The sequence below is a fragment of the Myxine glutinosa genome, chromosome 8 (assembly GCF_964187855.1).
Source record: "Myxine glutinosa chromosome 8, kmMyxGlut1.1, whole genome shotgun sequence".
NCBI classification, from domain to species: domain Eukaryota; kingdom Metazoa; phylum Chordata; class Myxini; order Myxiniformes; family Myxinidae; genus Myxine; species Myxine glutinosa.
This window is the reverse complement of record NC_136268.1, coordinates 112,250,916-112,323,004: the sequence shown is the minus strand read 5'-3', so window position 1 is coordinate 112,323,004 and position 72,089 is coordinate 112,250,916. Positions and strand designations below refer to the sequence as shown.

Genomic DNA, 72,089 nt, shown 5'->3' with positions numbered 1-72,089 from the left:
CACAGAAGTCCTTTGCATGAGTATCATGGCTGGTTAGAAAGGTAAATGGAAGTCCGGGGAATTTATTGTCATATTCACGCAACCTCTGCAAAATGGACATCTCCGGATTTCCAAACTGGATACATGGTCACAGACTTCATCGGTGGGGTGGTAAAAATGTTTTTAGTTGATGGTACGGATATAAATGTGGTACTCATCCCATGTTACATGTTAAGGCAGATGCCCAGTCTGCCAGCATTATTTGGTGGGCGTTAGAGATATCCATCATGTGGAGGTGAGTTATTGCTGGCACCCGGAACAAACTAATTACTGCATCCTCAGTTGTGTGGTCACCTGTCCGATGTTGTAACGCCGCCGACAAACCGCTTCGGGCAAACGGACACTCTGTATTGACCATGATACACAATAGTGATGACATTACCTTTAATGTTGATGATGATGCAGAGTTTGCGTTGTGTCATGATGTAAGGATCCTTTGCCGCTGCCTCATTGCCTCTTCTCTTCCTGCAAACATAACATTATCATTTTAAATGCAATAATATGTCGATGTCCATTATTAACTCAATCATTATGGAGCAGACAATTATAACGTACATCATTTTCAAAATGATAAGCTAAAATGGATTGGCCCATTTGGTACTCCCATCTGAGAACTCGGCACTTACACCTGGCACATGAACCAACGTGGACATAAAACCAAAGCAAAACAATGCATGTGTACATCACATTTATTAATTTAATTAATTGCTTTCCCATTAGACTGGATACTTTGGGGGGGGGGGGGGGGTGGGGGGGTGGGGGGAAATGTTAACCAGTCAACAAATTATAGGCTATGATTTTATCACTGCAAGACAAAACAAAACTGCTGTCAAATGATGGACACAACATGTACAGGGTGTTCCAAAAAGACCCGGACAAATTTGGTTGTTAATATCTTTAGAAACATAAATGATACAATGATACCCTTGGGTTTATATGATACAGACCGACAAAGTTCTGTACACACCATCAATACACATCAATTTGAGCTCCGTTTGTCGTGCGCAGGACATCAAGGTGACACGTACAAAAGTTATTTACCTGTTCGGCTCAGCATATTTGCATCCACCAGTGAGCATGCAGCTGTGATCCAAGAACATAGATCCTGCACGTTTGCCACTTCGGTGTTGTAGACAAAATCTTTAACAAACCCCAGAGAAAAAAAAGATCAAGGGGAGTTATATCTGGTGATTATGTTGGTCCTTTTCGGCCAATCTAGCGACCTCGATTTTTTTTTAGCTGCGACGAGCAACTCTATGAGAGGACCGCGTTGTTGTTGTTGTTGTTGGGGTGCCTTTTTAAATAGCGAATGCACATACACTCGGACGTGCATTGGTATGAGGTAAGAACATCGCAGACTAAAATCGCGATTTTTTTTGAAGAAACCAGAATAAATTTAGCAACAAAGACAACATGAATGTTTTCATATCATTCTCGTTTCACAGAACTTGACACAAATTAGGTGTAATTATTGAATAGGGCATGCGCATACACTCGGACGTGCATTGGTATGAGGTAAGAACATCACGGACTAAAATCGCGATTTTTTTTGAAGAAACCAGAATAAATTTAGCAACAAAGACAACATGAATGTTTTCATATCATTCTCGTTTCACAGAACTTGACACAAATTAGGTGTAATTATTGAATAGGGCATGCGCATACACTCGGACGTGCATTGGTATGAGGTAAGAACATCACGGACTAATATCGCGATTTTTTTTGAAGAAACCAGAATAAATTTAGCAACAAAGACAACATGAATGTTTTCATATCATTCTCGTTTCACAGAACTTGACACAAATTAGGTGTAATTATTGAATAGCGCATGCGCATACACTCGGACTTCCCCTACCGACCAAGCCCGTTTCAAATTATCCCTCTGCCACCCAGAATTAACATTAATAAATAACATTCACGTCCATACATTATATGTAATCAGTTGATGAAGCATGGTGCATCGCAAAACAAAGGACAAGACCAGAACTGAAAGACAAAAAGACGCTAGTGCATGCGTATAATTTAATGACTGGTTGAATTTGGTAGCGCATATTGCAACGGATATCCTCATGATTCTACACGTCGCAGCTGGTGACCACACTGTGGTCATTTTTCTCTTGTTTCATTCAGGATGGCTTGAACGACTAAGACAATGAGGGGAAGCACCGTCCTGTTGAAAAATGATCTCGGGTTGCAGGTCTTCAATCTGTGGTAATGTGAATCCTTCCAACATGTTCATGTAAATTGTTGAGGTCACTGTGTCCTCTGCAAAGAAAGACGGATCAACCAAGCGGTCATGGAGAAGGCCACACCACACATTGACCTTTGGACTGTCGCATATGTGTTCAATGACCACGTGGGGGTTTTCAGAACCACAGATCATCACATTGTGCCGGTTTACTTTCCCCTATACTTCCCCTATACCTCCCCTATACATATAACCTTTTCAGGAAATCTTCGCCATCCGCTATGCGACTGAGCATTTCCAAGGCAAACGCCTTGTGTTTGGGCCCATCATTTGGTTTGAGCTCCTGCAGAATCTGCATGTTATAGACGCAAAGCTTCAGTATTTTATGCAAAACCCTGTGTACAGTGGTGGTTGGTAGTCCCAGTTCTCTGGATTCACCTGGGATTGATTTTCTGGGACTTTGTTGAAATGACACACACTCGTTCAATTTCTGCAGCAATTGTGCTTGGTCGACCGGAACTTTCTGTTTCTGGCAACTTCCAATCTCCTTAAACCTCTTGCACCATGATCTAATACCAGTTCACGATGGCAGATTTCTTCCATACCTTGTACAAAAATTACGCTGAACTTGCATGTCAGATCTCGTCTCGATGAACTATTCGACACACTGATATTTCTCCTGTGGAGTCACCATTCTCTTTAAAATTAAACCATCAGACCTAAAAATAAAGAAACCTTTATAAGCTTCTGTATCATATAAAACAAAGGGTATTGTTGTATATTTTGTAGAAATAAATATATTAACAACCAAAGTTGTCCAGGTCTTTCTGGAACACCCTGTATACATTTTGGAGTAACTTGTACATTTAATCTAAATATCCAACAAATAACTACGAAACAAAACGCAAAACCATAGTATTTTGTACTTAAACCACTCACCCTCCACCCCCACCAATCAAAAATAATTTTTTTCCAATTTTTTCCTTGAGAGTTTGCTCCAGTATCCATCGTGTCCATACCTCCCGCATCTTCCTCTCCCCTTCATTCGTACCCGCATCCCTTGTTTTTCAGTCTCCGTCTATTTTCTCCCTCGGCCTAGCTATTGCTGTTTCCCCCTTCTATTTCTACTGTTCCTTTTGTTCTGTTGCATCCTGATCCATTCTGTGATCTGGCTCTTCCATGAGCCTTGAATGTGCATACAAAAACAAACAAACAAAAACAAGACCGAAAGTCTAACAGCGGCGTAGCCGGGCTTGTTTTGATACTTCAGTTGAAGAGGATAGTATGACCTGGGTGGAGATACCAGTTAGCAAATAATGTAAATATTAAATTATTTTGAAGTACTCTAAGCTGTCTGTCACCACGGAAGTGACGAGATTGCATTGAGACAATGGTTTATACTATATGTTGGTGAGTTAGTCAACGCTATCAAAGTGACCTCACACCATCCCGACACACACAGGTGTGTGTTACGGAATGAGGTGTTTTACGGCAGCTGGAGTGCAAATCCTGCCACCAACCTCCTTGAGAGAGGACCCAGTGAGTTGGTACTTATTTTGCCAACCTCGGAAGGATGACAGGCTGAATCAACACCACCTGGTGTTAATTCAACAGCTGACCTGGATTACAAACTCAGGACCCAAGGATCCCAAGCCCTCCACCCTAACCGCTGTAAACACAGGAACCAAACATCCCGTAATCAAAGTTTTAATTATATATGATCTGGGGGGCGTGCACACCCCTACCAGACTCCCATCATATATCATCACCCTGTTGTCATAATTTCAGTTCCCCCAATCATCAAGTGTGATAATTTGCCCCAACCAGGTATATGACGTAATATATGAACGTTCCCCAAAGTGTGGTGAAAGAAACATAACTGGCAAAGCCAAATGGCATTACATTCGACCTTTCAGAAGCGTAATTGTCGCTATAAAACTCTCCCAATATGTTGGATAAATATGTGAGAGACAAACATACATACGGAGAGACAAACGCTGTAAACACAGGAACCAAACATCTACAACATAAAAAATCGTTTGTTTAATCATGAATAGTATAGTCCAGTTCCAAAAGCCTCTTTGCGAGTTTGAAGAAGAGGAAGAAGCGCTAATGCATGGTTTGTTCAACAACAGTTTGAACGGAAACATTTATTATTCTACGACAGTAGAAACCATTTAGAAGGACACGGAACGAGCATACAGAATTATATATACAGTAATGATATTTTCCGAAGCAATAGAAAAATATATAAAACGAAACAGAAAGAACCCACAAACAACAACAACCACAGCCACAATAACAATCAAGTGTCATACAACAACAACAACAACAACAACAACAACAACAACAACATGCATTTGAAGGCCATTTTCCCTGCTAGAGTGGGGGTTAGCCTTGCGGTCCCCATGACAATCTTCTCCATTTTGCCCTATTTTCTGCATCTCTCCTTGTTAACCCCCTTGCCCGCATTTCTTCTTCCACCATCTTTAGCCAAGTCTTTCTCGGTCTTCCCCATCCTCTACTTCCTTCTCCATTCATTTCCATCACTCTTCTCAACCAGTCACTTTCATCCTTCCTCAACACATGACCAAACCATCTCAACCTGTTCCTCTTCACAGCATCAATCACAGGCTCTATTCCCATCATATTTCGCAATTCATCATTTGTCTTCCTCTCTCTCAACGATACTCCGCACATCCACCGAACCATTCGCATTTCCACCCTTTACAGCCTTCGTTGCTGCTCTACGTTCATTACCCATGTCTCGCTCCCATAAATCATAACACTTCTCACACATGCAGCATACACCTTTCCCTTCAGCTTCAACGACACTCCCCTCCTCATCAGCACGCCACTCAATTCCCGAAACTTCTTCCATGCACATCTCACTCGAGCAACCGTTGCTGAGTCTGATCCACCTTCTCCATTCAGCATGTCTCCTAGGTAGCAAAATGTTTTCACACCTTCCAGCTTCACGCGTCTCCAAGATCCAACTCAACATTTCCTCCATCTGCAGCTGCCTCTGCACACACCTTACATTTGAATGTAGTTGCCACACTGGTTAATGACTCTCTCAGACCACGACATTTTTGATGAACCCACTCAGCGCACATTGTACATTGAATGGAGTTCACTCCGACACCCTTCCTGCACACAGTACACAGCCACTTCCCAGTTCTTTCCACCTCTCCACATGCTTTACCACTTGTCATCACCTTCGTCTTTCCGATAATCACCTTCAGACCTTTTGTCTCCATACATTCCTTCCACTTGTTCATCTTTTCCTTCAGTCCATTCATACTCTCCCCATTCAACACCAGATCATCTGCATACAACAACTCCCACGGTAAACCCTCCTTTACGTTCTGAGCCAGCACCTTCATCACAGCTACAAATAGTACTGGACTTAGTACCGACCCCTGATGCACTCCCACCTTCACCTCAAACTCACCACTGTTCCCGTCCTTCGTCCTTACAGCTGTGCGCGCTCTTTTGTACATTGCCATCACTACTCTGATCAACCATTCCTCCACTCCTAACTTCCTGAATGCCCATATCACTACTTCGCCTGGAACCCTATCGAATGCTTTCTCCAGATCAACAAACCCAAGAAACAACTTCTTCCTCTTCTCCGTGTACTTTTCCTGTAACTGCCTTACAATAAAAAGCGCGTCTGTCGCTCCTCTTCCTGGCATAAATCCAAACTGCATTTCATCAATCTTCACTTTCTTCCTTATCCTCCTCTCCAAAACCCTTTCCAATACCTTCATACCATGCTCCAATAACTTTATTGCTCGATACGAGCCACAATCCAGAGGGGCACCTTTCCCCTTGTATAGAGGGACGGGGGTACTCAGTTTCCAATCCGCTGGAATGCCGCCTTCTTTCACCACCAGATTACAGATCTCTGTCATTCTCTTCACACCCCAACTTCCTGCTGCCTTCAACATATCTCCCACAACTCCCGTCGGCCCTCCTGCTTTTCTACTCTTCATTGTTTTTATGGCTTCCTCAACTTCCTTCTCGGTTATCTTCTCTGCCAGTCCTAAAACTGGGTTACTCTCTATGTTGCCATCCCATTCATTCTCTGCATTCAACAGCATTTCCATATATCTCTTCCATCTTCCTTTAATTCCATCTGGGTCCACAACGATTTGTCCCACTTCATCCTTCAAGCAACTCACCCCCATCACATCACACCTCTCTTTCGCTATCTACTTTGCAATCCTGAATACCGCTCTCTGACCCTCTTCCGAATCCAAGCGTTCTCCGACCATTTTCCTACATGCCTCCTGCGCCTTTGCTACCTCTTTCTTTGCAGCCTTCTTGGCTGCCTTTCACTTTCATGTTCTGCTTTTTCTGCCCCCGTACCCTTCGCCTTCTGCCACTCCTTGAACTTCTTCCTCTTCTCGTCAATCCTCTTTCCAACTTCATTATCCCACTACCACGTTTCCGAGTGTCTCGGTGGTCCTTTTGTCCATCCACATACCTCACCAACGGCTCCCAACAGACTAGCTTTCATTGACATCCAACCACTTTCAAGCTCAACCACATCACCCTCTACCCTACTCAGCCTCTCTTTTAATGCCTCCCTTACTGTCACCTCTTTCAACCTCCACACCTTCATTCATCCGCCGAGCTCTCCTCACACCTTTCACCCTCATGTCACAGACAACCAAATGGTGCTGTGAAACAGCCTCCTCCCCCGGGATCACCTTTGTGTCCCGGAGGTGCCCCCTATCTCGCCTAAGCACCATCAGGTAGTCAACGGTTGTCGTCGACCCACCTGATGTGTATGTAACAAGCTTATTATCCTCTTTCTGGAATTGAGTATTACAAATCAACAAATCAGCTCCATCAGCAAACTCCAAAAATCCTTTCACCTTCTCCATTTCTCACACCATATCCGTAACCCCCATGAACTCCCTCAAAACCGTCCTTACTCCTTCCCACATGTCCATTTAGGTCTCCTTCTACCACAACACCTTCCTCATCTTTCACATTTTCCATCAGCTTCTCTATCGCACACCAGAACTTGTCCTTCTCTTCATCGCTCCGACCAACCTGCGGAGCATATCCCGAGATGACGTTCACCAAGAGCTTTCCAATCATCATTTTCACCATCATCAACCTTTCACTGACTCTAGTTACACTCACCACACTGTCTACAAACTCCTCAGAAAACAGGACACCAACTCCATTCACGCCCTCCGGGCACCCTTGCCACACAAACTTGTATTTCTGTCCCTGCCTACCTTTCACCATTCTCACACCACTTCCCTTCCATCTCGTCTCTTGCACACAACATATGTCCACTCTTCTTCTGACCAATACTTCCACCACTTCTCCTGATCTCCCTGTCATTGTCCCTACATTCCATCTCCCAAACCTCAGAAACCGATCTCCACTTCTATTCGGGCATCAGACGTTTCGTCGTCATAAATGGAGTGATTTTCCACCCTTGCTTCGATCGGGTTCCCCACGGGGTACTTCGGGCTGTACCCTGCCCATATGTAGTTGTAATTGTCATGGTTCTCTTTTTGAGGCAATGTTTTTATGGCCGGATGCCCTTCCTGACGCCAACCCTTTTAGTCGCCTCTGATGACACGCAGGGATACGGTGTACCTATTCTAAACCGGGGTACACACCGGGAGTGTTATAAAATATCCTTATTTTCACGTGTTGTACTTCATGTGTTTCACCTGTTTGTTTGTGTTTCACACTGAATGAAAAACGTTGCGGTAGAGGATGCAGATTGTGATACATGACAGGTGCAACGATATGTCTGGCCTGAACGGCATAGTAATCAAAATGGCGGCTTTGTGGAGTCAGCCGTCGTCAGTCATATCAGTATGACATGACAACACATCACCCCTGTCATGTGACCAGATCATCAGCTCTGATTGGTGTACGTTTAAGGGGGCATACATACATATATACATACATACGGACAGACAAACACTGTTCTCGTCGGCTTTGCCCTATGGGCTACACTGTCAAAAAAACATTAAGACAACATATTATAATTTCACATTTTCGATTATCCTGTGTGTGGTGCACTTTGTGATGTTTCTGCTACAATATATATGCACAGTGCTTACCAGAAAAAATCGGCATTCAATGTGGATTGAAAGCAGGGAATTTGCTTGTATCCCTTAACACCAATGTCTTCTTGTGATATTTCCCAATGGATGCGAGTGAGTTGACGCAATATGTCTGGTCTCGATTCAGACTTAAAATCTTTCATAAACGTGTCACACACTTTCTGAATGAAATATGAACCATTATTTCGATGCCGGTGGGATACAAATCCTGCATCACATGGAGACAAATAAAACAAAAACTTGTGAGAATCAGTGCAAACCAAACAATAAGAAGATAATTGGTGTGTGGAAACAAGTATATTGATAGCGAACTTAAATGCAAACTTATATGACAGAGCAAAGTTAAATGAGCAAACAGAGAAAACTTAAATGAGCAAACAGAGAAAACTTAAATGAGCAAACAGAGAAACCTTAAATGAGCAAACAGAGAAAACTTAAATGAGCAAACAGAGAAAACTTCAATGAGCAAACAGAGAAAACTTAAATGAGCAAACAGAGAAACCTTAAATGAGCAAACAGAGAAAACTTAAATGAGCAAACAGAGAAAACTTAAATGAGCAAACAGAGAAAACTTAAATGAGCAAACAGAGCAAACTTCAATGAGCAAACAACTTCAATGAGCAAACAGAGAAAACTTAAATGAGCAAACAGAGCAAACTTAAATGAGCAAACAGAGCAAACTTAAATGAGCAAACAGTGAAAACTTAAATGAGCAAACAGAGAAAACTTAAATGGCAAACAGAGAAAACTTCAATGAGCAAACAGAGAAAACTTCAATGAGCAAACAGAGAAACCTTAAATGAGCAAACAGAGCAAACTTAAATGAGCAAACAGAGAAACCTTAAATGAGCAAACAGAGCAAACTTAAATGAGCAAACAGAGAAACCTTAAATGGCAAACAGAGAAAACTTAAATGAGCAAACAGAGAAAACTTAAATGGCAAACAGAGAAAACTTCAATGAGCAAACAGAGAAAACTTCAATGAGCAAACAGAGAAAACTTAAATGGCAAACAGAGAAAACTTAAATGGCAAACAGAGAAAACTTAAATGATCAAACAGAGAAACCTTAAATGAGCAAACAGAGAAAACTTAAATGGCAAACAGAGAAAACTTAAATGAGCAAACAGAGAAACCTTAAATGAGCAAACAGAGCAAACTTAAATGAGCAAACAGAGAAAACTTAAATGAGCAAACAGAGAAAACTTAAATGAGCAAACAGAGAAACCTTAAATGAGCAAACAGAGCAAACTTAAATGAGCAAACAGAGAAACCTTAAATGAGCAAACAGAGCAAACTTAAATGAGCAAACAGAGAAACCTTAAATGAGCAAACAGAGAAAACTTAAATGAGCAAACAGAGCAAACTTAAATGAGCAAACAGAGAAAACTTAAATGAGCAAACAGAGAAAACTTAAATGAGCAAACAGAGAAAACTTAAATGAGAAAACAGAGAAACCTTAAATGAGCAAACAGAGAAAACTTAAATGATCAAACAGAGAAAACTTCAATGAGCAAACAGAGAAACCTTAAATGAGCAAACAGAGAAAACTTAAATGAGCAAACAGAGAAACCTTAAATGAGCAAACAGAGCAAACTTAAATGAGCAAACAGAGAAAACTTCAATGAGCAAACAGAGAAAACTTCAATGAGCAAACAGAGAAAACTTAAATGAGCAAACAGAGAAAACTTCAATGAGCAAACAGAGAAAACTTAAATGAGCAAACAGAGCAAACTTAAATGAGCAAACAGAGCAAACTTAAATGAGCAAACAGAGAAAACTTAAATGAGCAAACAGAGAAAACTTAAATGAGCAAACAGAGAAACCTTAAATGAGCAAACAGAGCAAACTTAAATGAGCAAACAGAGCAAACTTAAATGAGCAAACAGAGAAAACTTAAATGAGCAAACAGAGAAAACTTAAATGAGCAAACAGAGAAACCTTAAATGAGCAAACAGAGCAAACTTAAATGAGCAAACAGAGAAAACTTAAATGAGCAAACAGAGAAACCTTAAATGAGCAAACAGAGCAAACTTAAATGAGCAAACAGAGAAACCTTAAATGAGCAAACAGAGCAAACTTAAATGAGCAAACAGAGAAACCTTAAATGAGCAAAGAGAGAAAACTTAAATGAGCAAACAGAGCAAACTTAAATGAGCAAACAGAGAAAACTTAAATGAGCAGAGAAAACTTAAATGAGCAAACAGAGAAAACTTAAATGAGCAAACAGAGAAACCTTAAATGAGCAAACAGAGAAAACTTAAATGATCAAACAGAGAAAACTTCAATGAGCAAACAGAGAAACCTTAAATGAGCAAACAGAGAAAACTTAAATGAGCAAACAGAGAAACCTTAAATGAGCAAACAGAGCAAACTTAAATGAGCAAACAGAGAAAACTTCAATGAGCAAACAGAGAAAACTTCAATGAGCAAACAGAGAAAACTTAAATGAGCAAACAGAGAAAACTTCAATGAGCAAACAGAGAAAACTTAAATGAGCAAACAGAGCAAACTTAAATGAGCAAACAGAGCAAACTTAAATGAGCAAACAGAGAAAACTTAAATGAGCAAACAGAGAAACCTTAAATGAGCAAACAGAGAAACCTTAAATGAGCAAACAGAGAAAACTTCAATGAGCAAACAGAGAAAACTTAAATGAGCAAACAGAGCAAACTTAAATGAGCAAACAGAGCAAACTTAAATGAGCAAACAGAGAAAACTTAAATAAGCAAACAGAGAAAACTTAAATGAGCAAACAGAGAAAACTTAAATGAGCAAACAGAGCAAACTTAAATGAGCAAACAGAGAAAACTTAAATAAGCAAACAGAGAAAACTTAAATGAGCAAACAGAGCAAACTTAAATGAGCAAACAGAGAAAACTTCAATGAGCAAACAGAGAAAACTTCAATGAGCAAACAGAGAAAACTTCAATGAGCAAACAGAGAAAACTTCAATGAGCAAACAGAGAAAACTTCAATGAGCAAACAGAGCAAACTTAAATGAGCAAACAGAGAAAACTTCAATGAGCAAACAGAGAAAACTTCAATGAGCAAACAGAGAAAACTTCAATGAGCAAACAGAGCAAACTTAAATGAGCAAACAGAGCAAACTTAAATGAGCAAACAGAGAAAACTTCAATGAGCAAACAGAGAAAACTTAAATGAGCAAACAGAGAAAACTTCAATGAGCAAACAGAGCAAACTTAAATGAGCAAACAGAGAAAACTTCAATGAGCAAACAGAGCAAACTTAAATGAGCAAACAGAGCAAACTTAAATGAGCAAACAGAGCAAACTTAAATGAGCAAACAGAGAAAACTTAAATGAGCAAACAGAGCAAACTTTAATGAGCAAACAGAGAAAACTTAAATGAGCAAACAGAGCAAACTTAAATGAGCAAACAGAGCAAACTTAAATGAGCAAACAGAGCAAACTTAAATGAGCAAACAGAGAAAACTTAAATGAGCAAACAGAGCAAACTTAAATGAGCAAACAGAGAAAACTTCAATTAGCAAACAGAGAAAACTTAAATCAGCAAACAGAGCAAACTTAAATGAGCAAACAGAGAAAATTAAATGAGCAAACAAAGCAAACTTAAATGAGCAAACAGAGCAAACTTAAATGAGCAAACAGAGAAAACTTAAATGAGCAAACAGAGCAAACTTAAATGAGCAGAGAAAACTTAAATGAGCAAACAGAGCAAACTTAAATGAGCAAACAGAGCAAACTTAAATGAGCAAACAGAGCAAACTTAAATGAGCAAACAGAGAAAACTTAAATGAGCAAACAGAGCAAACTTAAATGAGCAGAGAAAACTTAAATGAGCAAACAGAGCAAACTTAAATGAGCAAACAGAGAAAACTTAAATGAGCAAACAGAGAAAACTTAAATGAGCAAACAGAGAAAACTTAAATGAGCAAACAGAGAAACCTTAAATGAACAAACAGAGAAAACTTAAATGAGCAAACAGAGAAAATTTAAATGAGCAAACAGAGAAAACTTAAATGAGCAAACAGAGGAAAATTAAATGAGCAAACAGAGCAAACTTAAATGAGCAAACAGAGAAAACCTAAATGAGCAAACAGAGCAAACTTAAATGAGCAAACAGAGAAAACTTAAATGAGCAAACAGAGAAAACTTAAATGAGCAAACAGAGAAAACTTAAATGAGCAAACAGAGAAAACTTAAATGAGCAAACAGAGGAAAATTAAATGAGCAAACAGAGAAAACTTAAATGAGCAAAACAGAGCAAACTTAAATGAGCAAACAGAGAAAACTTAAATGAGCAAACAGAGAAAACTTAAATGAGCAAACAGAGAAAACTTAAATGAGCAAACAGAGCAAACTTAAATGAACAAACAGAGAAAACTTAAATGAGCAAACAGAGAAAACTTAAATCAGCAAACAGAGCAAACTTAAATGAGCAAACAGAGAAAACTTAAATGAGCAAACAGAGAAAACTTAAATGAGCAAACAGAGAAAATTAAATGAGCAAACAGAGCAAACTTAAATGGAATAATATGACTGTTCAGTTTTGATCACCTTATTATAACAAGGAATTATCAATTAATCAAGAAATTAACAAGGAGCTATCATTATAAATTATTAGGAATACATCAATTATATCAACAACGAATTATTATAACAAGGAATGTACTTCATTGGTTTACTTTGCAAGCACCATGGCCAAATTTCAAATTCCTGCCCTAATATACAGTGACCACCTTTTGAGGCCATTTTCCCCCGCAGATCAGGGGATGGCGCTTTTTCGGGCACCGTGGTCCCCTTTTTTTGAAGCATTGTTTTATGGCCAGATGCTGATGTTGGCTTAGTGGTTAGGGTGCTGGCCTGGGATCCTGGGTTCGAATCCCAGTCGATCGCTGAATTAACGCCAGGGGGGTTGACTCAGCCTGTCATCCTTCCGAGGTCGGCAAATCGAGTACCAGTTCACTGGTAATTTCCTGTATGTCGCAAGAGGTGACTAACAGGGTTGGCGGCAGGAAGGGCATCCGGCCATAAAACATTGCTTCAAAAAGGGGACCACGGTGCCCTAAAAAGGCCAACCCCTGCTCTGCGGGGGAAATGGCCTATAAAGGTGGCTGTTTTTTTGTTTTTTTGTACACAGCTATAAAGGCTTCAGCATTATAGAGCAATTAGAAAATTGAGGATTTGAGAAACTTCACCTAAGTTGTTGACCTTTGGCCTATCCTAATCCCAAAAATAGTTGGTGGTTGAATTCAGTGATCTGATATGAAAATCCCCTTCAAATTTCAAGTCAATTGGATGAAAATTGAGGATTTTAGAAATTTGAAATTGTTGTTGACCTTTGGCTATGTTGGCAATTTGGCGTATGGTGATCTCAAAAATAGTTGGTGGTTGAATTCAGTTAGCTGATATGAAAATCCCTTTCAAATTCAAGTCAATCGGATGAAAATTGAGGATTTTACAAATTGCATGAGAAAAGAAAGTGGTTCATCTTTGGCCTATGTTGACCTTTTGACCTCAAAAATATATAGGATTTTGTCGGACCACGAACTCTACCATTTGGTGAAGTTTCGTGAAGATCGGTTTAAAATTATGACCTGTAGGCAAGTATAAGTGAGCGTTATACTTCAGACACAGACAGAGACAGAGACACAGACACAGACACAGACACCGTCAGGGTGCCCGGAGAGATCAACATACTTGTCATAATTTTTTTTTCCCCAATTAGCAAACAGACGAACAAACGGACTCAAATGCAATACCCTCTCCTCAGGCGAGGGCAATAAAAGTGTATTGTTGAGAAACAAGTTGACAAGGCAAATGGAAAATCTTCGCTAATTATGCAAAGGACAATAATATGGCAAAAGTAATGCACCTGGTGGTGTTGCATAGACCAAGAGAAAATCCCGATACGTTGTCTTTTTGTCGAAGAGGACCAGCGATGGCTCCATTCCATTCAACTCTACACCCTTCCCAGTATCTCGAGCCGAACCCCTGCAAGCCTGAGGGGACCATCGCATGCATCACCAATAGCAAATGCCGACTTTGAGTAAACATTGATGTAAATTATGTGGCTGTTCACGAGTGATAAAATTAACAAGTCAAAGATTTAGTGATTCACATATAAATAATGTACTGCTATTGCCCAGCAGGAACCCAATATCACCTGTATGAAGAAGAGCTTGGGTTTTTCCTTGAGAGAAATGTGACAATGTTTGTAAAAATCACAAATCAGTTCCTGGATGTGAATTGTCCCATCAGTGCCACAAATCGTCCCATCGCCTCCGTGGCTCATTAAAACGCACACAAAGCAGGCCCTGTTACTGTGGTCTTCTCTCGATTCTAAAATGAACACAATTTTGAAAATGTCACATGAATATAATTCTCATTACAAACATGATGGGAATTACTTAGGAAGATTTCGCAAACTTCGTTTAGTAAAAATGATGATATTATGTTGTGATTTATTCAAATGAGCACAAAGATAGACAGTCAGAAATGAGTGCAATGTAAGCGAAACTTTGTATAAATTGGTTGCCTTGCTAAAATGCACACAGAAAGGGAAGAACACAATTTCATTGGATGATCAACAATGTGTTGCAATTAAAATACAGTACAAGGAGACAGTACAAATACAGTACAGTACAAGCATCTTACTATAATTCACCAAATGTCCGGCCGTCCGTTCCCAGGTACCGCAAAAACGGCTGAACCGATCGCAACGATATTTTGGGTGGGTAATCCTGGGACCCCCTGGAGTAAAATAGGCTATATTGTTTTTCCAATTTTCCAATTTTTCAAATTTTCCAGTTTTTCCAAACACGATGGAATAATATTTACCGATATGAACAGTGATGTGGCTTTTGTTGAAATTCTACAAATACTGTTTAGATTTTGATGACAATTATGAACCTGCCGCGAATGCGGAAGTGGACAGATTACGGCAATGAGCTGGTTTGATAATATGCCAATACAATCTTCATTTAAAACAGTATTTTGTTAAAGTATCAATTGATGATTGGAATTGAGTGAATACAATTACGATTTTGAATTCGTAATTGTATTCACCCAACCGTACGGAACTTCTCATCAGGATTTAAATATTTGTTTATGTCATGAATGTTGTTAAAAGTTTATTTTTTATATTAATGTTATTTAATTGGTGATTGGAGTTATGCTGTTTGGAATGAAAAAAGAGATATCAAGTTCAAATGAATGACGAAATGCCATGATGGTTTCTACTTTCTAAACGTGAAATTCGCGGATCGCCATGTGCAGATTTGCCATTGTCGTCAGGTTCACTATTTTAACAAATATAATTTCGTTCAAAAATTTTGGAGATTAGCAAAACTATACATTTTTGGAATATTCAGAGCATGAGGAATCCAAAAATTAATGTTGGCATTTGCGAAGACACCTTTGCGAAAATGACACTCAGGACAGTGATGAAGATAGTCAGGTTCACTATGTTAACAAATATAATTTCGTTCAAAACTTTGGGAGATTAGTAAACCTGTACATTTTTGGAATTATCAGAGCATGGAGAATCCGAAAATCAATGTTGGCATTTGCACAGACACCTGCATGGCCGCCATTTTGGATTTTCAAAATGGCCACCATAAAATACATATTTTGCGCTATCTCGGCTTCTAGTCAACCTATAACCTTAATTAAATATGCTAATCCTATGTTTTCTGGGTCAAGGAATCCAATAAAGGCCTCAAAATAGTGGTCAGGATTATAGAAAAGCAACAAACAAAGGTAATTGAAAACCATTGTCTTTATATTTGTGATATAACTGGGGAGCTATGTTAACTAGGTAGGGTTTAAAGATAATTTCCCCAGTGTGTACTTCCCCCTGGGATCAATCCCCTACGTTTTTAGGTCCACACGGCTGGCTATCAAATATCAGCTTCATTAACCAACAACACTGACATGTTGCCCACGGAAATCCAGGACATTCACCATCGGGCTAAATCCCGCCCACCACGGCGGGATCCACGCCCATCCCGCCCACCGCCCACCACCACGCTCAATCCGAACATTCCCGAAGAGTCAAAACTCTGACTCGAAGGGATCGTAATGGACAGGCCACATTCCGAGCTTAATCATTGGTCGTAGAGACATGGGATGATTCGACAGAGCTCGGTGATTGGCCATGGGTGACGTCAGAGCATGCAGCTTGGGCTGGTGGAAAAGAAGAATCTCTCTCTTTTGTCCTGGTTATGCCGGCGGATGGCTGCTTCGTGCCCGTGGCCGTTGGTGGAGGGAATTTCGGAGCCTTTGTGCCACTTTGAATAAACGTAAAAGGAGGTGTGGTTGATCTGTGGTGCTCTTCGGGGGAGCTGCGGCCACGCTGTGCTTTCTGGCGAGGGGTGAGAGAGGACGTCTTGCTGCCGCTTCCTGACTCAGGGTGCTCGCGTGGTTGACTGGCGCCATTGTGGACGCGTCGACGCTCGGTCCCTTCGCCGACCGACCGGACCTGTTCAACGACCACAGAGCATCCAAAAGTCCTCGTTGAGGACGGAGCCGATTGTCGGCCAACTAAGAACATTTATTTATTTTATCTTTCCCCTTGTCCATATTCGTGTCAGCGTGGAGGGTCCCTCATGTTAGATTTATAGCTTTACATGAGCATTCATTTTTATTGTCTTACCTTTATTTCATTAAATTTCTTATTGTGGCATTTTTCATTGTCGCATTGTTGATTTTCCTTGTCTCGTTTCTGTGTTTGTGGGTTTGAGGAATAAACCCCGTGGCTTTCGTCCATACAGGTAAGCACCCTGGTTTCCTTCACCCGTGCACGATGGACTGACCGTCAATTTATCGGCTTGACTGCCTCGGAGTTAGAACTGTTCGGCTTTCTGCCGCCCGTGATCTTAATCACCGGCGACACGACACCAATATATGTATATAATAAATGCTTGTATATAATATGCATGTATATATGAATAATATAATATAATGAAGCATATAAGCTCCCTTTGGTGCCTGAAGTCGAGAGCATCTCCCTGCGTTACTTGAGGTCCCGAGCATACCCCAGCGCTGACCGGGCTCCTAAGTACCTCCGTGCAATACCCGATATCTTGCGCAACCACGTGCGCTCCCCAACCCCCTTCATGCATGGCCCAAGTTTCTGTTAAATAACATTGCTAACATCCTGTTAAATAAATAACATTGTTAAATAACACCTCAGTCGTTAAATAACACTGGGTGGGTCGACTCAGCGTGCTATCCTTCCAAGGTCAGCAAAATGAGTACGAGTTTACTGGAAACAGAGGGCACTGCATCAGTGGCCCAGCCTGACATCTGGCATGCCCCCTGCTCGTCCTGAGATCCAAGGTGCCTGAGTTCCCAAAGATGCTCACGCTCTGGTGCAACCCTCTGCTGGACAGTTGGTTGTAATAATAAATAATAATAATAATAAATCACTTTAATAATAAATAAATTACTCACTTTCGTTTAAAACTTTCTTCATATCTTCGCAGGTCTGATTCATCTCTATGATCACCTTAAATCCGAGTGTCTTAAAACACTTCTTCAATGCAACGTTGTCCATCTCAGCGCCATGCCTTTCTGAACAAAGTTCACAAACAGTAACAAGAGTTCGTACGTGATTGGTACATGGACAAAACCTAAGGTAAGACAGCCACATAATGCCTCATTTTTATGAAACAGATACGTATATAGTCAACAATTTTTCTGAAATAATAGAAAAGGTTAAGTACGCATGCTGTCTGCAAAATGGAGGAATTTTTACCTGCTCCCCCAAACCTGCAAGATGATTCCCATCTCTTTTCCTTACTTTCAAATTCCCATATCATCCTTCTTCCTCCCAATTATTCCCACATTTCCTTTCTTTTCAATTCATGGCACCCTTTCCATTTCCCTCTTTCTTTACTAATGTATGTTCAACTATTCCAGAACCACGCCTGTAAATAATAATCATCATTATACTTGTCATTTTACCCCGAAATTGACGATCTCTGAATTTTATGTTGTTGATGATCAAACAGAATGGGAGTCCTTCGTTTTCCATGATGGAGACAGTGTTCTGAGTTCTGCTGCAGAATGAAAAATCAAAATCCTGATTTGGTCCCAAGGAAATACAGAAATAATGTTTATGTCACTAAGGAAGTTTAAAGACAATCAAATTGAAATCTTAGATATGACTGATATTATAACTCAGCAAGAAAAGAAGCCGAAGAGATAAACCTTGCGCTTTTATTCATATTACACACACGTCACACACACACACCTCAATTCGCATTTAAAACGCAAATGCATCACAATACACGAATTACTAACCTTTCAAAATGTGCCTTAGGGCCAGCCGAGGCTTAATCCGGCACTGACTAACCTGCGCCGCAAGGTGCAATAGAATCAAGGTGTGACAGGGTAGACTTTTCTTTGTGAGTTGTAGTCTGGATAAGTGGCAGATCCACAGATATTGTTCGTCTTGCTGATGAGATCTGAAAGGAGAACGACGTATAAAAGGTTGAGAAATAAGGATGTAGAGCACGAGCATTTACCCTTAGGCGTTGCTGTCTTTGGTAACACATTGAGAGTTCATTCTAATAGTTTAATAACAGCTTCCAAAGTCTTGCTAAATCCTCCTCTTGGGATTAAGGGTGGAGAATCCCCCCAAAAAAATCAATACTGTGTGCTTTGCAGTGGCACTGCACAATTTGCTAAGGATGTGAAGGCAAATGTCACAACCTTTCATGAAATGGGGAACCCCTTCAGTGAAGACAGTCATGGTCTAATAAAAGTAGACACACAAGAAGTACTTGGGAGGGACTCATTAACTATCGAGACAATAGAGACCATTGATCAAACTCAATATGACCAATATGTCGAAGAAAGACTTTTGAAGTGCTCATCTCCAATAACAAATATCATCCCAAAGGACAAACTTCCGCTTTTCACAAATAAACAAGAACCAGAAGAAGGAGGCCAGAGCTGCCCACCAAATAAAGACTCTCAGAAGCAATTGTGGGCTTTTTCAAGAATGTCCAGGGTATTCCAAAAAATACCTTTGCACCTTTGGTTGTTAATATATTTAGTACCACAAATGGTACAATATACACTTTGTTTTATATGATACAGAAGGGTACACTGTATAAAGCAAATGGACACCACCAGGAATTTCGGGAATGAAGTCGGTGATTGAAAGAGGTTGATTTGGGGTGTATTAGCGGGGGTAGAAAAGATCAAGGTTTTGGATGGGGAAAGATAAGAGATGGTGGTGAACAGCTGTTTTAAAGACCTGGAGGGAGGAGTGGGATTGAAGGGAGTGAGGGAGTTTGTTCCAGAGGCGGGAGAAAAGAGGAGTGAAAGAGTGAAGGTGAGCGGAGAGCCGAGATTTTGGCAGTTTAACCATAAGAGGGTTGCTGGCAGATCTTGTGCGACCTGTAGGAATATTTGAGGGGGACAAAGCACAGAGAGAGCTGGGGGAGCAAGGCCGGAGAGGAGTCGGTAGAAGACAGAAAGACCACCTACCTGCCTGCGGTGAGTGAGAGAGAGAGAGAGAGAGAGAGAGAGAGAGAGAGAGAGAGAGAAAGCCCCTCAGAATCAGCTTCATAGTGGGAGATTCCAATGATTCTGAAAGCTTTGGTTTTTAAAGCGTGAAGCCGAGCTAGGTGTGAGGCAGGAGGACCAGCCTGAGTCGCCCTGAGAGATTTGCTGTTATTCTCTATGATCGATCAAGTGAAAACAAGTATTTACACCAAGCAAGGAAGCTGCTGCTTGCAAAAGGGAAGCGACTAGAACGCATATCCCTCCTCCACAGGCATCCTGGAAAGAGCAGATGAAGAGAGATGCCTACGAAGAAGGCCACTGCTGGGGCCAAGCATTGGTATCCCACCAGCAGTTGCCAAACCCAGCAAACTGAAGATGGGTAAAAGACGTAAATGACCAGCGGACACCTTTCTGGACAGCTCTTTAATAGATAGATAGATATAGATAGATAGATAGATAGATAGATAGATAGTCATTCAATACCTGTTAATATAATGCTGACCCGCTGTTGTATTGTTCTGGCAGCAGACACGGGACCTTCAGGCTGAAGCTCCACGATTAAATGGCGTCTCTCTTCGATCGCCTCGCCACACCTTTTCTAGTCACTACCGGTTCTGCCTCATCATTTCCAATTTTTTTATAATACATTCTTTAATATTCACCTAACTAACTCCCATTACCACACCCCCTTCTCCATGGGGGTCAGCATTATAGTAACAATGTATTAATTTTAACAGGTTGAAGTGAATTTTGTGCATCTACTGTGCAAACTTTTGCTAGATTTTTCCATGAGTGCTTGTTATTTCATATCTCTTGTTAGTTATAATTCACCTTGCCCTTGCACTTCGTCTAGTAATCCTATGTTTTTGTTTCTTGCAGGTCCTTTCTTGCAAGCCGGGTCGCTTCACCCACCCTTTCCTCTCCCTCCTCCCACCTCACCCTTTCCCCTTCCTCTCCTTCCTCACCCCTTCCTCTCCCCACCTCACCCCTTCCTCTCCCTCCTCACCCCTTCCTCTCCCTCCTCACCCCTCCTCTCTCTCCTCACCCCTTACTCTCCCTCCTCACCCCTTCCTCTCCCTCCTCACCCCTTCCTCTCCCTCCTCACCCCTTCCTCTCCCTCCTCACCCCTTCCTCTCCCTCCTCACCCCTTCCTCTCCCCACCTCACCCCTTCCTCTCCCTCCTCACCCCTTCCTCTCCCCACCTCAACCCTTTCCCCTTCCTCTTCCCACCTCCACCCTTTCCCCTTCCTCTTCCCACCTCCACCCTTTCCCCTTCCTCTCCCTCCTCACCCCTTCCTCTCCCTCCTCACCCCTTACTCTCCCTCCTCACCCCTTCCTCTCCCTCCTCACCCCTTCCTCTCCCTCCTCACCCCTTCCTCTCCCTCCTCACCCCTTCCTCTCCCTCCTCACCCCTTCCTCTCCCCACCTCACCCCTTCCTCTCCCTCCTCACCCCTTCCTCTCCCCACCTCAACCCTTTCCCCTTCCTCTTCCCACCTCCACCCTTTCCCCTTCCTCTTCCCACCTCCACCCTTTCCCCTTCCTCTCCCTCCTCACCCCTTCCTCTCCCTCCTCACCCCTTCCTCTCCCTCCTCACCCCTTCCTCTCCCCACCTCCACCCTTTCCCCTTCCTCTCCCCACCTCCACCCTTTCCCCTTCCTCTTCCCACCTCCACCCTTTCCCCTACCTCTCCCTCCTCACCCCTTCCTCTCCCTCCTCACCCCTTCCTCTCCCTCCTCACCCCTTCCTCTCCCTCCTCTCCTTCCTCACCCCTTCCTCTCCCCACCTCACCCCTTCCTCTCCCTCCTCACCCCTTCCTCTCCCCACCTCAACCCTTTCCCCTTCCTCTTCCCACCTCCACCCTTTCCCCTTCCTCTTCCCACATCCACCCTTTCCCCTTCCTCTCCCTCCTCACCCCTTCCTCTCCCTCCTCACCCCTTCCTCTCCCTCCTCACCCCTTCCTCTCCCCACCTCCACCCTTTCCCCTTCCTCTCCCCACCTCCACCCTTTCCCCTTCCTCTTCCCACCTCCACCCTTTCCCCTTCCTCTCCCTCCTCACCCCTTCCTCTCCCTCCTCACCCCTTCCTCTCCCTCCTCACCCCTTCCTCTCCCCACCTCCACCCTTTCCCCTTCCTCTCCCCACCTCCACCCTTTCCCCTTCCTCTTCCCACCTCCACCCTTTCCCCTTCCTCTCCCTCCTCACCCCTTCCTCTCCCTCCTCACCCCTTCCTCTCCCTCCTCACCCCTTCCTCTCCCCACCTCCACCCTTTCCCCTTCCTCTCCCCACCTCCACCCTTTCCCCTTCCTCTTCCCACCTCCACCCTGCCAGTGATTATGGTTGCTTCAATCACACGTGGAACCAACCGTTTCACACATAGTCTAGTTCCATTACATCGTTTTGGAGCATAAATTGCCCCAAGAACAGCTTTTGTTGATATTTTTACATTTCCTGACATGGATTAGTGCATAATTATATTAAATACGAACAGAGTATCCTTCAAACGGGCGACCTTGTTCCAAGAATGCAACAATTATTACAACAAAATACTTTTCCGGCGTACATGAACAGGACTCAACATGAACGTTCCAGGAATCTCCTGTCGATTCAGCTGACTTCACGCCCTTTCTAGTGACAGATGAGACATGATCGGGTTGTCTACAAAGTGACAGGAACTAGGGAGGGAGAGATCGGAGGACGAGATTTCTTGAAAATACTGAGTCAGACCAGTTCAGCAACAATGAACACAATTGAATCACAGAGAGGAGTGGCAGAAGATGTTTGTTTTGTAAGACAACACAAAGGCAACTCCTTCATCTCTCTGGTGGCAAAAAAGTATGCAAGTTATACTTTCAAATCCCTGAATATACATATATATGTATATATCTCTCTAAAAATGTAATTAACTCGTTTTCTACACGATTCTTATAAAGCGTAATGCAGTATGGTTAAGATCCATCAAATAATTATTGCTGAAACATTTCTATAATCACATCTGATATTAGTTTTCTTCTCAGGAGCAAACATTGGAGATTGGGGCCTTCGTGAGGATTTTGATAAGAAGAGACCAGAAAGGAGATTTGTCATTATAATGCTTGTTATTTAACTATCTTGACAATTGAAAGGATGAGGGACAAATTTCAATTGAGATGCCTACTCTACATGCTTGCCTACTCTTGAAGATCGACATATCACAAACACCTGGAAGTCCAAGATGGACTTGCAGAGTATACTCGTGATATAAGAGCTCAAAAACGCACACAACAAGCTCCATGGCAGATACTGCTTCCCCGTTTATATGGCTATCTGGAAAGTGTTGACCCTGATTTGAAAATTGACACTTCCCCACAATCAGGTACAATTGCGAAAACTGAAGACAGCGAATCCAAATACCCAGTTCTGGTGGCATTACATGCAAATGGTTGGAGTCCTATTTCTCTTCATGAGAGCACAACAGGATGGAGACTGGGATCTTCACTTGTGCGCATTCGGACGTTTGTTGCCACACTTTTACCGATATGATCATTTCAGTTACGCTCGGTGAGGCACGGTCTACCTTGCAGAAATGAATCGGCTCCCATTTCATGCGGAGGAGGAATTCAAAGATGGCAACCTTGTGGGCAAGGCTGCAGATCGAAGTTTCAACCTGGTAGATGCAGACCAGGGCACAAAGTTGTTAAATGCAACTAGAAAGAGGAGCGGGGGCTTAGTTGGTATTACAAGGACTGGCACGGCACTAAGTAGATGGACCTTATCGGATAATTTAAGGACGATATTATCGTCTGAGAGCAAGGTGAAGCTGTCAGTCAGTGAGGACAAGGATGTGTATTCTAACAATAAACATAATACAGGGAGTATCACCAGCGATAATGATGCTGAAGGAAAGATGGTAAAGGCTTTGTTGAAGAAGAAGATATTCAACACTGAAGCTACAACTATCGGGGACGAGTCTTCGAGTGGTACCCCCCAACACAACTCAGGGGCAAATCTTGCCCATTCTTCCCTGCTGCCTGGATTCCTCGGGGCAGTGTGGTCATGGTCAGAGTTCCGATCGGTCCCCATGGACCGGCCCTTTCCTTCTTGTCTCTCTCTCGTTCTCTAATCCTGTAGTGGTCCTGACTTTGAGAAGGCGGCGCTACACCATCCTCGATGTGGGGAATCTTTGGGTCGCTCCTGGGAGAGCAACCGGTTGTCTCTGTACCGCGGCCTTGTTCAAAATAACAGTCCGGGGCTAGACAACAACGACAACAACAAGACTGAATTTGTTTCTCTTACACTGGAAAACTTTATGAACAAGGATGTGGCTACGTCTGCCATTCAGGAGTCACTTAATGGTGTTTCCGAACTAGGCCAAAAACCGCTTGATGTCTTTGTGGAAAGACGATTGTGTAATGTGCAAGACAATGCGACCAAATCGACTTCAAAGCACCCATACATATAGAAGAACCACACACTGACATTTTCAATGTTGCATACTGTAGAAGAAGAAAGTAGAACGAAACAGAACTCAATAAAAGTGGATAGAAACATCTTACAAATATGAATTACAGCTTACAGGGCAGGGGCACACAGTGTGAACTTGCACAGAATTATACAGCACGAACTAATGCCAGTTCTAATGTCACTAGTGAAAACTGATGGGACATTCCATGCGGCCAACAAATGTGAATTAGCAAAAGTGCTAAAAACTGACCAAGCGACACCAGAAGCTGTGTCAGTTAGTGGAACAAGCTGCCTTGTTATTGATGGCCAAGCATTAGTTATGGCACTGGGAAAATCAAGAGACACAATTACTTTAGGCAAATATGCAGATTCAGACAGTTCACAAAATGGGGAAGCGTACGAGCTGATCGATGTAGAATTCGGCAGGTATTGGAAAAAAATCCATCAAGCGGGACACGAGTGAAAGGAAAGCATGGAGTATAACCAATACGATGTGGTCGAAGGCCACCAGCAAACTAGTCCAACTTTGTAGCATTGTAAGAAAACGAAACAGATCTGGCTTTGTGTCTATCTGAACATCTCATGAAGTAGAGTCCCATAGCCAAATCCATTGTCGTATGTGGAGGATTTGCAGAACCCACAACTGTGAGGTCATCGAATCCAGCGTTAGATCTCACATGACTACAAGCTGACAATGAGGAAGCTGACACTCGAATCATTCTCCATTGTCTGCATGCTAATGTAGAGTCCACTGTTGTGTCAGTGCATGGCACTGATGTGTCTGGTACTGTAGTTGGCATATTAGGATGAAATGCCATGCTTGTATCTGTGGATGAAGGCAATGCCAAATCTTCAAAATTAATTCCAATACATGACATCCGCAGCAAGCCTACTATTCCACAAGTAAAACAATCATCGGATTTCACTCCATTACTGGATGCCACAGTTTGTCACAGCTATTTGGTCACTCCAAGTTCGCCCATGTTTTGCATGGGGCAAGCTCAAGAGAAACTCCGTCCCACTTCCGATGTAGCAGGTCCCACATTAAGTGTGCACACTACCAAGCGAGTATTTGGAACCAATCTCACTCCATTCACCCGTCTCTCCCATGTGTAACATCTGTAGGATGGACTCGTAAGGATGAGAAGTTGGTCCCAGAGTCTCTCTCACACTCTCCCATTCCCAAAGCATGCACAGATATTGTGTCCTGCAGATGCACAAAGAGGTGCCTGAGGATGCACCGCAGCTGCAGAAAGTTAAAATTACCTTGTACGGAAGGCCGCAAGTGTTGCACCACCGACAGCCAATGTCAGAACATTTTGGAAGACTAAACATGTCGAACTGTTCCACACGAAGACAAAACAAGCTTCTGATATGCGTAAGATCAAGTATTTAAGACGAGCAGAAGTACCCGGCATTGCCGGGCAGGGGAGGGGAGAGGAACAGGGAGGAGGGGAGGAGAGGAGGGAGGGGAGGAGGGAGGAGGGAAGGGGAGGGGGTAGGGTGGAGGGGGGAGGGAGGGGCAAGGGGAGGCGGGAAGGGTAGGGGGGAGGGGGGAGGGGAAGGGGGGGAAAGGGAGGACGGAGGGGGGAGGAGTAAGGGGGGAGGGAAGGGGAGGGAGAGGGGGAGGGGGAAGGGGAGGGAGAGGGGGGAGGGGGAAGGGGAGGGGAGGAAGGGGAGGGCCAGTCAACAATGACATTGCAGTTCTCATGGTAGGAGAGCAACACATCAATCGCAACATCGTCCTGCATCTTCGCAACAACAGCACGAAGCGGGTTTTGGAGACTCACTGATCCGGACGCCCTCCAGTTCCGGCGTTGCCGGGCGGGGGAAGGGAGACCCGTACATTCCCAACCCGTACATTCGCCCTCTCGACTCAAGCTCACTCGGACAAAAGCCTCGCACAAATTACACCGTGAAGGCCCAATGGCCATGTCTATGTGTTACGGATTCGGCACTAATTTTTGTTGTTATTATTATTATTATTGGTTCTAAGTATTATGGTTATTGTGGTTTAAGGGAAAGGGTTATTGTGGTTAAAAGGTTTAAAAGCGCTCATGATAAAAATGATACCGAAAATCGGATAGTGCACCGGAAGAGGTCGAGCGAAGAAGAGGAGGGCATGAGGCAGAGGTGAAACGAGGCGTTTTGTAAAAGCTCCGTACCTAGCATGCTCGAGCGTACATGGCGAGTGAACTTTGAGTCCTTGAAAGGAATCTCGTGCGATTGGTGTTATCGCTGGAGTTGTGGAAAAGCCTGCGAAGCCAGGTACAGGTGTGAGATTCCGGAGAATCTTCGCCGAGAGGCTGCGGCTCGAGGACGACCGTCCGCCATTTCGGGGACTTCGCGCGTCGTTCGCGGAACCTTGTTTAGCCGCGTCCGCTGGTCCCACCCTCCAGTGGTTTGCCGAGGATGTGTGTGCGCGACAGCGGCCTTTGAAGAATACGGTGCGGTTCACGACTGCATGGTGTATGTACACGTTTGGATCGCGTCTTTGGGATCCCTCTTTCCACCGCCAACTGGGTTTGGCTGGGACCACGTGACGGTCCCCGCCTTGCCTACATCTCCTTACCCGCCTCCTCGCCTCTTCGCCGGGAGCACCATTGTGTTCTAGAGACATTGAGAAGGGCTCTGTTTTAGTCCCTGGGGGTGCCGTGAGTTTGAGCTAGGTTACCATCTTAAGATCTTGATTGAATGGTTGATTGCCACCATTGTTGTATGGTTCTTCTTGTGTGCTTGTAATATATTATTTGTTCGTTGACAACCATTGGTGTGGTTTCCTTATTGATTTGATTGTTTCATTTGATGGTTTCATGGATGGTTTCATTAGTGATTGATTTTGAACCTGCATAACTATTCTTTCTGCCGTGACTCCTCTCGGGGTACGGTGGGATACCGAAATCAGGAGGTCGGGGAGGAACACGTAACACTATGCCACAAATCAAGTACGTGAGCGAGTCTGGTGCACTGAATTAAAAATATATATAGAACGCTCGTACTCCGTGAAAAGTGTAGCCACCGTATCGCCATCTTGGTTCGCACGACTCGACCGACTCGCTTCGCGGATCTCGTTTGTTTTGAACGTGTCCCAGATTTTAAAAGCGAGACAACTGTTAAAATGCCATTTTGTGCGGCAATAAACTGCTCCAATTGGTTAAGGAAGGGTTGTGGAAAGACGTTTCACAGCTGTTTCAAAGACGTTTAATTCATATCGCACAAAATCGACAAAAATCGACACAAAACACGATCGCACAAAAGGTGAAAAAACGCAATCGCTTTTCGCTCTGAATTACGTGCAAACGCGTGACGGAAATCACCATCGCCCAGCATCGAGTGCCAACCAAGATGGCGCCCGGCAGCTGCATCTCCACCGATGTGGTGTGAATGGCAATGGTCATTCTATACATTTTCAGTTCAATGGTCTGGCGGCGAGGATGGAACATCACGTGATCGCTCTGAGCGAATCAGCGAGCTGCTCTGGCACCGGCTGAGATTCCGTGTATAATGTTCCTCGCTGAAATGCGCTGAGGTAAATATGAATAAAAAATATGGAACTTGTCAAATATTTCGAGGTAGGCCACGTCCTTCCCAGGCTCAATGGCCATGTCTATGCCAAATATCAAGCACATGAGCCTCTCCGTTTAGGAGTCTATCGGTAACATATATACACACACACACACACACACACACACACACACAAACACACACACACAAACTGTGTTTTATTTATATAGATGAGTCTGATTTTACACATACATATGGGTGAGTATGATTTGGGGGGTTGGGTGGAAGATATTTTAGGGGGAAGGGGTGGAATTGGGTATAAAATAGCTTGAATTCATATTTAACTGAGATTAATGTAGTAAATCCTTGGTCGCATCGCAAAAAATACTCAAAAGTTATTGGGTTTTGTCATCAAAATGTTTGTCATCGAAATTTGCCATCAAAATGTGATTGCGACATTTTGAGCCTGGTGTTGGCTTAGCGGTTAGGGGGCCGGCTTGGGATCCTAGGATCCTGGGTTCAAATCCCCGTTGATTGCTGAATTAATGCCGGGGCGGTTGACTCAGCCTGTCATCCTTCCGAGGTCGGCAAATTGAGTACTAGTTCACTGGTAATTCCCTATGTGTCCTGCCACCGACCCCAAACAGGGTCGGTGGCAGGAAGGGCATCCAGCCATAAAATATTGCTTCAAAAAGGGGACCATGGTGCCCGAATAAAAGGCCATTCCCTGCTCTGCGGGGGGAAATGGCCTCGAAAGGTGGTTCCTTCCTTTGCCATCACAACAAAGTTTCCAATGAGAAATGGGAGGGATTTTTTTTTTTTTTGGGGGAGGGATTTGGGAGGAATGGGAGGGATTCTTCTCCAAACCGCAACATGCCAGCCAGAAATAATTATTTACAAATTACGTCATTTCTACAAATTGTGAATCCAGAAGTAAAGACTGTTGAGTGCCAGCCATTTGGAATATAAACTTGGGTTAAAAACCGGTTAAACCTTCCAATAGTTCTTGGTCTGGTTTTATATAATTGTATTCTGGTAAATGTCATTTTTAACACTGGGGCATGCCCGTACTATATATATGCCCGTACTATATATCTATCTAAAATTATATCCCCCCCCTCTATTTACATGAAATGGTTTGGTCCATTCGCAACGCCAAAGCGAACGGCGAACGGCTTGCGAGTACAGTGACAATCCCCCCCCCTCTATTTACATGAAATGGTTTCGTCCATTCGCAACGACCACAGAACCCCCCCCCCCCCCCTCTATTTACATGGAATGGTTTGGTCCATTCGCAACGCCGGCACACGCGATCGTTCGCTGCTCTCTGATTGGTTGAATCGTTTTTTGGACATAGCTCGGTAAGTAATTGTCCGATTAATATGAAACCTTGAAAAGGCACATCCTCGGGTCCCCAGCAATATACCTGGCAAGTTAAAAGTATATCGGACCCGTGGTTGTCGAGAAACAGCGGTCACAGACAGACAAACGTACAAACGTACAAACGTACAGACAGAGATTACTGGAATTATAGATAGATGAATATATCGGCAATGGAATCATTTTATTTGACTGGTATCCGTTACACGTCAAAAAAGTAAACATGAGGTTGTAGCGGTTCCCGCTGAATGTACACAATCGCCTTGCACCTGCTAGGACGCAGCCAGGGCGCGATCGCCATGCCGGGCTCGTCCGGACGGGCCCAGACGCGCCTCCTGGGCATGCCCGGACTCGCTGTTCCCGGGCACGCCCGAACCTCCCGGGCACGCCCGGTCTCGTCTTTCCCGGGCATGCCCGCTCTCGCCTTTCCAGGGCTCGCCCAGAGCGCCCGGGCACGCCCAGCCTCGACTTGCCAGGCCGTGTCCAGGACGCCCGGGCATGTCCAGACTCGCCTTTCCAGGGCTCGCCCAGAGCGTCCGGGCATGCCCGCTCTCGCCTTTCCAGGGCTCGCCCAGAGCGCTCGGGCACGCCCAGCCTCGACTTGCCAGGCCGCGTCCAGGATGCCCGGGCATGTCCAGACTCGCCTTTCCAGGGCTCGCCCAGAGCGTCCGGGCATGCCCGGTCTCGGTTTTCCCGGGCAAACGCCCGGGCATAAATGTGTATATATATTGCTGCCCGATAAACGGGCTTTTGAGAGAATACCTGAGCTGTTTTGTTTCAATAAAGCAACTCGGGCGAATTCCGTCTTTGGTCGCGTCAATTCTTTCGACTCGCGTTGGAGCGCAGCTCCTTCACTGGTGACCTACCGACATGGACACGGCAGTGACTCTTAAACTGCCTACCTTCTGGGAGGCTCACGCGGCCGTTTGTTTCGCCCAGGCGGACTCCCAGTTCGCCCTGCGAGGCATCACCGCGGACGACACCCGCTTCCACCACGTCGTGGCAGCGCTCGGTTCCGCCACCGCGGCCCGTGCCCTGAGCCTCCTCGAGCACCCGCCGGCTGCCGACAAGTATGGCGCGCTGAAGAAGCTCCTCCTCGACGCTTTCGCCCTCTCACCGGCGGCACGCGCACGGCGCCTGCTCGACCTGCCCGAGCTTGGTGACACGCGCCCGTCCGAGCGCATGGACTATATGCTCTCGTTGCTCGGTGAGCACTCTCCGGATTTTCTGTTCCGCGAGCTGTTCCTTCGCCAGCTGCCTCACCCGGTACGCCTTGCCCTGGCTGGCACGTCGATCACCGATCCCCGCGCCCTCGCCAGGGAAGCCGATAAGATCTCCTCGGCGGGCCAACACATCGGCGCGGCTACCTGGAGCCTGCCGCCGTCCGAGGCGACGCCCACGATGCCCGAGCGCCCTGCGCGGTTGGAGGCCGAACTGCCGGTGCAACTGGCAGCCGCCACGCCGCGCCGACCGCTTCCGACACGACGGCCGGGGCCTCCACCTGACCAGGCGTGGTGTTATTACCACGCCAGGTTCGGACACAAGGCTCGGACGTGCCGACCCCCGTGCGCTTTCGGCAAGTCGGGAAACGGCCGGGCCGGCGTTCATTCCCAGCCATGAGCGCCGGCCACTCGGGCAACTTGCTTTTTATTCGGGACAAAGCGTCCGGGCGGCGTTTCCTTTGTGACACCGGCGCCCAACTGAGTCATACCCGCCTCCGAGCAGGACAGGCGGGACGCCGTTTGCGGCCCCTCTTTGGTCGCTGCTAATGGCTCGGCCATACGCACTTTCGGCCCGCGCGACGTCACCCTCTGCTTCGGCAACCAGCGCTTTCAGTGGACCTTTGTGACCGCCTGCGTCCCCATGGCTTTGCTGGGCGCCGACTTCCTCTGCGCGCACGGGCTGCTGGTCGACGTCAAATGTCGTCGCCTTGTCAACGCCGAGACCTTCAGCTCCCTGGCGTGCACGATGAGCAGCTCCGCGCCGACCGAACTGGCGTGCGCTCTCCCGACGGCGAACGAGTTCGCTCGCCTGCTCGTGGAATTCCCGGCCCTCACGCGGCCGACGTTTTCGGCCGTCGCAGTGCGGCATGGGATCGAGCACCACATACCCACTATGGGCCTGCCGGTCTACGCCAGGGCCCGCCGCCTCGACCCGGCCATGCTCGCCGTGGCAAAGGCCGAGTTCGACGTGTTGGAGCACCTCGGCATCGTGCAGCGCTCCAATAGCGCGTGGGCCTCACCACTGCACATCGTGCCAAAGCCGGGGGGCGGATGGCGCCCGTGTGGCGACTACCGCCGCCTCAACGACGCTACCACCCCCGACAGGTACCCGATCCCGCACATCCAGGACTTTTCCGCCCGTTTGGTGGGACGGGTCATATTTTCCAAAATTGACCTGATACGGGGATACCACCAGGTACCTGTCCGGGCGGCCGACGTCCCGAACACGGTCGTCATCACGCCGTTCGGCCTGTTCGAATTTTTGAGGATGCCGTTTGGCCTCAAGAACGCGGCCCAGCCGTTCCAGCACTTAATGGACGGCGTGCTGCGCGACCTGCCATTTCTTTTCGTCTATCTGGACGACATCCTCGTCGCCAGCACGTCCCGCGCCGAGCACCTCCTCCACCTCCGAACACTGTTCGCTCGCCTCAGCGAGCACGGCTTAATTGTCAACCCGGCCAAATGCCACTTCGGCACGACGACCGTTGACTTTTTGGGCCACCGCATCACCAAGACCGGGGCCGTGCCGCTGCCGACCAAGGTCGAGGCCATCACCACGTTCCCGCGTCCCCGTTCCATCAAGGCCCTACAAGAGTTCCTCGGCATGGTGAATGTTTATCACCGATTCATGCCCCGCGCTGCTCAGCTCATGCGGCCCCTTTACGAGGCCCTCCGGGGCAAGCCGGCCAAGCATGACATCGTTTGGTCCGCGGCCATGGACGCGGCCTTCGCGAGCGCAAAACGGGCCCTCGCCGACGCAACGCTGCTGGCTCACCCGGTGCTCAACGCGCCCATCGCCCTCACTACGGACGCCTCCAACTATGCGGTGGGCGCCGTCCATGAACAATGGGTGGATGGGGTTTGGCAGCCACTCGCTTTTTTCAGCCGGCAGCTCCGGCCGAACGAGTTAAAAAACAGCACGTTCGACCGCGAGCTGCTCGGTCTATTCCTGGCCGTTCGCCATTTCCGACACCTCCTGGAGGGCCGCCCGTTCACGGCTTTCGTCGACCACAAGCCGTTGTTCTACGCAATGGCCAAAGTCACGGAGCCGTGGTCGGCCCGCCAGCAGCGCAACCTCTCCGCCGTGTCGGAATTCACCACGGACATCCGGCACGTCGCCGGCAAAGACAACGCCGTGGCCGACAGTCTTTCTCGGGCCAGCGCGAACGCGGTCCACCTCGGCGTGGACTTCGCGCTCATGGCGGCTGACCAGACCACCGACACCTCGGTGCAGGCCCTCCGGGCGGCGGACACGGGCCTCCGCCTGGCCGACATCCCCTTCGCGGGCACCGTCCTGCTCTGCGACGTCTCCCAGGGCCAGCCTCGCCCCATCGTGCCCGTTTCCTGGCAGCGCCGCATCTTCGCCTCCATCCATGGCCTTTCTCACCCGGGCCGGAAAGCTTCTCAGAAGCTGGTGTCGGCGCGTTTCGTCTGGCACGGCCTTCGACGGAACGTCCGCGACTGGGCCAACGCCTGCACGGCCTGCCAGCGGGCCAAGGTCCACCGCCACACCCAGGCCCCGCTAGCACCTTTCACCGTGCCTGCACGGCATTTCGACCACGTCCACGTGGACCTGGTGGGTCCCCTGCCCCCATCGCGGGGGTTCACCCACCTGCTCACCATGGTGGACAGGACCACCAGGTGGCCAGATGCCGTGCCCCTCACCTCCACCACCACCGCCGACGTGGCGCAGGCGTTCATCGCCACCTGGGTCGCGCGCTTCGGCGCACCGGCGGACATCTTGTCCGACCGCAGCCCACAGTTCACGTCCGAACTTTGGGGCGCGGTCGCCCGCTAGTTGGGGGTCACGCTGCACCACACCACGGCCTACCACCCCCAAGCCAACGGGTTGTGCGAGCGGTTTCACCGCTCCATGAAGGCCGCACTCATGGCCGGCCTTCAGGACGACGGTTGGACCGACCGGCTGCCGTGGGTCCTTTTGGGCCTCCGCACGGCCCCCAAGGACCTCCGGGCGTCCGCCGCCGAGCTCATCTATGGCCAGCCGCTCCGCGTCCCGGGCGAGTTCGTGTCCGACGCTACCAGTCCCTGGTCCGCCGCACGCCAGCGCTCGGACCTCCAGGAGGCCGCCCGCCGATTTGCCCCTGTGCCAACGTCCCGCCACGGTGGCCCCCAGTCCTACGTCCCCCCGGCGCTTCGCACAGCGGAGTACGTCTTTGTGCGTCATGACGCGCACCGGGGGCCACTCCGGCCGCCGTACAACGGGCCCTTCCGGGTCCTGCGACGGGGCGACAAGTCCTTCGTCGTCGACGTCGGCGGCCGGTCGGACCGGATCTCTGTGGACCGCCTCAAACCGGCGCACGTGGACGTCGACCGACAACCACGGTTGGCCCTTCCTCCGCGGCGAGGCCGCCACCCGTCTACAGTTCCCCCCGCTCGACCACCCACCACCGGATCGGGCCCTCCCCCCCCCCACGACCCTCCAGGGGTCGCTTCGGCCGGGTCATCCGGACCCCCCTTAAATTGACCCTGCCGGTGCAGGTCGATTCTGGAGGGGCGTGTGTAGCGGTTCCCGCTGAATGTACACAATCGCCTTGCACCTGCCAGGACGCGGCCAGGGCGCGATCGCCATGCCGGGCTCGTCCGGACGGGCCCAGACGCGCCTCTCCTGGGCATGCCAGGACTCGCTGTTCCCGGGCACGCCCGAACCTCCCGGGCACGCCCAGTCTCGTCTTTCCCGGGCATGCCCGCTCTCGCCTTTCCAGGGCTCGCCCAGAGCGCCCGGGCACGCCCAGCCTCGACTTGCCAGGCCGCCCGGGCATGTCCAGACTCGCCTTTTCAGGGCTCGCCCAGAGCGTCCGGGCATGCCCGCTCTCGCCTTTCCAGGGCTCGCCCAGAGCGCTCGGGCACGCCAGCCTCGACTTGCCAGGCCGCGTCCAGGACGCCCGGGCATGCCCAGACTCGCCTTTCCAGGACTCGCCCTTGACACCCGGGCATTCCCGGTCTCGGTTTTCCCGGGCATAAATGTGTATATATATTGCTGCCCGATAAACGGGCTTTTGAGAGAATACCTGAGCTGTTTTGTTTCAATAAAGCAACTCGGACGAATTCCGTCTTTGGTCGCGTCAATTCTTTCGATTCGAGTTGGAGCACAGCTCCTTCAAGGTAATCATTTTGAATTGAGGATGAAAGGGTTAAAAAAAAAATCGACACCGACATACACTTGATTTTAAATCAACATACTTTAAAAACATAAAGTCCGCATGAATGCCAGCTGTTAACATGAAATGCTTCCATCACCCTTCTCTAACACATTCTTTCCAAATCTGACCTGGTCTGTACAACCGATGGGAACTATAACGGCCATAGTTTAAAACATACCAAATGTCCCGATCATCCCAGAATCCTCGGTCATCACAACTTAAATAAATAACGTGTTTGAAATCTGTTTTGTTGTTAAACAATCAGAACACACTCTCCAAACCACTGTATAGGTTAGGTATATGGATCAAAATTGCTTGTTTGAAACAATTTTCAGGGTGTATATTTGGAGAGATTAGCTAAGGTGGTAACCTTTTTTTCTTCAAACTCTTAATCTACTCTTCAGAGTTATGTCGTTCGATGAGCAATAAAAATTACTTTCAAATCAAATTTGGTTGTGTTTTTACTATTTTAAGTTTTTTGACTAGTTAGTGATTAGCGCATTATCTGCCATGATCTTCCTGATTTCTGCCATTATCTTTCCTGGGAAAGCCACATTTCCCAGCTCGCCTCCAAAGCCAGTTGCTGACTGGGCATTCTCCATCGTGTGAAGTCCTTCGTTGGCACTACCAAGTTGCTCACCACCGAAAAGCTTTCATCCACAGCTCAATGGAATACTGCCCTCCCCTCTGGGCTGGTGCTCCTGCCTCACACCTAGCTCGGCTTCACGCTGTTGAAACCAAAGCTTTCAAAATCATTGGAATCTCCCACAATGAAGCTGATTCTGAGGGCCTTTCACTCACTCACCGCAGGCAGGTAGGTGGTCTTTCTGTCTTCTACAGACTCCTCTCCGACCGAGCTTTCCCAGCTCTGCCTGTGCTCTGTCCCCCAAATTTTCCTGCAGGACGTGCATACAAGCCACTAAACAATGTTGAATCTGCCAACTCCAGGATGACAGTTGCCACTTCCCATGCAAACCCACACACTACAGTAATTTCCTATTATAGTCCATCTAACTCCGGAGACACTAAGGTCCTTCTATTTATATAAGGAATGAACAGGAATAAATAAGTGACGAGTAGTGATATGACGTTTCAGGTGGTAACCCCCCCCCCCCCCATGAAAATTTGCTTTACCAACTGCCCCCCTCAAATTTCTCTATTTTTTTCTCCCCTCCCCCTCTTTATTTCTCCCTCACCCCTCTTTGTCTCTCCCCCCTCCCTCTCTCTCACCCCTCTCTGTCTCTCCCTCCACAACCCCTCTCTGATTCTCCCCCACCCTCTCTCTCCCCAACCCCTCTCTGTCTCTCCCCCAACTCTATCTGTCTCTCCCACACACTCCCTCTTCCTTCTCCCACTTTCCCCACCCCTCTGACTCTCCTCCACAACTCTCTGACTGTCCTCCACCACTCTGTCTATCCCCCATCCTTCTCTGTCTCTACCTCACTCCTCTCTCTCTCTCTCCCACTCCTCTCTCTCCCCACCCCTCTCTCTCTCTCTCCCCACCCCTCTCACTCTGCCCACCCCCCTCTCTCTCCCCACCCCTCTCTCTCTCTCCCCACCCCTCTCTCTTCCCCACTCCTCTCTCTCTCTTCCCCACCCCTCTCTCTTCCCCAGTCCTCTCTCTGCCCACGCCTCTCTCTCACTTCCCACCCCTCACTCTCTCTTCCCACTCCTCGCTCTCTCTCTCCCCACCACTCTCTCTCTCTCTCTTCGCCACTCCTCTCTCTCTTCCCCACTCCTCTCTCTCTTCCCCACTCCTCTATCTCTCTCTTCCCCACTCATCTCTCTCTCTCTCCATAACTGCAAAACCATGAAACCTACCTTTGCATACTTGCTAAGGAAACTCCAAGGGAGTGCAAGAATGAAAACTGGGTGTTTGGATGTGTTTAAACGTTATTTTTGAAGTTAATTTCGGGAATGCTCATCACAAAAAAAATAACAGAATAAGCCTTACCAAAATGCCGGTCGTCCTCTGTCACAAGCCTCCATTTTGTTTTGGCCTATTCAAATGTGACCTGCTTTGGAAACACGATCTACGCTCATGGACTAATTAAAGTATATAATCGAAAGCTGGGTTCAGCTTTGAGGATCGGATTTCAAGGACTAAATAAGTGAGAAAATCTGGAGTAAAAGCTGTAAATTTAAATAAATTACCGATTCTTATAGTTAAGCATATAATCTTATACAGTCATGCCCAAAAATATTGGCACCCTTGCACTTTTTAAAAATAACTCACAATTTTCTCTAAAAATAAGTTGAAATTGACAAAAGTATTTGGTCTTCACAATTCTTTATTTCACTATTACTATTACAGAACCTTTGTCTTTGATTCAGAACTTAATATATCCTTTTGACAAAGAAAATAAAAAGAAATGGCATTGACAAAATTATTGACACCCTCGACTTAATATTTGGTAGCACAGCCTTTGGAGAAAATAACTGCAGTCAAGTGCTTCCTGTAGCCATGAAAGAGCTTTCTACACCTCTCTACTAGCAGATTGGCCCACTCTTCTTGTGCAAACTGCTCCAGTTCTCCCAGATTTGAAGGGTGCCTTCTCCCACTGCTGTTTTCAGATCGCCCACAGGTGTTCAATGGGATTTCGATCTGGACTCATTGCTGGCCACTTCAGAACAGTCCAGTGTTTTGTCTTGAACCATCCCTGGGTGCTTTTTGAAGTGTATTTTGGGTCATTGTCCTGCTGCAAGACCGATGACCTTTGACGGAGACCCAGCTTTCTGACACTGGGTTGAACATTGTGCTCCAAAATGCCTTGGTAATCTTCTGATTTCATGATACCATGCACACATTCAAGGCACCCAGTGCCAGAGGCAGCACAGCAACCCCAAAACATCACTAAACCTCCTCCATGTTTGACTGTATGGAAGGTGTTCTTTTCTTTGAAGGCTTCATTTTATTTTCTGTAAACACAGAGATGATGTGCTTTACCAAAAAGCTCTAATTTGGTAAAATAAAATCTAATAAAAAAGTGAGGACGGAAAAAAGTGAGGGCCACAGTCGATGTTCCACAACATGGTCAAGGATGGTTGTGGGCACCGACAACTAGTAGTTTATACTTTAAGCCTAAAACACACACGACACATCATTTTTTACATGCAGTAAAAAAAAGCACGCACATTTAAAATGAATAACCATGCTAATAAAAGAAAATCACTGTAATGTAAAAATGCAAACTACTAGTAAGTTGAAGATTACTACTTATACTACTTAATACTACTTATACATTACATACATAAAAAGCTTTAATTAAAAGGCTTCTCTACCCCTATGAATATCAGAGGTTTCTGATATGTTAATTCTTCAAAATACCTGAAGTTGACAGGACAACACAATATGTTGCTACATAATGCAGATGATCTGGTGTTGATTGCGGAAATGCAAGAAGGGTGTCGGAGTGAACTCCATTCAATGTACAATGTGTGCTGAGTGGGTTCATCAAAAATGTAGTGGTCTGAGAGGGTCATTGACCAGTGTGGCAGCTACATTCAAGTGTAAGGTGTGTGGCAGCTACATTCAAGTGTAAGGTGTGCACAGAGGGAGCTGCAGATGGAGGAAATGTCGAGTTGGATCTTGGAGACGGCATGAACCTGGAAGGTGTGAAAACATTTTGCTACCTCGGAGACGTGCTGAATGGAGAATGTGGATCAGACTCGGCAACGGTTGCTGGAGTGAGATGTGCATGGAAGGATTTTCGGGAACTGAGTGGCGTGCTGACAAGGAGGGAGTGTCATTGAAGCTGAAGGGAAAGGTGTATGCTGCATGTGTGAGAAGTGTTATGATTTATGGGAGCCAGACATGGGTAATGAACGTAGATCAGCAACGAAGGCTGGAAAGGGTGTAAATGTAAATGGTTCGGTGGATGTGTGGAGTATCGTTGAGAGAGAGAGGAAGACAAATGATGAATTGCGAAAGATGATGGGAATAGAGCCTGTGATTGATGCTGTGAAGAGGAACAGGTTGAGATGGTTTGGTCATGTGTTGAGGAAGGATGAAAGTGACTGGATGAGAAGAGTGATGGAAGTTAATGTAGAAGGAAGTAGAGGACGGGGAAGACCGAGAAAGACTTGGCTATAGATGGTGGAAGAAGAAATGCGGGCAAGGGGTTTAACAAGGAGAGATGCAGAAAATAGGGCAAAATGGAGAAGATTGTCATGGGGACCGCAAGGCTAACCCCCGCTCTAGCAGGGAAAATGGCCTTAAAATGCCTGTTGTTGTTGTTATAATGTCAAACATGACACGAGCGAGCTGTACCTTAAAATATTCTTATTATATTCTTACATCAGAAAAACATTCACACAGACATTTCTGAAATTGGTACAATTCATTTCTTTGTGTTGTTGGTGAAGAATGCTTTCAGTGAAACATGCATGCGTACGTACACTTCAGTGCCTAACCATCCATGTTCATTGCTAAATGTGGCTTTTCTATGATATGACATTTTAATTAGGATGAATGAATTATGGAGAAAAGAACAGGGTGCAGAGGAACTCAGATCACTTCTTTCTGAGAGTTTGCTAAAAAGCAAGAGAGATTGAAAATGGAGATCAGTGTCAAAGAGGGCGACTGACAAGTTCAAGAGTTTGTGGGCATTTGGAAGAATCAGCCACAATAGTCACATGTGGAAATTAATTAGAGATGAGGTAATATAGATTTGAGCACAAAGGAATACAGAGAATAAGACAGGAGTGAGGGAAGGATGAACTCTGTCCTTCACTCATCAATGTAAAAAAATAAAAAAACATTGGGGGTAAATTACAATCTCAAGCACATGTTGCCAGTCATGTTAAATTAAAAGGATTCGAGCTGAAATTGTGTAAACCAATAAATATGTCAAATGAAGTACCTTCAACATCTTTCAAACAGTTCAAAGTAATAATGATGTAAACATAACAAAGAAGTACAAAAAAAATTATTTGGTTTGAGACTCCAGGGAAGCCCATAATTCCCACAAATAGCCAATTATTCAACAACAAATCGACTGTAATGGGAGTGCCGATTACCAAAAGAACATCATTCCAGTTCCTTCAAATGCTTGAAGAAGAACTGCTTGGTAAGCTTGGACATGATGCAGGAAACCTGCTTCTTCTTGTTAGTTCCTTCGGAGCGAGTTGCAGATTCGAAGTTCGCTACCTTGAAGTTGACCCGAGTAAGTAGCTTTATTAGTTCCATATTGATGGCTGAGGATGACAGCACTTGAGTCAGCGATTGAACAAACCAAGAGCCACACTCCATGTTCCTCCAAGAATAATACCCTGTGAAGTGGAGAGATGTTCGTCACACGTCAAGTTTGTGTCCAATGGATGCCGTGAAACAAGAAGTACAGTACTTCAATTACCTATTGCCTCCTTACGAATTTGCGCGAGTAGAAACTTCCTCCACTCTCACCTGGCACTGTGGAATGGCAGTAGAGGAAATCTGCTTCTACAGGGATGACACACTGGGTGAGCGAATCGGTCTCCAAGATCGAATCCACCTCCACACCATCATCAAACATCGTTCCTTGACAAGCCTGGGAAAGAAATGTTTCACAAAGTTGAGTTTTGCAAAACATTCCCAAAAGCTCCATGGATCTTTGAACATGTCTATAGTGGCATCTCCAAGCATTCGCTCTCACTTACATTAAGTAGCATTCAGGTCAGTAAAATTGTAATTTTTGCTCGGTTGTTTTAAATGGTGAAATCCTTGCAAAAGAGCTGTGTGTGTACGTACGTACGTACGTACACACACACACACACACACACACACACACACACACACACACACACACACACACACACACACACACACACACACACACACACACACACACACACACACACTTTGAGACCCGGTAGGTCTCCGTTCCATCTCCTGAAACCCACACACCTGTGGAGATACACGTAGTCAACGTGCTGCTAAACCCATTTGTGCTTGCAAATAAAAAGTGTTAAAAAACAAATATCAATCAGGCTTCGGTGATGAGATGAAAAAAAAAGATAAAGAAGGAATATATCTAATATTGGGTTTTCATGTTTATAAGAAGTTGATGGTGATACAATTTTAAAGTAGTCAGACCCCGCTATTCACGGTTCCGTTATTCGGAAGTGATAAAATGCGACCCGTTTCTCTATTCGCAGAAAAGTAGCCCGCAAATTTGCGGTTTCTTTTTCTATTCGCGGCCGTGTTCCGCGAAATCGCGGGGTTTTTCTTTCCTATTCGCGGCTGTATTCCGCGAATTCGCGGTTTCTTTTTCTATTCGCGGCCGTGTTCCGTGAAATCGCGAGTTTATCTTTGCTATTCGTGGCTGTATTCCATGAAATCGTGGTTTCTTTTTCTATTCGCGGCCATGGTCCGCGAAATCGCGGGGTTTTTCTTTCCTATTCGCGGCTGTATTCTGCGAATTTGCGGTTTTTCAGGGGCGGAAATTTTTTTTTTCACGAACCTTTAGCTTGAGATACGTAATTTATAAACCTCCTCTTTCACCAGCCATGCAGAAAGTAGCTGGACATATGCAAAAAATAACATCTACGAGCCACGAGCATGACCTGCTCCTGCGTTTGTTGCCGTGTGTTTTGCGTTTTCTCGGCTTGTGCGGGATATCCAGTCATTACCTCCGCCACCGAAGGTGGATGAGGTTATGTTTTCATCACTCTCTCCCACCCCTCTTGGGGCCAAAATAAGGGCCAAAAACGGCCAAAAACCAAAAATATAAGATTGGGCCAAAAACGATACATAGCAGGATATCTCAAAACGTTGCGGACGGATTTGGATGAAGCTTTGTGAACCGGTTGGGTGTGTGTCAAGGACTAATCGATTCGATTTTGGTGAAGATCTGAATATGGATTCGGATATGAGAGTTATTTAATTTTGAAGTGATTCTTCACATTGGGAGATAGGGCCAAAAACGATACATAGCAGCATATCTCAAAATGTTGTGGACCGATTTGGACAAAACTTGTTGGACAGGTTGTGTGTGTGACAAGGAAGAATCGATTCAATTTTGGTGAAGATTTGGATCCGGATCCAGCTGGTATAATTTTTAAGTGATTCTTCACCATTGAGAGCCTGGTGTTGGCTTAGCGGTTAGGGTGCCGGCTTGGGATCCTAGGATCCTGGGTTCGAATCACGGTCGATCGCTGAATTAACGCCAGGGGGGTTGACTCAGCCTGTGATCCTTCTGAGGTCGGCAAATTTGAGTACCAGCTTGCTGGGATGAATGATCACGGTGTGTATCCCGGTTTAGAATAGGTACACCGTGTCCCTGCGCATCGTAAGAGGCGACCAAGGGTTGGTGTCAGGAAGGGCATCCGGCCATAAAAACATTGCCTCAAACAGGGAACCATGATTGTCATGGGGCCCGCAAGGCTAACCCCCACTCTAGCGGGGAAAATGGCCTTAGAGTGATCATTCATTCATTCATTCTTCACCATTGAGTGATATGGCCAACCAGGCGGAGGTATGCTCTCTACTGAGTGCCGTTCTAGTTCACACTGTGAATAGCTTCATGTGATATTCCACCGTTCACAGGTAAACAATGTTTCGCAGGATATCCCGTCATTCACACTGTGAATAGCTTCACGTGATATTCCACCGTTCACAGGACCACAATGTTTCGTGGGATATTCCACCAGCTGGATAACAAGTCATCCCTGCGAGTTACTGTACAGAATGAAAACACTCCACAGTATCTATTAGTGCAATTAGCTGTCTCCCTTTTCCCCCCATTGAAACAATGGCACGGCATTCATTCGCAGATTTTCATCGACATTAATGGATTATTGCCGACATTCACAGGTTTTATCTCGCCATTTCAGGGACGTTCATCGACCTTTGCGGATTATCGTCGACATTCTCGAAGGGTGCGTCACCATTCGAGGATTTTGCCTCGCCGTTCGTGGTTTGGTCCTCTCTATTCGCGGATTTTCACGACTCGGGAACCTATCCCCACTTTTTCCATTGAAAAATGCCCTGCTATTCGTGGGTTTCACTATTCGTGGATTTTCCAGGAACGTATCCCCCGCGAACAGTGGGGTCCGACTGTATGCAGAATTTGGGACAGATTTTAGATCTGTGCTCAGTCGTCATTTGTTGTTGGCGTCGTTTTCCGACGATCACTGAAACTGAAAATCGTTTTTCAGTAATCTGGTGCTACAGGCTTGCCAATTGGACGCTTAACATTGTGTGGAGCTGCTTAATTGGGATTGGCATGTCGTTGCTGTGCGAGACCACATTTTTTGTGTGTGCGCGACAGCATTTGGCAGCCATGGTGTCGGGCAAACTGAGGGAGAGTGTTTGTTTCCTTGAAAGCGTCCAAGACAAGGCCATTTAGCGAACATTTTTCGATCAATTACAACAACGATTAAACTTGGTTTCAACACCTGAGGTTTAAAGTGGACTGAACTAAGGAGGCCAAAAGACGAGGTCTCAGGGACACCACGATTACTGGTGGAAATACTTTAAGGAACATAAAGGCAGGTTTACAAAGGGCAGAACAGAAAATGAAGGCTCGCAGGAATGGTGATTTTTAGACATACATTAGGAGGGGTCGACGTAGTCTATCTATTACATATAACTACACATATCTAATGTCACAATTAATTACTTTACGCTTCCTAAAAAACATTTACGAAGGAGATAACCAAACTAAGCAATGAAACTAAACAATGCAATGAAATGAAATGCAATGCAATGCATTGAAACAATGCAATGCAATGAAACTAAGTAATGTTAACCACTTGGAGTTATTTCCACACGAATAACATTGACAATTCCTTTCCTGAATTTTGTTCATGACCAGCTCTATTCTAGTGAAGTTAAGTTGACTATTTTCACCAAATAAAGAAAGTAATAAATTTATTTTTATTTCCCTGTCTTATTTATAAAATTATATAATCAGGTTCATTATTTCTATGTTTATTATAAAATAATATGTTCATTTTCATTATCATTAACCTACTTGACTTCAGTTTGGGATTTTCATTGTGTCACGTACCGTGAAGTGTTTGCATGACCTTTATTGTACCTTCTCTCTCCTGCCACTCAGCAATGTACATCGTGATACCCAGTAGATGATAAATATCTGGGGCGTATTCTGTCAGCAAGCAGCTCCCTTACTACTCGCCAAGAAAGTCACTTGATTCAAAGTGCTCAAGCTAGCACTGCAAACAGAGTGCTCAACACTGCTTAACAACATGGCGGGCTCTAGTGGGGATATATTTATTTTCATTATGCACAACAGAGAAAAGGGAGAATATTTATCTATAAGTGTGAGCCTGTACAATTAGTCCAAATGTTTTATCCCTCCTATAAAACACAAACACCCCATGGATTAGTCGATGAAGCCCTTATGACATCATCCATTTTCTCCATTGTATACGATATATGTGAGGATCAAGTGGTGGGAAATAGAGTGATGATATTCAAAAGAAAAGATGAAAGAGGAGGTTCACGAAATTTCCACTTTCTAACCTTGTATCAGCAGTTCTGCAGAAGTACGTTTCAAGGTACCTGAGAAATTGTCACTTTAAAGTTCAAATTTCAAGGTCAAATTTTTTCAAGATACCTGAGAAATTGTTCTCGTCACCAAGAAGTTCTGTCACTAAAGCTTTTGGGTCTCAATATCTGCCATGATATTTCCTGGGAAATATTCCTGGGAAATTTTCCATGATATTTCGATGTCCCTGCTCTCAAATGTTGTGTTTGTGTCCTTCCCCCTCTCTCCCCAACTTGTCTACTGCCACCCTTATTTTGTGTTTTATGTGTCGGTTTGACTTTTTGTGTGATTAAAGTTAGCTCTTTCACGAGCCTCGATCTTGTATACAAAAAAAATAAAAAAATAAAAATAAATAAACCACATTTCAAAGCTGGCCTCCAAAGCAAGTCGCCGACTGGGCATCCTCCGTCGTGCAAAGTCCTTCCTTAGCACACCTGAGCTCCTCACCACATACAAGGCTTTCATCCACAGTTCAATGGAATACTGTTCTCCCCTCTGGGCTCCTGCCTCTCACCTAGCTCGGCTTCACGCTGTTGAAACCAAAGCGTTCAGAATCATTGGAATCTCCCGCGATGAAGCTAACTCTGAGGGCCTTTCACTTACTCACCGCAGACAGGTTGGTGGATTTTCTGTCTTCTACAGATTCCTCTCTGGCCTAGCTCGCCTAGCTCCCCCAGCTCTGTCTGTGCTCTGTCCCCCAAATTTTCCTACAGGTCGCACAAGATCTGCCAGAAACCCTCTTCTGGTGAAACTGCCAAAATCAAGACTCACTGCTCACCTTCACTCTATCATTCCTCTTTTCTCCCGCCTCTGGAACAAACTCTCTCACTCTCTACAATCCCACTCCTCCCTCCAGGTCTTTAAAAACAGCTGTTCACCACCATCTCTTATCTTCCCCCATCCAAAACCTTGATATTTTCTACCCGCGTAAATTTCACCCCAGATCCACGTTTTTGCAATACCGATTTTTTTCCTTGAAGTCTGAGCATTGTCCATGTGTTTTATACCTCTCCCACCCCCCCTCCCCCCTTCCCATGCCTCCGCCCCCCAAGCCCTCTCCCTCCCACATATCTGCCGATATCTCTGTTCTCTACTGTTGTACTTGCGTGCTTCCCTCTCTCTCCCCATCTTGTCTCCTGCTCCCTTTAATATACGGTTTTCACGTGACGGTTTTTTTTTTGTCATTAATATATATTAGTTAGCTCTTACACGAGCCTCGATCTTGTATACGAAAAAAAATAAATACAAATGAAACATCATTGTGATAATCCTAATTAAACATGCAGAGATGCATCCATTTGATGGCACCTGACTTGCACAATGAAGGCCTCATTTGCAAGGATTGGGCCAATTTTGTTTGTATCAACAATAAGGAGCAAAAAAATTTGCAAATATGGCAGAACATGTACTGTTCATCATGGTAATATGAAACGCAATTGATATGTGATAGCACTCAAGACCCGGACCAGGGAATTTAATCCCGGACAACCGACTGGCTTTGGAGGCCAGCTGTATAATTGATATAAATCATATGAATCTGATATACAGTGCATTCAGAAAGTATTCAGACCCCTTCACTTTTTTCACATTTTGTTATGTTGCAGCCTTATATGCTGAAATCGTTTAAATTCATTTTCTCCCTCATGAATCTACACTCAATACCCCATAATGACAAAGAGAAAACAGGATTTTAGAAAGTTTTGCAAATTTATGAAAAAGAAAAAACTGAAATATCACATTGACATAAGTATTCAGACCCTTAACTCAGTACTTAGTTGAAGCACCTTCGGCAACGATTACAGCCTCGAGTCTTCTTGGGTATGATGTGACAAGCTTTGCACACCTGGATTTGGGGATTTTCTGCCATTCTTCTCTGCAGATCCTCTCAAGCTCTGTCAGGTTGGATGGGGACCATCGGTGGACAGCCATTTTCAGGGTCTCTCCAGAGATGTTCGATTGGGTTCAAGTCAGGGCTCTGGCTGGGCCACTCAAGGACCTTCACAGAGTTGTCCCTAAGCCACTCCTGCATTGTCTTGGCTGTGTGCTTAGCGTCATTGTCCTATTGGAAGGTGAACCTTCGGCCCAGTCTGAGGTCCTGAGCGCTCTGTTTCAGGTTTTCATTAATGATATTTCTGTACTTTGCTCCGTTCATTGTTCCCTCAACCCTGACCAGACCACAGTCCCTGCTGCTGAAAAACACCCCCACAGCATGATGCTGCCACCACCATGCTTCACCGTTGGGATGGTATTGGGCAGGTGATGAGCGGTGCCTGGTTTCCTCCAGACATGACGCTTAGAATTGAGGCCAAACAGTTCAATCTTGGTTTCATCAGACCACATAATCTTGTTTCTCATAGTCTGAGAGTCCTTTAGGTGCTTTTTTGCAAACTCCAAGCGGGCTTTCATGTGTCTTTCACTGAGGAGAGGCTTCCGTCTGGCCACTCTGCCACAAAGCCCAGATCGGTGGAGTGTTGCAATGATTGTTGTCCTTCTGGAAGTTTCTCCCATCTCCACACAGGATCTCTGGAGCTCAGCCAGTGACCATCGGGGTCTTGGTCACCTCTCTTACCAAGGCCCTTCTCCCCCGATTGCTCAGTTTGGCCGGGCGGCCAACTCTAGGAAGAGTCATGGTTGTTCCAAACTTCTTCCATTTAAGAATCATGGAGGCCATTGTGCTCTTGGGAACCTTCAATGCAGCAGAAATGTTTTTGTAGGCTTCCCCAGATCTGTGCCTCGACACAATCCTGTCTCTGAGCTCTGCAGGCAGTTCCTTCGACCTCATGGCTTGGTTGTTGCTCTGATATGCATTGTCAGCTGTGAGACCTTATATAGACAGGTGTGTGCCTTTCCAAATCGTGTCCAATCAATTGAATTTACCATAGGTGGACTCCAATCAAGGTGTAGAAACATCTCAAAGGTGATCAAGACAAATGGGAGGCACCTGAGCTAAATTTCAAGTGTCATAGCAAAGGGTATGAATACTTATGTAAATGTGATATTTCAGTTTTTTCTTTTTAATAAATTTGCAAAACTTTCTAAAATCGTGTTTTCTCTTTGTCATTATGGGGTATTGAGTGTAGATTGATGAGGGAAAAAATGAATATAAACGATTTCAGCATAAGGCTGCAACATAACAACATGTGAAAAAAGTGAAGGGGTCTGAATACTTTCTGAATGCACTGTCCTTTACCATATACACGGAAGCCACAAGGTAACCCAACCAAACCTACCTGGATAAAGAACAGCTTTGGTTTCCCAGAAAGGGAAGGGCACTGCATTCCACAGAACATTCCACTTAGATACTGGATCTCAATTTCCCCGTCGGTGCCATTAATCTTGCCATTATCTCCATGGCTCAGCAAAATGCACACAAAGCAGGCCCTCTTGCTGTGGTCTTGCTTGGATACTACAGAGGAAAACAAAATGAAAAGCTTATGTGATTATCAGGCTTGAGATTTAAATGTAAATGCTTAGGTAGAAACAAGGTGTGTGTGCATCTGTTTGTGAATGTGGGTGGCTGGGTGCGCATGTGTGCCATCATAAATGTGTGTGTGTGTGTGTGTTTATGTGTGTTTACGTGTGTTTATGTGTGTGTTTATGTGTGTGTGTGTTTATGTGTGTGTTTGTGTGTGTGTGTGTGTGTGTGTGTGTGTTTTTGTGTGTGTGTGTTTTTGTGTGTGTGTGTGTGTGTGTGTGTTTATGTGTGTGTGTGTGTGTGTGTGTGTGTGTGTGTGTGTGTGTGTGTTTGTGTGTGTGTGTGTGCGGGGGCCCCAAGGGGGGGGGGGGGGGGAGGTATAAAACACGGACACTGCTAGAACTTCCAGGAAAGAAAGAAGTCGGGATTTCAAAAAAAAGTGGATCTGGGGTGAATTAACGGGGGTAGAAGAGATCAAGGTTTTGGATGGGGGAAGACAAGAGATGGTGGTGAACAGCTGTTTTAAAGACCTGGAGGGAGGAGTGGGATTGAAGAGAGTCAGAGTTTGTTCCAGAGGTGGGAGAAAAGCGGAATAAAGGAGTGAAGGTGAGCAGAGAGTCTTGATTTTGGCAATTTCACCAGAAGAGGGTTGCTGGCAGATCTTATACGACCTGCAGAAATATTTGGGGGACAGCACAGATAGAGCTGGGGGAGCTAGGCCAGATAGGAGTCGGTAGTGGAGAGCGTAGTGGAGGAGAGACAAGGAGTGAGGGAAACAGGGGAGTGGGAAGAGATGGAGTGGGGAGAGAGGGAGTGGGAGAGACAAGGGAATGGAAGAGACAATGGAGTGGCGGACGTGGAGGAGGTTGGGTAGGTGGAGGGGTGGAGGATGGAGGGGGGAGTGGTGGAGAGACAGTGGAGGAGAACTCACCTCCCCCAGAATAGTAGAGAGCATAGTGGAGGAGAGACAAGGAGTGAGGGAAACCGGGGAGTGGGAAGAGATGGAGTGGGAAGAGATGGAGTGGGAAGAGATGGAGTGGGAAGAGATGGAGTGGGAAGAGATGGAGTGGGGAGAGAGGGAGTGGGACAGACAAGGGAATGGAAGAGCAAGGGAGTGGCGGACGTGGAGGAGGGTGGGGAGGTGGAGGGGTGGAGGAGGGAGAGGGGAGTGGCGGAGAGACAGTGGAGAGCTCACCTCCCCCAGAGTCGAGGAGGGAGCGGAGTGGGGGAAGGACAGGGAAGTAGGGGCAAAGGGGTTGGGGGGGGTGGGTGGGATGTGAGAGAGAGTGGAGGAGGAAAAGCAGAGGGAAAAAGAGGTCAAGGTTTAATTTTGCTAGCTTTTCCCATCACTTAGGATGGTACTCTTCCTAGTCAAAGATCAAGATGGCATCAAAACCACACAAAAGCACAAGATATCTGCAATCACAAAGCGATTGCCAAAGGTAAGCCTCCCCCCACTGAGAGGTCACTTACCCTTGGCCCTTGATCCAATAAAAATAACCACCTTTAAAACCACCTTGGCCCTTGATCCAATGATGGTCATATTTTTTCAGATCACCATATCACCTCAAACTTCAACATTTAGGGATAGAATGTCAATTAAGAAAATGTGTCACCATTAACAAACTATCCATGAAACTCAAAATCATGAATATCAGAGGAAAATTCTTCAAGTTAAGATAAAAAAGGTATTTTTTTAAAATTAGGTCACAATGCGAAAAAAGTAGGCCAAGGACATGAAACGAATATCAAGTGCACAACTTCATTGCAGGTACACTATTATGATGCAAAAACATCTTGGAAGGCCAGGTGAGCAGAACAGGTGTGGAGACGCAAGCTGCCAGGCATAGTTGCCACCTCCCCACAGACAGTACCTCCTATACAACAACAACAACAACAACAACAACAACAACAACAACAACATGCATTCTAAGGCCATTTTCCCTGCTAGAGCGGGGGTTAGCCTTGCGGTCCCCACGACAATCTTCTCCATTTTGCCCTATTTTCTGCATCTCTCCTTGTTAAACCCCTTGCCCGCATTTCTTCTTCCACCATCTTTAGCCAAGTCTTTCTCAGTCTTCCCCGTCCTCTACTTCCTTCTACATTAACTTCCATCACTCTTCTCAACCAGTCACTTTCATCCTTCCTCAACACATGACCAAACCATCTCAACCTGTTAGTCTTCACAGCATCAATCACAGGCAATATTCCCATCATCTTTCGCAATTCATCATTTGTCTTCCTCTCTCTCAACGATACTCCGCACATCCATCGAACCATTCGCATTTCCACCCTTTCCAGCCTTCGTTGCTGCTCTACGTTCATTACCCATGTCTCGCTCCCATAAATCATAACACTTCTCACACATGCAGCATACACCTTTCCCTTCAGCTTCAGCGACACTCTCCTCCTCATCAGCACGCCACTCAGTTCCCGAAACTTCTTCCATGCACATCTCACTCGAGCAACCGTTGCCGAGTCTGATCCACCTTCTCCATTCAGCATGTCTCCGGGGTAGCAAAATGTTTTCACACCTTCCAGCTTCACGCCGTCTCCAAGATCCAACTCAACATTTCCTCCATCTGCAGCTCCCTCTGTGCACACCTTACATTTGAATGTAGCTGCCACACTGGTAAATGACCCTCTCAGACCACTACATTTTTGATGAACCCACTCAGCGCACATTGTACATTGAATGGAGTTCACTCCGACACCCTTCCTGCACACAGCACACGGCCACTTCCCAGTTCTTTCCACCTCACCACATGCTTTACCACTTGCCATCACCTTCGTCTTTCCGATATTCACCTTCAGACCTTTTGTCTCCATACATTCCTTCCACTTGTTCATCTTTTCCTTCAGTCCATCCATACTTTCCGCAATCAACACCAGATCATCTGCATACAACAACTCCCATGGTAAACCCTCCTTTACGTTCTGAGCCAGCACCTCCATCACAGCTACAAATAGTAGTGGACTTAGTACCGACCCCTGATGCACTCCCACCTTCACCTCAAACTCACCACTGTTCCCGTCCTTCGTCCTTACAGCTGTGCGCGCTCTTTTGTACATTGCCATCACGACTCTGATCAACCATTCCTCCACTCCTAACTTCCTCAATGCCCATGTCAATACTTTGCGTGGAACCCTATCGAATGCTTTCTCCAGATCAACAAACCCAAAAAACTTCTTCCTCTTATCCATGTACTTCTCCTGCAACTGCCTCACAATGAAAAGCGCATCTGTCGTTCCTCTTCCTGGCATAAATCCAAACTGCATTTCGTCAATCTTCACTTTCTTCCTTATCCTCCTCTCCAACACCCTTTCCAATACCTTCATTCCATGCTCCAATAACTTTATCGCTCGGTACGAGCCACACTCCAGAGGGTCACCTTTCCCCTTGTATAGAGGGACGAGGGTACTCAGTTCCCAATCCACTGGAATGCGGCCTTCTTTCACCACCAGATTACAGATCTCTGTCATTCTCTTCACACCCCAACTTCCTGCTGCCTTCAACATATCTCCCACAACTCCCGTCGGCCCTCCCGCTTTTCCACTCTTCATTGCTTTTATCGCTTCCTCAACTTCCTTCTCAGTTATCTTCTCTGCCGGTCCTAAAACTGGGTTACTCTCTATGTTGCCATCCCATTCATTCTCTGTATTCAACAGCATTTCCATATATCTTTTCCATCTTCCTTTAATTCCATCTGGGTCGACAACGATTTGTCCCACTTCATCCTTCAAGCAACTCACCCCCATCACATCACACCTCTCTTTCGCTATCTGCTTTGCAATCCTGAATACTGCTTTCTTACCCTCTTCCGAATCCAAGCGTTCTCCGAACATTTTCCTACATGCCTCCTGCGCCTTTGCTACCTCTTTCTTTGCAGCCTTCCTGGCTGCCTTATAACTTTCATGCTCTGCTGTTTCTGCTCCCGTACCCTTCGCCTTCTGCCACTCCTTGAACTTCTTCCTCTTCTCGTCAATCCTCTTTCCAACTTCAACATCCCACCACCATGTTTCCGAGTGCCTCGGTGGTCCTTTTGTCCATCCACATACCTCACCAACGGCTCCCAACAGACTAGCTTTCATTTACATCCAACCACTTTCAAGCTCAACCACATCATCCTCTACCCTACTCAGCCTCTCTTTTAATGCCTCCCTTACTGTCACCTCTTTCAACCTCCACACCTTCATTCTCGGTTGGTACTTCACCCGCCGAGCTCTCCTCGCACCTTTTACCCTTATGTCGCAGACAACCAAGTGGTGCTGTGAAACAGCCTCCTCCCCCGGGATCACCTTTGTGTACCGGAGGTGCCCCCTATCTCGCCTACGCACCATCAGGTAGTCAACGGTTGCTCGCATTCTATGCACCCAAATACATCGCACCTCTCACCTGCACTTCTCACTCACCCGCACAACAAACTCTGTTAATTACCATTTGGCTCACATACGGGTGAGGCCGGGGTCGACACCATACCCCACCTACTTTGCTTATCTTTCTATCAACCTTTCTTCTCTCCTCTCGGAATGATTGAGGCACCCGTTTGTGTTCATTCATGATAACATGACTGACTTGGGGCTTGTGTGGCTTATGTGTTAAGGGTAAGATCTTTCTTTGTGACAGTTTTCTTTTGTAAACACCTGCTTTTGCCTTGCACATGTGTGCCTTTCCCAAATCTTTGATAAACTGTTTCCAATCTGCCCAGTCATCTGTTTCGTCATTGGTTAGACAGAGTATGTAAATAGTGGATGGGAGTTCTGCCCCGCTGTTTCGCTATGGTTAATCATGAGCAAACATCTCTCTAACGATATCACTCGGTTGTTCTTGATTGACAGTAGTGCGGTGTTTTGGGCATGGTTCCCTATCTGGGTGCATTGATTTTCCGGGAAGGTAATGTGGGAATTGGACGTGAGGACCTTACCTAAGTGAATCGTCTCAGACAGCGTCTGCGGTTGCTTAGCAAACCGTTTTGCCGAGGAGTTATCTGTGGCTCGTTGGTTCAGGGTCATAGGTCGGGAAGCCGGTCCAGGAAGCTCCCATGCGACCCGGATGGACAAAAACCATAACAATACAGCAATACCCCGGCCTACGTCATTAATTGGTTCCATAAGCCGTGACGTAACTCGGTTTTTGACGTAAACCGGGCGTAATGTCTTAAAAATGCCTTAAAATGAAGACAAACACCGTAAAACTAGAGCAAACAAGTACAAATACATTCAAAGTACACCGCCCCATGCCAAATAATTAAATATGCTGCAGCGCGGCATTGCCGGGGCGCCTCTGGCGCCCGGCAATACCGCAGTGCAGCTCATTGAGGCTGCATTGGGAGGGAGAGGTGTACACTAATTGATTGATTAATTGTATAATTAAAATCAATAAAAGATTATCACAAAATATTTTCATAATCAATTGGCTAATCACATAACTAAACCACTAGTGCTTCATCCGAAGATGTATCTTTTAGAAATTTAATTAAATAAGTCATTTATAAAAAATTAAATAATTAATTGATAACTCAATAAATAATTAATCGATTAATCAATAAATAATTAATAGATGAAATGATTAATCAATAAATCAAAAATGTCCTTGATAGCCACATCACTTGGTCACTCATGTCCAAATATTAGCTTCCCAGCTCAAAAGGTGCCTGAGATATTGGCCAAATGAGAAAGAAAATAAATAAATGATTAATAATGAAAATAAATAAATAATAATCATAAAAAAATTAAATTATTAATCAATTTGGTCAGAGAACACATAAACTACCACTATTTCATCAGAATCTGTAACTTAAAAAAAAAAAATTTTTTTGTCATTAATCGAATAATTAAATAATTAATCGATTAATTGATTAATTAATAAATCAAAAATATCCTTTGCAGCCAAATCACCTGGTCATTGGCATGTCCAAATATCAGCTTCCTAACTCAAAAGGTGCCTGAGTTAATAATGGTCAGAAGATAAATGAAATTTAATTAATTAAATAAGTACTTAATTAAACGCTAATAATTAAATAACTCCTCAATTAATTGATTATTCAAAAAACAAAAAATACCGTATTTGACAAAGGACTTGCTCACTACTGTGCCGAAATTTCAGCTTCCTAGCTCAAAGGATGGCTGAGATATCGTCCGGACAACCAAGAAAGAAAACAAACAAACAAACAAGTACACATACATTCAAAGTACACCGCCCCATGCCAAATAATTAAATATGCTGCAGCGCGGCATTGCCGGGGCGCCTCCGGCGCCCGGCAATACCGCAGTGCAGCTCATTGAGGCTGCATTGGGAGGGAGAGGTGTACACTAATTGATTGATTAATTGTATAATTAAAATCAATAAAAGATTATCACAAAATATTTTCATAATCAATTGGCTAATCGCATAACTAAACCAGTAGTGCTTCATCCGAAGATGTATCTTTTAGAAATTTAATTAAATAAGTCATTTATAAAAAATTAAATAATTAATTGATTACTCAATAAATAATTAATCGATTAATCAATAAATACTTAATAGATGAAATGATTAATCAATAAATCAAAAATATCCTTGATAGCCACATCACTTGGTCACTCATGTCCAAATATTAGCTTCCCAGCTCAAAAGGTGCCTGAGATATTGGCCAAATGAGAAAGAAAATAAATAAATGATTAATAATGAAAATAAATAAATAATAATCATAAAAAAATTAAATTATTAATCAATTTGGTCAGAGAACACATAAACTACCACTATTTCATCAGAATCTGTAACTTAAAAAAAAAAAATTTTTTTGTCATTAATCGAATAATTAAATAATTAATCGATTAATTGATTAATTAATAAATCAAAAATATCCTTTGCAGCCAAATCACCTGGTCATTGGCATGTCCAAATATCAGCTTCCTAACTCAAAAGGTGCCTGAGTTAATAATGGTCAGAAGATAAATGAAATTTAATTAATTAAATAAGTACTTAATTAAACGCTAATAATTAAATAACTCCTCAATTAATTGATTATTCAAAAAACAAAAAATACCGTATTTGACAAAGGACTTGCTCACTACTGTGCCGAAATTTCAGCTTCCTAGCTCAAAGGATGGCTGAGATATCGTCCGGACAACCAAGAAAACAAGAAAACAAGTACAAATACATTCAAAGTACACCGCCCCATGCCAAATAATTAAATATGCTGCAGCGCGGCATTGCCGGGGCGCCTCAGGCGCCCGGCAATACCGCAGTGCAGCTCATTGAGGCTGCATTGGGAGGGAGACGTGTACACTAATTGATTGATTAATTGTATAATTAAAATCAATAAAAGATTATCACAAAATATTTTCATAATCAATTGGCTAATCGCATAACTAAACCACTAGTGCTTCATCCGAAGATGTATCTTTTAGAAATTTAATTAAATAAGTCATTTATAAAAAATTAAATAATTAATTGATTACTCAATAAATAATTAATCGATTAATCAATAAATAATTAATAGATGAAATGATTAATCAATAAATCAAAAATATCCTTGATAGCCACATCACTTGGTCACTCATGTCCAAATATTAGCTTCCCAGCTCAAAAGGTGCCTGAGATATTGGCCAAATGAGAAAGAAAATAAATAAATGATTAATAATGAAAATAAATAAATAATAATCATAAAAAAATTAAATTATTAATCAATTTGGTCAGAGAACACATAAACTACCACTATTTCATCAGAATCTGTAACTTTAAAAAAAAAATTTTTTTTGTCATTAATCGAATAATTAAATAATTAATCGATTAATTGATTAATTAATAAATCAAAAATATCCTTTGCAGCCAAATCACCTGGTCATTGGCATGTCCAAATATCAGCTTCCTAACTCAAAAGGTGCCTGAGTTAATAATGGTCAGAAGAGAAATGAAATTTAATTAATTAAATAAGTACTTAATTAAACGCTAATAATTAAATAACTCCTCAATTAATTGATTATTCAAAAAACAAAAAATACCGTATTTGACAAAGGACTTGCTCACTACTGTGCCGAAATTTCAGCTTCCTAGCTCAAAGGATGGCTGAGATATCGTCCGGACAACCAAGAAAACAAACAAACAAGAAAACAAACAAGAAACCAGAGTGAAAACTGAGTACTCTCTTTCAGCGTGCGTCACTGCCGAGCCCCCTTCGGTGCCCGGCAATGACGATTTGCAATGCCTGGAGATGGCATAGGAAAGGAGCGGTGTACAACAAACAAGAAACCAGAGTGAAAACTGAGTACTCTCTTTCAGCGTGCGTCACTGCCGAGCCCCCTTCGGTGCCCGGCAATGACGATTTGCAATGCCTGGAGGTGGCATAGGAAAGGAGCGGTGTACAACAAACAAGAAAGCAAGAAAACAAACAAACAAGAAACCAGAGTGAAAACTGAGTACTCTCTTTCAGCGTGCGTCACTGCCGAGCCCCCTTTGGTGCCCGGCAATGACGATTTGCAATGCCTGGAGATGGCATAGGAAAGGAGCGGTGTACAATAACTGGAGGAGGCTGCGGCTTTGCAGCAAATTGCAAATTTGCAAATCCATGCACATGTGCACATGCACACGTCGATCAGTTCGTCGACGCCGGATGCCGGCGAGGTGCCCGACGAGGCACCCCGGCCCGAGGCATGACACGGTCGTTCGTTTCACATGGGCCATGGGGCCTGACCTCGTCGCGGACATTGCACACTCTGCACGGTGACGTGACGTGACGTCTGCCACGGACGGTCGTCCGAGCCGGGATCGTCGTCATGTTTCGCCGTTGCCACGTTGTTTTACACAGTAAAGGAATAATCACAAAAATACCAGCGAAAGGCAAAGCAAGCACGCGACCGCAGCACAGGACAAAATGCATATGGCGTTGCCTTTGTTTTGAATGAGAACCAGCACCTCCGCGTACGTATACTTTACGTACATTTTTTTTTTTATGTGCTTTTTATTGTATTTTTAATTGTTTCGATCCTTAAAACATCAACGTCAAAACAACGATCAACGATCGTTAAAACGTTAAAACATCCAATTGTTTAAATTGTATAATTTTTTTGACGTCCGTAGGAGTGACGTAAAGTCGCACATAATGACGTTCGCTGAACTGAAATTTACTCTTGAAGAGTGGCGTAAAGTCGGATTTGACGTAGGTCGAAATGGCGTAAAAGTATGACTGTATACATTAATTAGAAATAGTTTTCTCAGAGGTGGTTTATTACTCCTAAGGGTCGAAGAAACTCTGCGGTTCAATTAAACATTGCGAGTGTCAAGTGTAGAAAAACAATGCAGCAGCAATAAGCCTTCTCCTATCTTTTAGGGGAGGGCCTAATAAACTCTCATTATTCACACCAAAGAATGAGTGCGCCCGCGCCCTGCCCTGGGACTTATGATGTTTTGATTTTATCTTTGTAACTTTTCACAGTTTGGACAAAACTATACTCGGGCCTCTAGCTTTCTGGCAGAAAGTCAGTGGGAACACCGGCTCAAACAGCACTCTCTAGCAGGCCCTGTAGACCCAGGAATGCAACCCGATTGCCGATAGTACATACAAAGGTGAAAGTATAGAGAGGGAGGATTGGGTTGGGGAGAGACGAAGATTGACCTAAGAGAGAGCCTCTGGCTTTCCCTATCATGGAGTCATGTAACACTTGTACACATATTACATACCAACCTCAGCCTGAACTATAACTAAATCACACACACACACAAACACCGACACACAGACACAGACACACCTACACACACAAAAATAAAAACACACACATACACCAACACACACATAAACAGACACACACACACACACATAAACATAGACACACACACACACACACACACACACACACACACACACACACACACACACACACACACACACACACCTTTCAGAGAGACATCAAGTATTTAACCGATCAAAGAAAGTTCAGATGTGACGGATGGGATTGGGAAGATTCCCTCGATGAAATCTTTAGGTGAGAACCCTTAAATCAAGTTAACCCACGATCCATTTATTGCACCATATATTTATTAAGTAACAAAATGGTTGACTATTTAATATTTATCCTCCACCACTCCCGACATGCCCTTCACAATCCTCCTCTTTCTCTTCTTATCCCAATCACCCTTTTCCTTCTCTTCCCAAAATCTCGTAACTTGTTTTCTCTGTCATCCTTCATCCTCTTATTTAAATTTGTCTTCAATTTTGCAGCCCACCTCACCACCATCAGGCATACATCAATACAGAGTGCTTCAGAAAGTATTCACACCCCTTGACTTTTTTCACATTTCATTCAGTTACAGCCTGAATTTAAAATGGATTAAAGTCAGATATTTTGTCACTGATCTACACATAATACCCCATAATCTCAAAGTGCAGTTTTATTAATATTTTTTAGAAATTTTTACAAAGTAATTAAAAATGAAATACAGAAATGTCTTGAGTCAATAAGTATTCAACCCATTTGCGATTACACTCCAAATTGAGCTCGGGTGCATCCAATTTCCTTTGATCATCCTTGAGATGTCTCTATAACTTGATTGGAGTCCACCTGTGGTTAATTAAATTGATTGTACATGATTGAGAAAGAAACACACCTTTCTAGATCGAGGTCCCGCAGTTGACAGTGCAGGTCAGAGCAGAAACTCGACCATGAAGTCCAAGGAACTTTCTGCAGAACTACGAGATAGAATTGTGAGGAAGCATAGATTTGGGGAAGGGTAGAAACAATTTAGGGTGTTGAAAGTTCCCAATAGCAAAGTGAGCTCCATTATTAGGAAATAGAAAGAATATGGAACTACCCAGTCTTCCTCCAGCTGGCTGATTGACCAAACTGAGAAACTGGGCAAGAAGACCATTCGGCAGAGAGGTGACCAAGAACCCAATGACCACTCTGACCAAACTACAGAGTACCTTGGCTGAGATGGCAGAACCTGCCAGAAGGTCAACAGTCTCTGCAGCACTTCACAAATCAAGGCTTTATTGTAGAGTGGCCATGATGGAAGCCACTCCTGAGAAAAAGGCACACGACAGCACACCTGGAGTTTGTAAAAAGGCACGTGAAAGACTGAGAGGATGAGACAAAGATTATGTGGTCTGATGAGATGAAAATTGGACTCTTTGGCCTGAATTCAAAGAGCTGCGCGTGCCAGAAACCGAGCACAGCTCATCACTCATGTAGCACCATCCCTATTGTGAAGCATGGTCGCATCAGCATCATGCTATGGGGATGCTTTTCAGCGGCAGGGACTGGGAGACTTGTAAGGATAGAGGGAACAATGAATGGAGCCAAATACAGGCAAATCATTAAAGAGAACCTGCTTCAGAGTGCAAAAGACCTGACACTACGGTGGAGATTTATGTTCTAACAGGACAATGACCCCAAGCATCAAGCCAAAGTAACACTGGAATGGCTTCAGAACAGGAATGCGAAAGTCTACTAAGTATTGACTCAGGGGGGTTGAATACTCATGTAAATTAGATATTTCTGTATTTCCTTTTGAATTACTTTGTAAAAATGTCGAAATAAAAAATTCCACTTTGACATTATGGGGTATTTATTATGTGTGGATCAGTGACAAATCTCAATTTAATCCATTATAAATTCAGACTGGAAAACCAAAAAATGTCAAAAAGATCAAGGGGTGTGAATACTTTCTGAAGACACTGTATACATATCCCTTTATAAACGTAATCGAAACTAATGTACTACCGATGACAGCGGCAAACAATGGCTGTTTTAAAAATGGAAAACAATGGCATGTGAGTAAAGTACTGGATATAACAAAAAAAAAAAACTTGGCACAAGGTAGTGCAGATGAGATGTCCCGATAAACCCAGACATGCTTGAACCAGCACAATGCCCAGGGCTAGCACCCAAAGGCTAGCACCCAAAACCACAATAACAAGAACTTGTTTCACTGCGACGCAATGTGCTGCGGATCAAACCAAGGAGACGCAACACTGAGACGTATAGACTCTCCCAGGTAAACCAGGGATAAACAAAAAAGCCTCATTGACTCACCATCACGCAAAAGGTCAATCATTTGCTTGTGGGTCTGATCACATTTCACTTCCACTTGAAATCCCAGCACCGTGAAGCACCTGCACAGCGTGTCGGCATCGACGTCTGTACCTCTCCTTTCTGAGCGGAGGATCCAAACAGTAAACAAGAGCCGACAGAGTCAGAAAATGAGATGAGCATCACTCGAGAACCTCCAGCACGGTATTGAAAGGTTTGAGAGAGTGCAGGTGGGAAGTGGGGGTAAGGGGGGTGGGGGTGGGGGGCAAAAACATAAATTTCATCCAGAGAACATCAAATGCAAATATTAATGAAAAATAATTACCATTGTGATAGACAAAGTTCTTGTTGTTGATGATCACGCAGAGCGAAGGCTCAGGGAAGTGTTCTTTATCCAGATTGTAGGCAGAGCTGCTCATATCGACTTGCATGTGCTCATCATCGTAAATGTCCATTCTGTGAAAAGTTACAAAGATAAGATCAAAACATCATCAATCTCAGGTAAAGGTGCCCGTCCTCACTATTTGGTGTGAATAACGAGAGTTTATTCTTTTGTGTGGTTTTGATTCCATCTTTATCTTTGATGGCACAAAAATGCTGTGATTTCCTATAGGTTAGACCAGTGGTTCTCAAACTTTTTTGGACTACCGCCCCCTTCTGCCCTCTTGGATCGGCCCAATGCCCCCCTTGTCCTATCGTTCGTGGTCGGACACCCAGAATTTATGTAGATAGGAAGCAAAAATAACAGAAGCCAAATATTTTCTGAATAATATTTTACTTTATTTTACTTTCCTTTTTATTTTATTTTTCACGACCTTCAATGTTTCAGCAGAACAGGTCCAGGTGAGGCAAACTGGGAATCTGTTATCACAGGCCCAAATACCGTGAGTGTGAAGGGTAGGCCTGTTGACTCGCTGCGAGATTACGAACGTCTGGCTCCATCTCAGTGAGGTAGAGACGCAGATCGCCCCTCTTGGTAATGTCAAGGCGGTTTCGATACTTAGTCAGCAGCACCATCACGGCGCTGAACCCTCTTTCAACGAGGTATGATGTGGGGAACGCCATCGGCAGCAGTTCTGCCTCTGTCCACATTGCGGGGTATTCACCCCGCTCCAGAATCCAGAATATGCCGTATTCATGCTGCGAGAATCTTGCCTTCGCCTCATCATCATTGTGGAGGTTGATAATTTCGTCCTGTAATTCGCACTTCACATCTTGAATGTCACATTTGAATGGGTTGATCACCCATGCTGGCACCGACAGTCTAGCATGTCTCTGAAACGCTTCTTTTTTTTCTTTTTTTTCGTGAAAGAGCTCTAACATTTATCAAACAAACAAATCGTTATCAAACAAACAAGCAAACAAACTATATAAAAAGGGGAGCGGTCGACAAGATGGGGAGAGAAGGGGAGGGAGCCCACAAACACAACATTTGAGAGCAGGGACATCGGGAGATGTGTGGGAGGGAGAGGGCCTGGTATGGGGAGAGGCAGGATAGGTATAAAACGTAAGGACACCAAGGACTTTCAGGAAAGAAGTCAAAAGTCACCTCAAAAAAGTGGCTTTGGGGTGAAATTAGCGGGGGTAGAAAAGATCAAGGTTTTGGATGGGGGAAGATAAGAGATGGTGGTGAACAGCCGTTTTAAAGACCTGGAGGGAGGAGTGGGATTGAAGAGAGTGAGGGAGTTTGTTCCAGAGGTGGGAGAAAAGAGGAATGAAGGAGTGAAGGTGAGCAGAGAGTCTTGATTTTGGCAGTTTAACCATAAGAGGGTTGCAGGCAGATCTTGTGCGACCTGTAGGAATATTTGGGGGACAGAGCCCAGAGAGAGCTGGGGGAGCAAGGCAGGAGAGGAGTCGGTAGAAGACGGAAAGACCACCAACCTGCCTGCGGTGAGTAAGTGAAAGGCCCTCGGAGATAGCGTCATCGCGGGAGATTCCAATGATTCTGAAATTCTGAACGCTGCTCCATATCTCCACGAATCTTCTCAAGGTGATTGCAATAAACGAGCAGCTCTTCATCAGAAACAGCAGTTTCCTTTGCCAACCGCGGAAAGTGGTACATATCTCTGCGGCCGAGGGTTTCCCTGTGCAGAGTCGCCTTGGTAAGGAACGCGCCGATCACTTTATTTGCTTTAATCAGCGTCATATGGTCACCCTGGAATTGTTTGTTGACATCATTCAGTATGCTGAATATGTCCGTGAGGTAAGCCACATCATGCTCAACCACATCATGCTCCGTATCAATTTCCGACAGAAACTCGACCACTGTTGAGAAGAGGGCATGGAAACGGGTCAAACAAGCGCCTTTGGACAACCATCGAACTTCGGTATGCAACAGGAGCCGCTCGAATGCCTCATCATTCTCCTGGCAAAGCTGACGAAACAGCCGATCATGCAGAGATGACACCTTGATTTTATTCACTGCTTTGATTACTGTTTGGAGTGATGTATGAAGTCTGGTGCTGAGAGATTTTGCTACAAGATGCTGGCGGTACACGACACAGTGAATGGCGAACACGGACGGTGCCTGGTTCTTCAGAAGCGCAATAAAACCACGCTGGCGGCCAACCATCGCTGGTGCCCCATCCGTCGCGCAAGCGAGAATGTTCTCCATCGGTATGTTCTTATCAGTAAAGTACTTCTCCAACGTTTGGAAGATGGAAGAACCCTTCGTATCGGTCTGGAGAGAGCGGGCAAACATTTCTTCCACCATTTCCTGATCACGGATGAAGCGAACGTAGCAGAGTAACAGAGCTTCACTGTCACGCAAAGTGGACTCATCCAGCTGGATGGCGAAATGTGTGCTTCTCAGCTCACTACACAGCTTATCTTCTACATCTGATGACATTTCATCAATCCACCTGGCCATGGAATCATTGCTGAGCGCAATCGACGAGAGAACTGGATTCGGATACTGGCCCATAACGGTTTTTATCACTTCCCCAACAGCTGGTTTGATGAACTGTTCGCCGATTGAATACGGTTTTCCAGATCTGGTGATGAGCAATGACAGCTTATACGACGCTTCCAGTCCTTTATCCACGAGCTTTTGGCTGGCTTTGAACATCGTCGTTACCGTGGATCGCTTCTCAAATTTCTCTTTCAGCGATTGGAAATAGCTGACCTCTGCGCGAGCCTTATCACTGTGCTTTTTACTCAGGTGCTCGCTCAGTCGAGATGGTTTCATTGCTTCATTGAACAGCGTGATACCACACAACAAACACATCGGTAACTGTTTGTTCATCGGAGATGGAATGAATCCATACTTGATGTATTCAACGGAATACTGACGACACTTTTTCTTTGAGGCCGACATCTTGAAGCCGACCGGACGTGAAGCTTTTTTGAATAACGAAATCAACACGCCAAAATGTCGAAATACTAACACCAGCGCTAACACTGACTGTTCATACCTTGCCCAATGTCTGTGCTGGCAAGGCCAGGCTGTAAAGTTGAACAGGCACGTTGAATAGTCCAGCACGAATAGAGTGTATTATATCCTGCATAAAAAGATTCTTGCAAGCCGATTGGTTGAAATGGCGCCACGTGACAACAATTAGTGTTGTACTATTGGCCGCACTGGCGGCCAATAGTATTTCGCTGGTGTCATACACTATCATGTTTGTTGCGTGAGCATGTATGGACAAGAAAATACCTACACGACATCAGCGAATATGTGATCAGAAAAACCATGCGAAGGGGGAAAGAATGTGGTCGTTGATTGGATGGCCAATTTGCCGAATGGCGACGGGTAACCTGTTCAGACTGCAGGAATCCCAAAGAGCGCTCCAAATCGCCGCTGCTCCTCTAAATCGCCAGTGCCCCCCAAATCATTGCCAGCACCCTCCTACCGCCCGTGGACTCTCGAGCGCCCCCCTGAAAGTTCCCAGCGCCCACTGGGGGCGGTAGGGACCACTTTGAGAACCTATAGGTTAGACAATGAGACTTTGGTGACTACAGGTGGTTAGACAATGAGCCTTTGGTGACTACAGGTGGTTAGACAATAAGCGTTTGGTGACTACAAGTGGTTAGACAATGAGCCTTTGGTGACTACAGGTGGTTAGACAATCAGCCTTTGGTGACTACAGGTGGTTAGACAATCAGCCTTTGGTGACTACAGGTGGTTAGACAATCAGCCTTTGGTGACTACAAGTGGTCAGACACATTTTGGAGCCTCATATGGGTGGTTAGGCACCAAATATTTGGGTTCCTTTAGGTGTCTTTGGACGGTTAGATGTTGAGTCTTTAGGTTCCTTATTCGAAGTTCCTTCTTTCTGGTGTCACAATGAATCAAACTCTTTATTTTATCGCACACGTCACTAAAATATGCAAATCCGTTTTCTTGCATTTGCACAATGTTGCCAAGACCCGATTAGGCCCGAACCAGATCTACTGAAGTGACGTCGCCAGTGAAATGTCTCGGCCGGTTTCAGGATCCAGACGGGATCAAAATCAAAGAAACTGTCGTTTTCTGCTGTGCTGACCGGTAGTGCTGCATCACGGAGCACACCGTCTTCCATCTTGGGATGCGAAGCGCAAGGATTGTGGAGAAAAGTTCTCAAAAAGACGAGGCCGTTGTGACTGTGCCCTTACCCTGACCAATTCCTCTTAGTCTTACTGAAGAAGTTATTGAGATTAAGATTGACTCGGAATCTCGAATCTGTGAGTAAAGTCCTGGCTATAATTATAAAATAAACTTAAACACGTCAGACGTCGGAGCTCGACGTACCTTGGAAGCTGAACGAAGAATGAAAGTGCATGATTTGTAAGTAATTAGTAATATCTGTACTAGAGCTTGATAACTGAGATTAAAAGAGCGAGTTCTTCAAAACAAGTCCGTTTGTCCCTCGAACCAATCCCGCCATATACCTGCCGTTACAGCCGCGGGCAACTCTTCTTCTTCACGTTTTCACTTCCTCACACGCCCACAGCGCACTTTAAAACCGCGCTCTTTATCCCACCGTTTCTCACATTGCCCTGAGGGCGATATTTCTTTTTAAAACTCGGTACTCGTGTCATTCGTCGAGAGCAATCACGTCGTTTGTTCCCTCCGGCACCGAAGGTCGAAGAGGTTAAGTTTTCATCCCGTTCGTCCTTCTGGCTGTTTTATTACTTCGCAAAAAAAAAACATTTGCAAGTATTTTTATCACTCCGGTTTGTGTGTTTGTCCGCTCACTTATACTTGCCTACAGGTCACAATTTTAAACCGATCTTCACGAAACTTCACCAAATGGTGCAGTTCGTGGTCCCACAAAATCCTATATATTTTTGAGGTCGAAAGGTCAACATAGGCCAAAAGGTCAACAACAATTTCAAATTTCTAAAATCCTCAATTTTCATCCGATTTATTTGAAATTTCAACAGTATTTACATATCGGCGAACTGAATTCGACAACCAACTATTTTTTAGATTAACATAGGCTAAAAGGTCAACATAAGCCAAAGGTCAACCACTTTCTTGAATTTTCTAAAATCCTCAATTTTCATCCGATTGACTTGACATCTGAATAAGATTTGCATAACTGCTTACTGAAACCAACCACCAACTATTTTTGAGGCCAGCATAGGCCAAAAGGTCAACATAGGCCAAAGGTCAACCAGTTTTTTCGAATTTCTAAAATCCTCAATTTTCATCCGATTGAATTGAAATTTGAAAAGGATTTTCACATCAGCGAACTGAATTCAACCACCAACTATTTTTGAGATCAGCATCGGCCAAAGGTCAACCACTTTCTTTAATTTTCTAAAATCCTCAATTTTCATCCGATTGACTTGAAATCTGAATAGGATTTGCATAACAGCTTACTGAAACCAACCATCAACTATTTTTGAGGTCAACATAGGCCAAAAGGTCAACATAGGCCAAAGGTCAACCAGTTTTTTTGAATTTCTAAAATCCTCAATTTTCATCCGATTGACTTGGAATTTGAATCGGATTTTCATATCGGCGAATTTAATTCTACCACCAATTATTCTTGAGTTCAACATCGGCCAAAAGGTCAACATAGGCCAAAGGTCAACCACTTTTTTCAAATTTCTAAAATCCCCAATTTTTATCCGATTGACTTGAAATTTGAATAGGATTTTTATATCAACTAACTGAATTCAAACACCAACTATTTTTGAGATCAGCATAGGCCAAAAGGTAAACATAGGCCAAAGGTCAACAACAATTTCGAATTTCTAAAATCCTCAATTTTCAACCGATTCACTTGAAATTTGAATAGGATTTTCATATCAGTTACCTGAATTCAACCACCAACTATTTTTTGGATCAACATAAGTCATAAGGTCAACATAGGCCAAAGGTCAACCAATTTTTTCGAATTTATAAAATCCTTAATTTTCATCCGATTGACTTGAAATTTGAAAAGGATTTTCCTATCAAGTTAGGGAAACCAACCACCAACTATTTTTGAGGTCAACATAGGCCAAAAGGTCAACATAGACCCAATTTCTAAAATTGTCAATTTTCATCCGGTTAACTTAAACTTTGAAGACGATTTGCACATCAGGTCACTGAATTCAATCACTAATTATTTTTTAGGTCAAAAGGATGCTCTACTGACTGCCATTCTACTTTGTTCTGTTTTGCCAAGTGTCACTCTATGAGTGTTTTTTCATGCGTCTGTCAGATTGTGAGCATGATATCTCAAAAGTTTATGGACTAATTCGGCCGAAACTTGGTGGATAGGTTGGATGTTTGATAAGGACAAATTGATTCCACTTGAGTGAAGATCCCAATCAGGATGCTATAATTTTTGAAGTAATTCTTCACCATGAAGAGATAGGGCCAAAAACAATATATAGTACGCATGGAAGAATACATATATGTATAAAAAAATATAAATACAAAAAATATATGCCTATCGCAGAAACAATATATAGTACACATGGAAGAATACATATACATGTAAAAACAAAAAAGATATATCTTTCGCAGAAACAATATATAGTATGCATGGAAGAATACATATATGTGTAAAAAAATATATATATACAAAAAAGATATACCTATCGCAGAAACAATATATAGTACGCATGGAAGAATACATATACGTGTAAAAAATATACCTTTCGCGGAAACAATATATCGTACGCATGGAAGAATACATATACGTGTAAAAAAATATATACATACAAAAAAGACATACCTATCGCAGAAACAATATATAGTACGCATGGAAGAATACATATACGTGTAAAAAATATACCTATCGCGGAAACAATATATAGTACCCATGGAAGAATACATATACGTGTAAAAAAATATATACATACAAAAAAGACATACCTATCGCAGAAACAATATATAGTACGCATGTAAGAATATATATACGTGTAGAAAATATATATATACTAGCAGAAGTACCCGGCGTTTCCGGGCGGGGGTGGGGGGAAGGAGAGGGGTGGGGGGAGGGGAGGGGAGGGGAGGGGGGAAGGGGACGGGGTGGAGGGGGAGAGGGAGGGAGGGAAGGGGGAGGGGTAGGGGAGGGGGAGGGGGAGTGGGAGGAGAGGGGAGGGGGGGAGGGGTGGAGGGGGTGGAGGGGGAAGGAAAGGGGAGTGGAGGGGAGGGGGAAGGGGATGGTAAGGGGGGAAGGGGAGGTGGAGGGGTGGGGGAGAGGAGGAGGGAAGGAGGGGGGAAGGGGAGGGGAGGGGGGAGGCAGGAGAGAAATGGGAGTGGCTCACGTTTCTGAGTGAATGTGGCTCACGTTTGAGTTGTGTGATGCCGATCAGGAAGAAGAAGAAGAAGCCGTACTACCAAATTTGTACACTTCCGGAATTGTTTGATTTATTTGTATTCAAATGTCTGGTAATTGTTTTGTATTTATTTATGCGAATGTGTACTTGTATATAACTGTCATTAATTTTAAAAGGCTTCGGCACTATCGAGCGATTTTTATTTTTTTAACTCCAAAAAAACGATCTTTTTTTTTTTGTTTGCCTAGAACACTCCCAGGCACTCACTGATGAACCTCTGAAGATGAACCTCTGAAAGTTTGATGAAGATCCGTTCAGCCATCTCCGAATAAAATGCGGACGCACACACAGACAACTCGCGTTTATATAATTATATATATATATATATATATATATATATATATATAAAAATCCGGATTTAAATAAAATTCAAAAATTGATCCAGACGTCTATTCTCTTTCAAACATTCAAACCGACAGAGGTAGTTATTTATCACAGCATCTGTATAATTTTCACCCTTTTACTCAACTCCGTTTTGCTGTTATTTGGTGGAGCAAAAAGTCAACTGAGCTTTATAGACATTTAGATACCAAAAAGATATAGCTATCGCAGATGAATTTAAACGATTTCAGCATAAGGCTGCAACATAACAAAATGTGAAAAAAGTGAAGGGGTCTGAATACATTTTTTATTTCCCTATCGCATTTTTATGCATTTTTATGAAATTGCATTTTCAATTGCATAATCTGAAATTGCATTTTTATAAGTAATTTAGGTTGAAGATTTAGGTTGAAAAAAAAAACAATTCAGAAAAGAACCCCTCAGCAAATACATTGGAGAGGAGTAGGTGCAGACTGGAAGTTTGGGACGATCACACCTCACCACCACATAATTTAAAACCCCTCACCACTACATAATTTAAAACCCCTCACCACTACATCATTAAAAACACCTCACCATCACGTAATTCAAAACACCTCACCACCACGTAATTCAAAACCACCACCACGTTATTAAAAACACTTCACAACCACGGAAACAAAACTTTCAGAGAGTAGTTCAGTGACAACAGACACTGCCCAGATATATGTATGTATATATAGATATACAAAAAAGATATGCCTTTATCAAAAACGATATATGGCATGCATTTAAAAAGAAAATTATATATATTGAGCCAAAGAAGCGCACTGACCCGATGACATGTCGTTGACGTCAAGCGCAAAATTATACCAACACATCACCTACAAATTCGGAGACATCCGTGTGGTACTCAAATATTTGCAGACTGAGTACTGTGTGGTACTGCTCTATGGTCACAAACAAACAAAGGCAGAAGTCCTGGTTGTGCAGCAATTGCTGGGGTGAGACTCGATCTGTGCTTTGCTTTCTCATCAAGTTTGGGGGTGAGATTTGTGTATGTATATACTGCATACATATATAAATATATATACATATACACATATATACTAGTATAAAGTCCGTCAAAAATGGCAGGTTGAAACAGTTTATCTGACGGTGCAGCTGCGTGAGCGTGCCAAAGTCTGAAGACTGGGCCTCGTGTCATGTGTGTGTCATATTTTCTTTATTTATTCGACATCCTTCAGACGTAAATGAACACCCGGTTTACTCTGCACACCTTGCACATCACGTTCAGTGAATTTCACCTCCCCCTGGAGTAGCCGGATTAGGATCCGGATTAGGATTAGGATCCGGCTACAATAACTTTTAAAGTGATTCTTCACCATTGGGAGATAAGGCCAAAAACGATACCAAAGCAGGATATCACAAAACGTTGCAGACGGATTTGGATGAAACTTGGTGGACCGGTTGGACGTGAGACAAGGAAGAATCGATTCGATTTTGGTGAAGATCTGAATACGGATTCGGTTATGAGAATTATTTAATTTTAAAGTGATTTTTCACCATTGGGAGATTGGGCTAAAACGATACAAAGCAGGATATCTCAAAAAGTTGTAGACGGATGATTTTGATTAAATGTGATTCTGTATTGTGATTTTCTGGTCTACTCTGGGATACAAAACGTAAGCTGTTCACCTGGTTGAGGTATGCTCTCTAACCAGTGCCGTTCTAGTTCTCCATGGGATCAAAGGGATAGTCAAAGCGCCCCTCCCTTTATATAAGGGATCGTTTTTCCGTATGCAGCTTTAACATGGGGACTGAAAATACGTTCCTCGGGTTCGACTGGACGAAATCAGCTGTAAATTTCAGAAGTAAATACTTTTTATGTCGAGGTAATATGTTCCAAATTTCAGCAACGTTCATTTATGCATTCTTCATTTTTCTTTAGAAAATCCTCGAAATCACGTTTGTGTCTGTCTGTCCGTCCGCCCAAAATGTCTTGGTGCTTATATCTCAAGGGCTATACATTGAAACTAGCTGAAACTTGGAATATACATCGGTCAATGGGTCTAGTTAATGGCTTTCGAAACAAATTCCACCAAAGTGCTATCGTTTTTGCTTTAAAATTAAATATATATATAAATATATATACATAAATAAATATATATAAATATATACACACTTTATAACTCTTCAAAATATTATTGCACAAATCTAACGTGCTGGCCTAATGGATAAAGCATCACACTCCCAAGCTGGGGATTGTGGGTTTGAATCCTGTCTGGGTTAAATATTTTTCCCCTTACTTTTTCAAGTCTTTTATATCGTCTTAAATAAAGTCTTGTATGATGAACAAATGCATTTTGTTGGAAGTTAAAATGTATCTTGGGGAAAATGCCGAGTACTCCTGCTCGTCTACTATATACGAGAGCCGTTGTTCTGTGTGTCTGTGTGTCGTCATTTTTCTCAGAGGTGGCTGAACGGATCTTCGTCAAACTTTCAGTGGTTCATCAGTGACTTGGGAGTGTTTTCGGCAAAAAGTTCGTTTAAAAAAAAATAAAAAAATCATTCTATAGGCCTACATATAATTGCAGCAATATTATATATTCTCAGGCTTTTTGATTAATGACAGTTATTTATTTCTTGATTAATGATTAATGACAAGTACACATTTCCATAAATAAATACAAAACAATTACCAGACATTTGAATGCAAATTTAATCAAACAATTCCGGAAGCGGTCGAAGTTGGTGGTAAGGCTTCTTCTTCCTGAACGTCATCAAACTTAACTCAGAAACGTGATCAACGGCACATTCAGAAGCATTTTTTCAACGAAAAAGGAAAATTATGATTTGACATTTGTGATGGATTTTGATTTGGATGTAATTGCTTTTCCATTATATTTTCCCTCATTTCAAATATGTTAATGTTTCATTTTCGATTGAACAACGCTGGGTACTCCAGCTATAAACACGTATATACTTTACTCAGGGTACAAATACAAATACATCTTTGTCTGGTGTTAACATAGGCTATGTGGCCACAGCCTCATTCAGGGGAGTGGGGGACCGGGAGAGGAGCGTAAATTCTCTATGTAAATGTGTACCGTGTAGCGCCATCTGTTGATGGTGGCAGAGGGTATTACAATTTACTGTTTTTACCTGGGCAACACTGAAGTTATGAAGCACTCTTTGCACTCCTCCTTCCCTTCCCCTCTCCCCCAAAATGTAGGAGCCTGTCAAAGCCCCCCTCCTCAACCAACATCTTTCCCTTCCCTCTCGCTCACATCCCCCTCCCCTCCTCCTTCCTCCCCCCCCCCCCCCCCACTCCCTCCCTCACCACTCCCTCTCCTCGGGTACTCCCACTAGTAACTTATAAGTATATTTTTGTTTGGTTCCAGAACCCTCAAGATAAACTATAACGGCACTCGGTGGAGAGCATACCTCCACCAGGCTGGATCTGGGCCCGGACATGAACCAAAATCTAACCTCCCTTGTTCTTGACACCTCACCAACTCATCCACCTCGTTTTGTCATAATCGGTCCACAACTATTTGAAACATCGTGCTACACATATATCGTGTTTGGCCCTACCTCTGAATGGTGGAGAAATAATTTCACTTAGAAATTAAAAATATTATTGTATCTGGATCTGTATTCGGATCTTCTCCAAAATCGAACAATTTCATCCCTGTCACACACCCAACATCTACACCAAATTTCATCCGAATCCGCCCACAACGTGTTGAGATATAATGTTCACAAACAAACAAACAGACAGGCTGAAAACATAACCTCCATCAGGGGAGTGGGGGACCGGGAGAGGAGCGTAAATTCTCTATGTAATTCTCTTTACCAGATCGAGATCTGTGTCGAACCCGAGATCTGTGTCGAACCAGCCGGCGTTGCACCCGTGGGACGGCCGTGCCGGGAGGCGCGACCCGTCACCTACAACACTGGTGTCAGGAGTGGGATTTGGACCTGGGGTGCATTTCGCACCCCGAACATCGATTGTGAGAGGCGCGTAAAAAAAATACCGTGCGGTATCGCACACCTATTTCTCCTTCACCCCACATTCTGCGTTATTAACCCTTTGTCCTTCTGCACTTCCATGAGCCTCAGTGGCAGAGGTAACTATACTAGATTTTTGTATCTGTCTCTAAAAGGTGAAGTACGTGTTCTCCTTCACACTCATCCTTTTAGCCACTTGCGCGTATGAACAGGAACGTATAGGAAAGGGACACCTCACATCCACTGATATTTCTTTTATTTCCTATATTTCCGTGAGTCCAATTTGCATTCAGAAACACAATAATTATGTTTCAGCATTTTGAAATTTCCACTCTTTCGTTTGCAGCCTATGTTTAAAAGACGATTTGAATTACAGATTTGAGCGCTGGCAACAGCAGCTTGAAAGTTCCGTGTTACCAGAAGCAAATGTTGTGAAATGCGCGAAAGGCCTCGTTAGCATCCAAACGTCATTTGGGAAGAGTCTCGTGGTGTAGACTGTAGAGGTTCTGCACTTCCTGTTGAGGTGTCAGTGTGGGTTCCATTCCTGGTCCACCTAC

General features: G+C 44.4%; 2 protein-coding genes across 8 annotated transcripts in view; both read right to left on the bottom strand.

Annotated features, from left to right (window-relative positions):
- The window catches only part of LOC137433175 (uncharacterized), a 130,454-nt gene extending 110,000 nt beyond the window's left edge, over positions 1-20,454 (bottom strand). The window contains exons 1-8 of one of the 2 annotated variants that reach the window (XM_078783686.1): positions 20,320-20,454; positions 18,625-18,788; positions 18,286-18,380; positions 17,773-17,892; positions 14,483-14,658; positions 14,192-14,318; positions 8,332-8,542; positions 422-504 (exon numbers count right to left, since the gene is read on the bottom strand). In XM_078783686.1, coding sequence (XP_078639812.1) covers positions 422-504; positions 8,332-8,542; positions 14,192-14,318; positions 14,483-14,658; positions 17,773-17,892; positions 18,286-18,355 — 787 coding nt within the window. In that variant the 5' untranslated portion in view covers positions 18,356-18,380; positions 18,625-18,788; positions 20,320-20,454. The remainder of the gene's footprint in view (positions 1-421; positions 505-8,331; positions 8,543-14,191; positions 14,319-14,482; positions 14,659-17,772; positions 17,893-18,285; positions 18,381-18,624; positions 18,789-20,319) is intronic. The other variant, XM_078783687.1, reaches the window with a different exon arrangement.
- A 16,361-nt stretch (positions 20,455-36,815) lies between these two features.
- Positions 36,816-64,436, bottom strand: LOC137432860 (caspase-3). 6 transcript variants are annotated; one of them, XM_068125120.2, is made up of 7 exons: positions 64,327-64,436; positions 59,783-59,913; positions 59,461-59,580; positions 47,264-47,439; positions 39,947-40,070; positions 39,562-39,813; positions 36,816-37,461 (listed from the first exon to the last, which is right to left on the bottom strand). In XM_068125120.2, the coding sequence occupies exons 2-6, from the start codon at positions 59,910-59,912 to the stop codon at positions 39,572-39,574; spliced, it is 792 nt and encodes a 263-aa protein (XP_067981221.2). In that variant the 5' UTR covers position 59,913; positions 64,327-64,436; the 3' UTR covers positions 36,816-37,461; positions 39,562-39,571. The 6 variants fall into 6 exon arrangements, with proteins under 6 accessions (XP_067981221.2, XP_067981223.2, XP_078639811.1 ...); XM_068125122.2 differs by having other exon boundaries at positions 39,692-39,813; XM_078783685.1 differs by having other exon boundaries at positions 39,692-39,813; positions 64,187-64,368.
- Between the last annotated feature and the right edge of the window lie 7,653 nt (positions 64,437-72,089).

What these genes read in the sequence shown, in the direction of transcription:
- LOC137432860 (XM_068125120.2), bottom strand. Translation starts at nt 59,912, where the DNA reads ATGGACATTTACGATGATGAGCACATGCAAGTCGATATGAGCAGCTCT. An exon ending in GATTGACCTTTTGCGTGATG is followed by an intron (nt 47,440 to 59,460) that starts GTGAGTCAATGA and finishes TTTCCTCTGTAG; the next exon opens with TATCCAAGCAAGACCACAGC. An exon ending in CTGCCATTCCACAGTGCCAG is followed by an intron (nt 39,814 to 39,946) that starts GTGAGAGTGGAG and finishes TCCACTTCACAG; the next exon opens with GGTATTATTCTTGGAGGAAC.